Source organism: Podarcis gaigeae, assembly GCF_964106915.1.
Source record: "Podarcis gaigeae genome assembly, chromosome: 7".
In the NCBI taxonomy this organism is placed as follows: domain Eukaryota; kingdom Metazoa; phylum Chordata; class Lepidosauria; order Squamata; family Lacertidae; genus Podarcis; species Podarcis gaigeae.
The window spans coordinates 7609155-7681243 of NC_139683.1; the positions used below are offsets into that span (position 1 = coordinate 7609155).

At 41.3% G+C, this 72089-nt stretch overlaps 4 protein-coding genes across 5 annotated transcripts; all 4 read right to left on the minus strand.

The window, feature by feature from the left end:
* Window positions 1-1021: 1021 nt before the first annotated feature.
* LOC310849212 (mas-related G-protein coupled receptor member H-like) lies at window positions 1022-8704 on the minus strand. Of its 2 annotated transcripts, XM_083749326.1 has the most exons (3): window positions 8565-8704; window positions 3644-3709; window positions 1022-2316 (listed from the first exon to the last, which is right to left on the minus strand). In XM_083749326.1, exons 1-3 carry the CDS (start codon window positions 8590-8592, stop codon window positions 1289-1291), a joined length of 1122 nt encoding a protein of 373 aa, XP_083605452.1. In that variant the 5' UTR covers window positions 8593-8704; the 3' UTR covers window positions 1022-1288. The 2 variants fall into 2 exon arrangements, with proteins under 2 accessions (XP_083605452.1, XP_083605453.1); XM_083749327.1 differs by lacking the exon at window positions 3644-3709.
* Window positions 8705-11592: 2888 nt separating this feature from the next.
* On the minus strand, window positions 11593-12555 carry LOC310849239 (mas-related G-protein coupled receptor member H-like; the record flags this gene model as incomplete). Its single annotated transcript, XM_083749388.1, has 1 exon — window positions 11593-12555. One exon carries the CDS (start codon window positions 12553-12555, stop codon window positions 11593-11595), a length of 963 nt encoding a protein of 320 aa, XP_083605514.1.
* Window positions 12556-18019: 5464 nt separating this feature from the next.
* On the minus strand, window positions 18020-31988 carry LOC310849375 (mas-related G-protein coupled receptor member X1-like; the record flags this gene model as incomplete). Its single annotated transcript, XM_083749541.1, has 5 exons — window positions 31763-31988; window positions 30532-30987; window positions 18709-18879; window positions 18342-18462; window positions 18020-18064 (listed from the first exon to the last, which is right to left on the minus strand). Exons 2-5 carry the CDS (start codon window positions 30942-30944, stop codon window positions 18020-18022), a joined length of 750 nt encoding a protein of 249 aa, XP_083605667.1. The 5' UTR covers window positions 30945-30987; window positions 31763-31988.
* Window positions 31989-37510: 5522 nt separating this feature from the next.
* On the minus strand, window positions 37511-41085 carry LOC310848102 (mas-related G-protein coupled receptor member H-like). The gene is made up of 2 exons (XM_083746702.1): window positions 40974-41085; window positions 37511-38564 (listed from the first exon to the last, which is right to left on the minus strand). Exon 2 carries the CDS (start codon window positions 38519-38521, stop codon window positions 37553-37555), a length of 969 nt encoding a protein of 322 aa, XP_083602828.1. The 5' UTR covers window positions 38522-38564; window positions 40974-41085; the 3' UTR covers window positions 37511-37552.
* Between the last annotated feature and the right edge of the window lie 31004 nt (window positions 41086-72089).

A 72089-nucleotide genomic window follows, 5' to 3' on the forward strand; every position in this document is an offset into this window, starting at 1 on the left:
CAAACATAATATTATGACCAATATCTTGTGCCCATTTAATCATAGCTGATTTAACCGTTTCATCCTGAGTATTCCATTTTAACAGCAAGTTATACATTCTTGAAAGTATCTTAGTTTTGGGTTCTAACAGTTCTGTTTCCAATTTTGATTTTTCCACCTGGAAGCCAATTTTTTTGTCCAAATTGTAGGTCTCTCTTATTTGATAATAATGAAGCCAGTCTCACACTTTATCTTTTAATTTCTCAAAGCTCTGCAATTTCAATTTGTCTCCTTCTTGTTCCAATATTTCCCAATATTTCAGCCATTTGGCCTCCATATTGAGTTTTTTCAAAGCCTTTGCTTCCATTGGTGACAACCACCTTGGGGTTTTGTTTTCCAATAAGTCTTTATATCTTATCCAGACATTAAACAATGCTTTCCTGACAATATGGTCTTAAGGTTTCTTCCCCATGAGCAGTAAGGCAAAAGTCATTCCATTCCTCTATGGCTCCTCTGTTACAACTCAGTTCACATTCTCCTACATGTCCTCTTTCCTTGATGCTCCTGTCTGTCCAAAACTCGGTTGCCTGAAGTAATCACTTCTTCCACCATTCACATATTTGGATCCCCCTCCCTGTTTAATTCATGGGATTTCTAGACTTTCCCACCTGCAGCACCAATGCCTTAAACTTGATTTTAGTGCCTCCCCTCCCCCTTCTGCCCTTACTGATTTGTAAGTTAGTGGCCATTATCTCTTCCTCTCAAAATCTTCCAACCTCAACTGACTAAAGCCCTCCTACTTCAATAAAGAGCTCTGCTCATTCTCTGTTGATGAGGTCACAACATGGAACTCCCCACCCTTAAGTACCTATCCAGGAAGGAAGATTTTGCAAGGTTGCAGTACAGTAGTAGGTGGCACAGGAAACTTCTTCATGTTCCAGGGTTTTCATTTTTCAAGGTACCCCCCCCCCAAAAAAAAAGTGGAATTCAGAAGGCATATGGTGGCTTTGCAGGGATTGAACTAAATGTCTCTTCAGGTCCCTTCCACCTCTACATTTCTGTGATTCTATGATTCCAAGTCAAAATATTTTTTGCCATATTAGTGGAGTTTGTGCCAAATGCTTTCAGAACTGTCTTCAATCACAGGAAAAGACTGCAACCTCACCTGTATAAGCACAATCAAGACATGAATACTGAATACAAATTAAGTAGGCTACAAGAAATGCAACCTGAAGTTATGAACATTTGCTTAGTAGAATCTAGAATGTCATAGTATAAACTAGATAAAAGTGATGGTCTTTTGGGACCATCAGCACTTTGTTTCAACAGAGATCTCTGCTTCCTCTGTTGAGCTTTCCTCCTCCTTGAAAACATTCTGGAGTATGGCTTTCATGCTCTTCCTATGTCTGCCTCTCTTCTGTCTCCCAACCAGGAAATAGATCAAAGGGTTAACACTGCTGTTCAGGCAGGCAAATAAGTAGACATAAAATGAAGAAAAGAAAGAGGCTGAATCAAAAACATAAGGGCTGATGTAATAGGCATTCAGTGGAAACGAAAAAATGATGAAGAAAAGAAGAGCAAGCAAGATGGCTATTTGAGTTTTACCCCGCCTTCGCTGTTGCAATTTGAAGGAGACCTTGAGGCAGAGAATTAGAGTTGAGATAGTCATGAGAAGGAGGCAAAGGATGCCGTTCACAGCATACTGGTAATATTTCATGGTATAACTGTGCACATTTTCAGTCAGGCGGAGTGTGAAGGTAATTCCACAGAGAAGGCTAGAAAGTACCCATATTACGGAACACAAAGTGGTGGACAAATTTGCTGGTCGGCGGCATCGATGCCAAATTGGGAAGAGGACTGACACACACCTGTCAATGCTGATGGCTGTCAGTAGATATTGACCAGCACTGTACATTAATTGAAAGACATCTTGTAGAAAATCATACAGAGGTCCATAATAGTCTCCTGTTGCAAACAAAATCATTTCCATAAAAAAGTTAGCTGTGACTACACCCAAGTCCGCAACAGAGAGGTTCAGGATGTAAATGGTGAAAGAGTTCCTCTTAATGCAGAAGCTAAGCAGCCAGACAACAGTCCCATTCCCTAAAAGCCCCAAAATGCAAATTAAAATTGTGAGTATAGAAAATATATATATATATGGGTAAATATCCAAACTCCATTCTGGATAATCATAACTACTATTGTTGGAGAAGGAAGTTGCATTGTCTTCTTCATAATAGTCTTCTTTAGCACTGAAAGGAGACAGGGCCATTGGGCTGAGACTGGCCATTGTACTCAGTTGTTGCTGTTGCGCTTCTTCTTGTGTAGATATGTCTGCTGGGGGTGGAGAGGGTGGAATTAGTCTTTGTTAATGAATAAAGATGAAAGTAAAGCTTTTCAGCCTACTCTTCCTTGTCTTTGTGAGTTAATTCTTGAGTTAATATGATGAGTTAACTTTTAAGGTGAAATGGCTCATCTGTTTCATCTCCAGTTCAAGCTACCTCTACAATAATAAACCTAATGTCAGGGAGTGGCTGGATGAAGAGGAGTGGTGGAAGCCTCCTGCCCTATAGCCCCCCCCCCCCCCGGATACAGAAGATTACAAGGGTTGGGGTGGTTTTAGTCCACCTCTCAATCACCTGCCATCACAGGTGGTTCTCAGGTGTTTCAGAATTTACACAAGGGCCCTTTGCATGTATGGTTAGTTAAGCCCATTTTGGTCAAGCTCTACCTTTTCTTCCTCACAGAAACTAGGACCCTCGTACCTATGGGACCACCTCTCATGGTATTTCCCACAGAGGACCTTACGGTCTTCAGATAAGAACATCTTGGAGATCCCGGGCCACAGGGAGGTTAGGCTGGCCTCAACCAGAGATAGGGCTTTTTCAGCCATGGCCCTGATCTGGTGGAACACTCTGTCACAAGAGACTAGGGCCCTGTAGGAGTTGACATCTTTCCTCAGGGCCTTCAAGACAGCGCTATACCACCAGGCCTTTGGGCAAAGCACAATCTGACCTCCTCCTTCCTTCTGTAATCCTCACAGACCTCTAGCCCAATGGTTGCCATTAATTTGATTCTGAATTGATTTTAGAATGTTTTTTTAATTAATTAGCTGTGATTTTATGTAAAATGTGCTGTTTTTCCTGTTGTTAGCCACTCTGAGCCTGGCTTTGGCCAGGGAGGGTGGGGTATAAATAAAATGTTTTTGTTGTTGTTGTTGTTGTTGTTATGGAATAAATGCAGAAGGTTGACAGGCCATATTTGGCCCATCGCTTGGAGGTTCCCCACCCCTGGCTGATAGAGGTACAAAGATGTTTGGGTCATGCATTGGAGCCATCTCCACTTGCCAATGAACAACGGGGAGCTTGCTCCAAGGCTCCGGGTTGTTCCTTTGCAGTTTCACTGGCCAAATTAGGAACCTGGCTAGGACTAGATTTGTCCATGGGTTTGGAGATTCTCAGTGCTTGATTTAGTACAACATCAGGCTCAGCGCACTCCCTGTCCTACTGGAAAAGGCAAAACAGAAATGGGGAACACAGAACAAAATGAAAAAAGTGGTGAAACTGGTTTACTGAGATAAGCAAGAGATGGCTAAAGGTATTCATTTTATTGTAAAAAGTGGAAATAAGCAGGCAAGAATTTCTAACTTGAGCTTTTCACTTACCTGTGACAAACATTGGATCAGATATCATGATGGAGAGAGAAAAAACCAGCAGTAGATATTCTTGTGCTGCAATAAACAACCAGAAGATTTGCAGACATCAGTGCCACTCCCAAGTCTTGAGGAAACATTCAATGCATTTAAAAGCTCATGGCAAGGTGTACAGCAATGTGCCCGTTTGCCTTCATTTATGCTTAATCAGTTTGCCAGTGACGAGACAAAAACGATTCTCACTGGATTGCCAATACAATCATCTGCAAATTTAGGAGGAGATTATTTTTTGCAATACCCTAGAATACCACTCTTGCAAAAAGTTGGCTTGCAAGTAGTAGGGAAAAAATGACTCTGAATTGATCAGGTGAGATGCATTTATTGAATAGAATCATAAAAAGCTTCTAAATTTTCATGCTGAAACTGGAATTATGGATGTACGAAACTGGAAATTATGGGTGTACAAAAAAGCACTAAGAGCATGCAATATTATAGCAAATGTAAAAACCTAGGGTGGTATAGGTGAGTATAGGGTAGTATAGAAATTTTAATAATAATACTAATACTACTAATAATAATTTATAATGCCATATTATTATTTTTCTCACTCTCCTATAATACTAGAACTCAGGGCCATCTAGTTCATCTGAATGCTGGACAATTCAAGAGAGACAAACGAAAATACTTCTCTGAAAAGTAGATAGATAAACCGTGGAATCTGCTCCCAAAGTATATACTAATGGCCACCAACCTGGATGACTTTAAAAGAGGACTGAACACATCAATGGATGATAAATTTATATTCTGCCTCCTGTGTGTGGGGCAGTATGCCTCTAAAGTCCAGTTGCTGAAAATCAGAACTGGGGGGAAAGCTGTTGTGCTCAGGTCCTGCTTGTAAGCTTCCCATAAACATCTGTTTGACCACTGTGAGAAAAGGTTGCCGGGATGGATGGTCCTTTTGCCTTCTCCAGCTGTTCCCTTCTTATGATGTGTCCTGATAGCATCAACAGAGAAGGCAACATGAAGGATGGGGCTTTATTTTGCATTCTTTTCTTCACTTGGTTTTGCATCAGTTATGTTTTTTCCTCTGGCACAACATGAAAACAAGCCCTACATTTTTCTCCAACTCCAGTGCTGAAACTTAGTTCACCATCTGGTCATCTCCTGACTTGGCTACACCGACTTTTTCTGCTCTGGACGGATCTCTTCATTCACTCCTCTGTCCTCTTATTGATTCAAAATTCTGTTTCCAAATCATTCACCTCTGCTAAAAGTAGTTAGTAGTATCCTGTGTCAGCCATTCAGCTGTTGAGGCTACAACAGTCTGGCATGTGGGGTTATAGCCCAAAACATCTGGAAGCAACCACACTTGTTTTTCCTTTCTTATGTCCCTGATGACAAAAGAAAAGCTTTTCTGGAGCAGAACAGAGGTAGATCTAGTTACAGTTAGGTAGCCGTGTTGGTCTGCCATAGTCAAAACAAAAAATTCCTTCCAGTAGCACCTTAAAGACCAACTAAGTTAGTTCTAGGTATGAGCTTTCGTGTGCATGCACACTTCTTCAGATACCCTTCCATTTCATGCGGCTCAATGTGGTGCCTTCCATAGTTCCAGTTACAGATAGGTAGCCGTGTTGGTCTGCCATAGTCAAAACAAAAAATTCCTTCCAGTAGCACCTTAAAGACCAACTAAGTTAGTTCTAGGTATGAGCTTTCGTGTGCATGCACACTTCTTCAGATATGCACACTTCTTCAGAGGTAGATCTAGTCCATCATTCTGTTTCTGCTTTCTAAAGGAAGCCACTAAACCAGATATGTTCCTTCACCACCATCGTCAAATTCACTCAGTGAGACTTTGCAACAGACAGATGGAATTCTAGCAGTGCAAGACTCTGCAAAGATCACATCCAGTTAAGTATGCAATGCTGGACTTTGAATCCTTGCTATTCCACAGACTGGGCAGAGGCAAACATCTGCACTGGCAAAGACCAACTCATGTTTAGAGGCACAATCTAAGTGTCATTAAAAGCAAACTTTGATGCCAGATTGAAGAGTCCTTCTAGACGGAAGCAGGATTGCCTTGCCCACAAGGCAAGCTGAGGAGACCACCTCAGGTGGCAGGATCCAGGGAGGGAGGTCGATACTTCCTTTGAGTAACATGGTAGTTAGGAAGTTTGTGTAATTTATGCGAAATGTAATTTTGGAAAACTCAATAAAAATAATCATGTTTAAAAAAAGAAATCATAAATAAATAGATAAATTAATACATAAAGTGATGTTGGTGGTGTCAGAGTTCTGTTTGCTGAAATTAAAGTGGAGATTACACTCTAATTGTCTCAGTTTTGCAGAAAGAAATTACTGGGAAAAGTTAGTTTGCAAGTGGTAGGGAAGGGAGAACCAGCTAATGGCTCTGTGACTTAATCAAGTGAAATTCATTTATTGATTAAAATCATACCATGCTTCTATAGTTCCATCCTCAATCTGGTTAACGGAATCAAAACGGATGTACAAAAAAGAGTACAAAATACTGGGAATGTTTCATCTGTGCCTTTTGGGGGTTTTACCATGGTCATCCTTCTGTAAAGTTTATACCTGTAGTCAACCATGTCCCACTGGTTTTCTGAATTCCAACAGGCTTCTTTTATGGTCACTATGTGAATGCCATCTGGACATAATGCGGCAAGTAGGTAGGACAGTCACATGTGGTCTTCCGTATCAGTAATGGCCAGAGCACATTACAGACAACTACATGAGATGTACAAGGAAGATAATAAGAAAGGGTTTAGTTACACAACTTCTAGATTTCAAAAGGAAGTTATAGAAGAAGAAGTGAAGCTGCTAAAGAAAGCATATAGTATTTTGATAGAATGGGAAACAAAAGATGAGGAGGTGAAATCGGTTATGATCAAATGGCCACAGGATATAGGACATAATATACAATTTGAGGACTGGGAAAAATTGTGGAAGGTAAATTTGAAATTTACAGATTGTCCTCTCTTGAAAGAAAATTATATGAAAATGATGTATAGATGGTATATTACACCAGTGCAGATCGTAAAAATGTATAAAACAGGGTCAAATACGTTGGAAATGTAAAGAAAAAGAAGGGACTTTTTATCATATATGGTGGGAATGTAGAGAATTTAAAAAAAAAATGGGAAATGATATACAATGAATTGAAAAAAAAAGTTTAAAATGACATTTGTAAAGAAACCAGAAGCATTTTTGTTAGGGATTGTAGGAAAAGACCTGCCAATAAAGACAAAGAATTTATTTATGTATGCTACAACAGCAGCAAGAGTCTTGATAGTACAAGGATGGAAGAATGAGGAAATCCCAACGAAAGAACAGTGGCAAGAAAAATTGATGAGATATGCAGAGTTGGCTAAACTGACATGTAAATTGCAGGACAAGGACAACTGTGGCTTTAAGGAAGAATGGGAGCTTTTTTACAAATTATTTAAAAAGACAACAAAATGAACTGGACTCCTTGGCAGGTATTGAATAAACATACACAAATTTATTGGTTGATAACATGTTAGACAGATAATGTAAGGATATGTAAAATTTTATAACGTTCAGAGAATAATATGTGCCGAGAAATCAGAGAGAGGAGCTGAGGTAGGACTTTGGTGGGGGAGCGAAGGGAGGGGGAAGGGGGGAAATAATGTATGCAATTATATGGTTTGATAATTTACTATGTTGAAATGGCTGATAAAAATAATTTTAAAAAAGAAAAAAAGAAACAAGAGGTGCAGCTACACTAGTTGGGCATATGCGGCTGACTGACATCAATCAAGGAACTTCTCAATTTTCTTTTGATTTAGGAGCAGAGGAAGATCTTTGGAGGAAGGGTTCCTGAGGGACATTAAACTGGATGAACTTATTTAATTGAAGATATGACGATGTGTCATATTAGTCCTCTTCCCATAAAAGACCATGCATATAAGTGCATAAGAAGGGGCAGGATTGTAAAAGCAGATCTTTACGGTGACTGCACGTTCAGCTGAATTTGTACATAGAGTCAGGCACATTTATAATTATGCACAGCTATGGCTCTGCCAGGAACTCTGCCATTTCATGTTTCCCTAATGACATGGATGGATATATGCGTAACCCAATACTTTGGATGCTATTTGATGAAGCCATACTCTGAATTGACCCACTGACATCAAGGCACTTGGTTGTGACTTATTTAAATTGATTGATATTGACTTAGTTAGGAAGTTGGCTTACACCAATTCAGATCATTTGTTGAGCTAGTTTAGTAATACCTACTGAGCTAGGGAAAGCATCCTCAAAAGACTGGTAATAGATCCTCACATTTCAGACAGTGTCCTTCCCAGCCCTACCTGACAGAGACTGAATCTGGACTCTTCTGCATGCAAACAACTCAGCCTCAGATTTTGGATACAAAATCCACACTTCCATCTGAACTGTGATTTCTATGCAAGGATATGAGAGGTGATTCTTTTGTGCCATTGCTTATTCCCATGAAAACCTGCTACAGTGGTACCTTGGGTTAAGTACTTAATTCGTTCTGGAGGTCTGTTCTTAACCTGAAACTGTTCTTAACCTGAAGCACCACTTTAGCTAATGGGGCCTCCTGTTGCCGCCGCACTGCCGGAGCCCCGAATTTCTGTTCTTATCCTGAAGCAAAGTTCTTAACCTGAAGCACTATTTCTGGGTTAGCAGAGTCTGTAACCTGAAGTGTATGTAACCTGAAGTGTATGTAACCCGAGGTACCACTGTATTTGCTGTTGACTGGGGACAAACATCAGTAGGGTATTGGAAGGGACATTCAAAGCCTTAGTGTTGGACCTGAAGCTACTAAGTCTATCAGGCACTGAGATCTCCAGAACTCATTCTTTCCTAGCCTGTCACTTGGAATCCCTACAACTCCTGCCACCCCTGCAAATTAAATATGTTCACATACCTGTGAGAATCTGTGGCTCAGATATCATGAGCAGCAGGAAGCAGGAGTAAGAGCGTTCTGTGGTGGGGAAAGTAGGCAATCGAAGGATTTGCAGGAATCAATGCAGTGCCCAAGTCGCAAGAAAAACTTGTAAGACTGATCCAGCTGACTTCAAGATGTCCTGTAAATTATCCTCTCCTCTTCATCTGCGCATAATCGGTTTGCCAACATCTTGTGACAAGAAGAAACTGTTTCTTTACTGGTGATCAAGATAGCCGTCAGTGAAATTAGGAGGAGTTTGTTGCTGCCTTAAGTCTCACTGTTGTAGAAAGTACTCTTGAAAAAAAGTGGTTTCTTAGTCAATGGGAAGAGGGAAGCAGTTAACAACTCTGTGACTGGATTGAGTGATATTCATTTATTTATTAATAGCATAGTATGCTTCTATCTAGGATGCAGGTGGCACTGTGGGTTAAACCACAGAGCCTAGACTTGCCAATCAGAAGGTTGGTGGTTAGAATCCCTGCGACGGGGTGAGCTGCCATTGTTCGGTCCCTGCTCCTGCCAACCTAGCAGTTTGAAAGCACATCAAAGTTCTAGTAGATAAATAGGTACCGCTTCAGCCGGAAGGTAAACGGTGTTTCCGTGTGCTGCTCTGGTTTGCCAGAAGTGGCTTAGTCATGCTGGCCACTTGACCTGGAAGCTGTACGCCGGCTCCCTTGGCCAATAAAGAGAGATGAGCACCGGCCACGACTGGACCTAACGGTCAGGGGTCCCTTTACCTTTACCTTATGCTTCAGTCTTTCCATGCTCAATTTGGTTAACATAATAATGTATATACCAAAAAGTACAAAAACACAGGGAATATTGCAGTCAGTGGATACAGTAACATAAGAGCCATGAAACGTTTCTTCTGGAAAGTGGCGATTTCCTGTAGATTTTCCCCACTGCCACATGTCACCCCCTGCTAACGACTCAAAACTCTGCCATTTCTTAAAACCTCCACTTTCCTCATATCAGATTCCCCAAAGGATGCAGCATCCTCAAATATACCATTGCTTGAAGGTATTTAACTCAAACTGCTGCTTTATTTGAAATTGCCACTTTCCCCCCTCTCAGTTCCCTCCATCACTGCTTTACTCAAATGTCTGCTGTTGTTTTAAGTCACCATATCCACTTGAAAAGTGCCCATTCTTTTGTTGGTATCTCTTCTTGTTTCCATCTTTGGGCTAATAATATTCTTGCTGCAGTTGTTGCATATAAAAACAATGTTTTATCTTGCTTATGTATTTCTCTACCTACAATACCTATTAAGAAGGCTTCTGGTTTTTTCATTTTGTTTTTTTAAATGTATATTTCAACATTTTTAAAAGTTCATTATATATCATTTCCCCGAAAGCCTTCACCTCCTTACCCACCCACCACATGATAAAAGGTACCATCTTTTTCTTTACATTTCCAACATTGGTTATTTGTTCCATACATTTTTTCTAGTTTCACTGGCGTTAAATACCATCTATACAGTGGTACCTCAGGTTAAGTACTTAATTCGTTCCGGAGGTACGTTCTTAACCTGAAACTGTTCTGAACCTGAAGCACCACTTTAGCTAATGGGGCCTCCTGCTGCCGCCACGCTGCCAGAGCATGATTTCTGTTCTCATCCTGAAGCAAAGTTCTTAACCTGGGGTACTATTTCTGGGTTAGCGGAGTCTGTAACCTGAAGCGTATGTAACCTGAAGCATATGTAACCCGAGGTACCACTGTACATAATTTTCATTACATTTTATTTCAGCAAACTGCATTCAGTAAAATTTATTTCATCTTTTCACAATCTTTCCCAATCTTCTAAAAATATGTTATGCCCAGTATCTTTGCCCCAATGTCTCATTACAGATTTAGCTTCTTCATCGTTTGTATGCCATTCCAAAAGTAACTTTTACATTTTTGACAACATTTTTACTTTATTACTTAGAAATTCCAATTCAGATGTAGATCTTATATATTCACATCCATTTTTCTTGTTGTCCTCTTTAAGCACTTCATTTATTTGACGATAATGCAGCCGATCATTTACCAGGTTTTTTTATTTCCTCATAAGGTTTTAGTTTCTACTGGTTATCCATCTCCATCACCAAATCTCCATAGGTGGCCCATTCCCCCCATATTTAACTTTTTTATAGTTGTTGTCTCTAATGGCAACAGCCACCATGGTGTTTTACATTCTATTAAGTCTTATATCTATTCAACACATCATATATTGATTTTCGAATTATGTGGTTCAGAAAATCTTTATGGACTTTTACCTTCTCATACCATTAATATGTGTGCCACCCAAATCTATTATCAAATCCTTCCAGATCTAATAGATCTGTATTTTTTTTAACAATATCCAATCCCTTAAGCAACAAAGGTAAGAAGCTTCGTAATACACTTTCAAATCTGGTAGGGAGAAACCTCCTCTTTCTTTGGTATCTATAATTAATTTAAATTTTATTCTTGGTTTCTTTCCTTGCCAGATAAATGTAATTAATTTTTGCCACTCTTTAAAAATCACAAACACCTTTTATAATCTCCTATGTCTTCCAACAGGGAAATAAATCAAAGGGTTAGCACAGCTGTTCAGGCACTCACAAAAGTTTTCATAATATAGGATCTAGGGAGGTTCTGTACTGAAATAAAAAATGCTGATGCATAAGGGATTCAATGTGTGTGTAGAGGTTCCCTTCTGCCAGCCAAATTGACTTTCCCACCCCAGCCTACATATTTTCCCAGCAGCTCCAACCTCAAGCTCAGGGCTCCCTGAATACATTAAATGCTCTTCCCATGAATGGACCCAGGCTTCCTCCAAAGTCGTATACTATCTAGATTTATAAAATAATAAGAATAATAAGAAGTTCATCAAGTCCATCCATCTGTTCAAGACTGAAATTCTATGCACAATCTGAAGTTAATAGCCAGCATTGAGCACAAGTTTGTAAATTGGGAACTAGATTGTGTCATTGGAATCACAATGATAAAGACATATTTTGGAAATATTTTTGAGCCATCATAACTAAGTTTCCAAAGACATCTCCATTGGCTCTGTAGGGTTTTCATCCTCTTTGAAAACATTCTGGAATGTGGCTTTCATGCTCTGCGTACACCTGCCTCTCTTCTGTCTTCCAACCAGGAAATAAATCAGAGGGTTAATACAGCTATTCACACAGGTGAGTATGGGGGCATATTCTAAGAAAGAAGGAGGTTCTGAATCAAGAAAATAAACAGTGATGAAAACGGCACTGAGTGGAAAAGAAAAAATGATGAAGAAGAAGAGAGCAAGCAGGACAATAATTAGAAGTTTTCCCCTCCTCCTCTGGTGTGATTTAAAGCAGACCCTGACAAAAAGGATCAGAGTGGAGACAGTCATGAGTGGGAGGCAGAGGAAGCCACTCACAATAAGATGAATGCCCAGTATGTTATAAACATTGAAATCAGCCAGAAGGAGAGTGAAGTCAATTGCAGGGAAAATAGAAGAAAGTACCCATATTGAGGCACAAACTGCGGTGGACATATTTGGTGGTCGATGGCATCGATGCCAAAGTGGGAAAAGGACAGCCACACACCTATCAATGCTGATGGCTGTCAGCAGAAATTGACCCGTGCCGTAGAATAGGAACATGAGAATAAGAATGTATACTAGAAGGTGTTTGAGGACAGATATTTCTAACAGGGACAATATATACAAAATAAGATTAACTGTGAGTAAACCAAAGTCAGCTATAGAGAGGTTCAGGATGTAAGTGGTGAAAGGAGTCCTCTTAATGCAGAATCCAAGCAGCCAGATGACAGTCCCATTCCACCAAATTCCCAAAATGCTGATTAAAAAGCAAATATATAGATACATATACTCTCCTAATGTCAATCCTGAATTATTATTAGTGAAGCTATTGTTAGAGAGAACAGTTCCATTGTCCATTCCGTAATATTCCTCTCCAGCATTCAAAGGGGACAGTGATGGGAGGCTGTAATTGATCATCGTGATCAGTCTTTGCTTTTCTTCTTTGTCTGGTGTTTTCCTGCTGGAAGAATTTAGAGAATGGTAGAATTAGTCTTTACTAACGAAAATAAGCAAAGACAAAGCTAAAGCTTTGGAGATTAGTAGTTATTTTGGAGTGGGTGGTTAAGGTGAAATGACTTGCTCTTTAATTGCCAGGTAAAGGTGCCAGTTGGGCTTGCAGCTACCTGAATATATTTGGGGTTTCAGAGAGTCTCTTTGATAGGGTTCCCATATTCCCCAAAGTAAAAAATGCTTCCCAGGGCAAGGAACATAGCTCTGTGGTGCAACATCTGCCTCCTGTGCAGAAGGGTTCCATCCCTGGCATCAACCATTAGGGCAGACCCTTATATGAACCCTTGAGAAGTGCTGTCAGCTAGAGTCACACAACCATAGAATCTTAGAGTTGGAAGGGACCCAAGGTTTATCTAGTCCAACCCCCTGCAATGAAACAATGTAAAGCCATACTGGGCAAGTTGGAAATAGCCAATGTGGCATTGTGATTCCAATTTTGGAGTAAGATCTGGGAGACAAGCGTTCAAATTCCCACACAGACATAAAACTCACTGGATAACCTCAAACCAGAGTTCCTCAGCCTGACCTACCTCACAGGTTTGTTGTGAGGATAAACAGAGGAGCAAGACGAACTGTGTATATCACCCTGAACGCCTTGGAGGAAAGCTGGGTATAAATAAATAAATGGACTAAATTTTAGGAGGCAGCTTCCTATACTTTTCTGTTCCTTAAAACTCATACAGAACCTTTCACAGCTGAGTTATCTTTTAATTTTTTAACCCCAGGGATCGAAGGTGTGCTTGTCAATCATCATCATTACCAATGCTTAATTCTGCCACACCAATAACTCGTCTTTTTGCTCCTGCAAGTGAAGAATTTCTAACTTGAGCTTTTCGCTTACCTGTGACTAACGTTGGATCAGATAATGTGATAGAGAGAGAACCAGAAGAAAATAATCCTGTGCAGACACCAATGCAACTCCCAAGTCTTGAGGAAACATTCAATGCATTTAAGAGCTCATGACAAGATGTGCTGGATTGTCCCTGCTTGCCTTCATTTACGCTTAATCAGTTTGCCAGTGTCATGTGACAGGAGAAAAACAATTGTCACTGGGTTGTCAATGTAGTCTTTAGGGGATTGTGATCATGCACACTAACAGCTCCATTTGTAAAATATACAAAAGTGCTTTGAAAGGCTCCATTACAATTCAAAAGCCTCCAAGTAAGTTTTAAGCACTGAGAAGCACTTTGCTCCCAACGCAGGAGATTTCCAATACACCCAGGAAAAGAAAGCCCAGCTAATGCGCTGGAAAGAGCAGGATGATGTTACAGTAGGAATACAGAACATTTTCCCAGCAAGAGGACCTCATTTTTTATGGGAAACCTCATAGAAGGAAATACATATAGCCAATCTACTCCCACTTGTAAGCAGAGAGTTCTGTTTGGATAAAAGTAGGAAGCTTGGAATCTCTGAAGCCTCTTTGCTCCCAGATGCAAGCTACAAAAATTCTATGCATGGCAGGAGAGAGCGCAGGAAGGTAAGGAAGGCCCTTCTCATGGCAGAATTGGGGTGAATGGGAAGGATGAAGGCAGAAAAAGGGGCAGCAAGGGTTTGTGAGTACATTTGCTCCTCTGCTTCAGGCAGCAAAATGTCGTGCACCAGCACTAACACAACACATCATTTCTTTTAGTTTTTTCTCCTTCTCTTTGGTGTCCTCACATATTTCTTTTCCTTCATGCTCCTCCTCAAAGGAGACCTTTATGGTGATGCTTCTGGATTCCTTTGTCTTCATCTCTCCTTCAGTCTGTGTTGGTATCCAGCCCAACCATGTTGTTGTTGTTGTTGTTGTTGTTGTTGTTGTTGTTTAGTCGTTTAGTCGTGTCCGACTCTTCGTGACCCCATGGACCAGAGCATGCAAGCCCAACCATACAGACATCAAATCTCAAGCCATGCATACATTCAAAACTCTGAATAAATATAGAAAACTGCCTTGTACAAGGCAAGACTGTTATTCTACCTAGCTCAGATTGCTGACACTGACCAGCAGGGATATAGGCAGGAATCATTCCCTACCTGGAGCTGCCACTGAGTGAATCCAGGACTTTCTGCATGCTAAGCCAAAGCTCTGCAGATAAGCAAGAGGCCTCAAAACACCTGCAAGCATAAAGTGCATATGTCTCTGGAGACATTGATAAGTGTTTACTTTTCTTCATCTTTTTGAGTGTGTGTGTGTGTGTGTGTGTGTGTGTGTTAGTTATAGGTTCATTTCCTGAACACACACAGGGGATTGATGAAGTATCTAGACAGAGAAAAAGTAACCTGCTCATGACTTATTGGAACACCAACTAGCAGATATGAACATTTTAACAGGATTTGAAATAGCCCTACCCGGCAGAGACTGAATCTGGAATCTTCTGCATGCAAACCAATCAGCATCAGATTTTGGATACAAAACTCTATGTATAACTCTCTAACATACCTTGAACTGTGATTTCTATGCAAGGATATGAGAGGTTATTATTTTGTTCCATTGCTTTTCCCCATGAAAACCTGCTGTTTACTGTTGATTTGGGCCAAACATCAGAAGGGTCTTTGAGGGAGGGACATTCAAAATCTTAGTGCTAGACCTTAAGCTACTAAGGCACTGAGATCTCCAGAACTCATTCTTTCCTAGCCTGCCACTTGGGATCCCTATAACTCTGTTCCTGTCAGTGTGTAAAATGCTTGCTAATTATCCCACAGAGCAACGGCTCTCCTGCTACCCTTGAAGATCAAATATGTTCACATACCTGTGAGAATCTGTGGCTCAGATATCATGAGCGGCAGGAAGCAGGAGTAAGAGTGGCCTGTGCTGGGGAAAGTAGGCAATCGAAGGATTTGCAGGAATCAATGCAATGCCCAAGTCACAAGGAAAACTTGTAAGTCTGATGAAGCTGAATTCAAAATGTCCTGTAAATTATCCTCTCCTCTTCATCTGCGCTTAATCAGTTTGCCAACATCTTGTGACAAGAAGAAAGTGTTTCTTTACTGGTGATCTAGATAACCGTCAGCAAAATTAGGAGGAGGTTGTTGCTGTCTTAAGTCTCACTGTTGTAGAAAGTACTCTTGAGAAAAGTTGATTTCCTGGTCATCGGGAAGCGGGAAGCAGCTAACATCTCTGTGACTTAACAAAATAAAAAAATTCCTTCCAGTAGCACCTCAAGTCATCTCTGTGACTTGATTGAGTGATATTCATTTATTGATTAATAGCATAGTATGCTTCTATCTTGGTTAACATAGTAATGTATATACAAAAAAGTACAAAAATCACAGGGAATATTTCAGCCAATGGATACAGTAAGATAAGAGCCATGAGACGTTTCTTCTGAAAAGTGGCAATTTCCTGTAGACTGTCCCCCACTTCCACATGTCACCCCCTTCTAGCTACTCAAAACTCTGCCATTTTTGAAAACCTCCACTTTCCTCATATCAGATTCCCCAAAGGATGCAGCATCCTCAAATATACCAGTGCTTGAAGGGATTTAACTCAAACCACTGCTTTATTTAAAATAGCCATTTCCCTCCTCTCTGTTCCTTGCATCCCTGCTTTACTCAAATGTCTGCTGTTGTTTTAAGTCACAACTTTCCCCTTGAAAACTGCCTCTTCTTTCATTGGTATCTCTTGTTGTTTTCCGCTTTGGGCTAATAATATTCTTGCTGCAGTTGTTGCATATAAAAAAAAAGTTTTATCTTGCTTGTGTATTTCTCTACCCACAATACCTAATAAGAAGGCTTCTGAGTTTTTTAAAAAAATAAATGTATATTTCAATTTTTTTTAAAGTTCATTATATATCATTTCCCCGAAAGCCTTCACCTCCTTACACACCCACCACATGATAAAAGGTACCATCTTTTTATTTACATTTCCAACATTGGTTATTTGTTCAATACATTTTTGCTAGTTTCACTGACGTTAAATACTATCTATTCATCATTTTCATTACATTTTCTTTGAGGAAACTGCATGCAGTAATTTTTTTTAAAAAAATTCACAATCTTTCACAATCTTCTAAAAGTATGTTATGCCCAATATCTTTGGCCCAATATATCATTACAGATTTAGCTTCTTCATCTTTCGTATGCCATTCCAAAAGTAACCTATACATTTTTGACAACATGTTATTCTATTACTTAATAAATCCAATTCAAACCTAGATCTTATATATTCACATCCATTTTTCTTGTTGCCTTCTTTAAACACTTCATTTATTTGATGATAATGCAGCCAATCATTTCCCAGGTTTTTTTATTTCCTCATAAGGTTTTAGTTTCCACTGGTTATCCACCTCCATCACTAAATCTCCATAGGTGGCCCATTCCCCCAACCATATTTAACTTTTTAAAATAGTTGTTGCCTCTAACGGCAGCAGCCACCATGGTGTTTTACATTCTATTAAGTCTTATATCTATTCAACACCTCATATATTGATTTTGAATGATGTGGTTCAGAAAACCTTTATGGACTTTTGCCTTCTCATAACAAAAATATGCATGTTACCCAAATCTCTTATCAAATCCTTCCAGATCTAAGAGAGCTGTATTTTTTAACAATATCCAGTTCCTTAACCAACAAAGGTAAGAAGCTTCATAATACAATTTCAAATCTGGAAGAGAGAAACCTTCTCTCTCTTTGGTATCTGTAAGTAATTTAAATTTTATTCTTAGTTTCTTTCCTTGCTAGATATGGTAAATCTTGGGATTACTTTTTGCCACTCTTTAAAATCACGAACACCATTTATAATCTCCTATGTCTTCCAACAGGGAAATACATCAAAGGGTTAACAAAGCTGTTCAGGCAGGCACAAAAGTAGTCGTAATATAGGATCTAGGGAGGTTCTGAACTGAGAACAAAAATGCTGTTGCATAAGGCATTCAAAGTGTGTGTAGAGGTTCCCTTCTGCCAGCCAAATTGACTTTCCCACCCCAGCCTACATCTTTCCCCAGCAGCTCCAACCGCAAGCTCAGAGCTCCCTGAATACATTAAATGCTCTTCCCATGAATGGACCCAGGCTTCCTCCATAGTTGTATACTATCTAGATTTATAAAATAATAAGGATAATAAGAAGTTCATCAAGTCCATCCATCTGTTCAAGACTGAGATTCTATGCACACTCTGAAATCAATAGCCAGCACTGAGCACAGGTCAAGAAGGTTACAGACAGAAATTTGTCAATTGGGAACTAGCTTGTGTCATCAGAATCACAATGATAAAGACATATTTTGGCAATATCTTTGAGCCATCATAAGTGAGTTTCCAAAGAGATCTCCCCTGCCTCTGCAGGGTTTTCATCCTCTTTGAAAACATTCTGGAATGTGGCTTTCATGCTCTGCCTACACCTGCCTCTCTTGTGTCTTCCAACCAGGAAATAAATCAAAGGGTTAACACTGCTGTTCACACAGGCAAGTATGGAGGCGTAGTGTAAGAAAGAAGAAGGCACTGAATCAAGAACAAAAAAAGTGATGAAAAGGGCATTGAGTGGAAAAGAACAAACGATGAAGAAGAGGAGAGCCAACAAGATGGCCGCTATAAGTTTACCCTGCCTCCTCTGCTGTGATTTAAAGCAGACTTTGATGAAGAGGAGGAGAGCAGAGATAGTCATGAGTGAAGGACAAAGGAAGCCATTCACAACAAACTGAATGTTAAGGATATCACTGGATTGTAAATTAGCCAGGGAGAGTGTGAGGTGAATTGCAGGGGAAAGGAAACAAAATACCCATATTAAGGTGCACACAGTGGTGGACATATTTGGTGGTCGGTGGCATCGATGCCAAAGTGGGAAAAGGACAGCCACACACCTGTCAATGCTGATGGCTGTCAGCAAAAATTGACCCGTGCTGTACAAGAATATGAAGATAAGATAAAGAATGTCAAGAAGGTGTTTCTGGACATATACTTCTAACAGGAACAATATGGCCAAAATAATAGTAACTGTCAGTAAACCAAAGTCAGCCATGGAGAGGTTCAGGATATAAGTGGTGAAAGAAGTCCTCTTAATGCAGAAGCCAAGCAGCCAGATGACAGTCCCATTTCCCCAAAGCCCCAAAATGCTGATTAAAAAGCAAAATAAATAATATATATACTGTCCTAATGTCAATCCAGAATCATTATCAGTGTAGCTATCATTAGAGAGAACAGTTCCATTGTCCATTCCGTAATATTCCTCGCCAGCATTCATTGGGGACAGTGATGGGAGGGTGTAATTGATCATCGTGATCAATCTTTGCTTTTCTACTTTGTCCAGTGTTTTCCTGCTGGAAGAATTTAGAGAACAGTGGAATTAATCTTTACTAACAGAAATAAACAAATAAAAAAGTTAAGGCTTTGGAGATTAGTCTTTCATACTTTGTAGCTATTTTGGAGTGGGTGGTTAAGGTGAAATGACTTGCTCTTTAATTGCCAGGTAAAGGGACACGGGTGGTTCTGTGAGTTAAACCACAGAGCCTAGGACTTGCTGATCAGAAGGTCGGCGGTTTGAATCCCCACAATGGGGTGAGCTCCTGTTGCTCGGTCCCTGCTCCTGTCAACCTAGCAGTTCGAAAGGACATCAAAGTGCAAGTAGATAAATAGGTACCACTGCGGCGGGAAGGTAAATGGCATTTCCGTGCGCTGCTCTGGTTCACCAGAAGCAGCATAGTCAAGCTGGCCACATGACCCAGAAGGTGTACACCGGTTCCCTCAGCCTATAGAGTGAGATGAGCACCACAACCCCAGAGTCGGTCACGACTGGACCTAATGGTCAGGGGTCCCTTTACCTTTTGAAGGGGCCAGTGGGGCTTGCAGCTACCTGAATATATTTGGGGTTTCAGAGCTTCTCTATGATAGAGTCCCCATATTCCCCAAAGTAAAAAATGCTTCCGAGGGCAAGGAACATAGCTCTGTGGTGCAACATCTGCCTCCTGTGCAGAAGGGTTCCATCCCTGGCATCAACCATTAGGGCAGACCCTTATATGAACCCTTGAGAAGTGCTGTCAGCTAGAGTCACACAACCATAGAATCTTAGAGTTGGAAGGGACCCAAGGTTTATCTAGTCCAACCCCCTGCAATGAAACAATGTAAAGCCATACTGGGCAAGCTGGAAATAGCCAATGTGGCATTGTGATTCCAATTTTGGAGTAAGATCTGGGAGACAAGCGTTCAAATTCCCGCACAGAGATAAAACTCACTGGATAACCTCAAACCAGAGTTCCTCAGCCTGACCTACCTCACAGCTTTGTTTTGAGGATAAAAAGAGGAGCAAGACAAACCATGTACACCACCTTGAACTCCTTGGAGGAAAGGTGGGTGTAAATAAATAAATAAATAAATGGACTAAATCCATTTATTAGAAGGCCGCTTCCTATACTTTTCTGTTCCTAAAACCTCATACAGAATCTTTCACAGCGGTGTTGTCTTTGAACCTTTTAACCCCAGGGGTTGAAGCTGTGCTTGTCAATCATCATCATCATCGGTGCCTAATTTTGCCACACCAATTACTCCTCTTTCTGCTCTTCAAAGCGAAAAAAATCTAACTTTTTGCTTACCTGTGACTAACGTTGGATCAGATATTGAGATAGAGAGAGAACCAGAAGTAAATAATCCTGTGCTGGAAGATTTTCAGACACCAATGCAACTCCCAAGTCTTGAGGAAACATTCAATGCATTTAAGAGCTCATGACAAGATGTGCTGCAATCTGCCTGTTTGCCTTCATTTTTGCTTTATCAGTTTGCCAGTGTCATGTGACAAGAGAAAAACAATTGTCACTGGGTTGTCAATGTAGTCTTTAGGGGATTGTGATCATGCACAGTAACAGCTCCATTTGTAAAATATACACAAGTGCGTTGAAAGGCTCCATTACAATTCAAAAGCCTCCAAGTAAGTTTTAAGCACTGAGAAGCACTTTGCTCCCAACGCAGGAGATTTCCAATACACCCGGGAAAAGAAAGCCCAGCTAATGAGCTGGAAAGAGCAGGATGATGTTACAGTAGGAATACAGAACATTTTCCCAGCAAGAGGACCTCATTTTTTTATGGTTACAGATAGGTAGCTGTGTTGGTCTGCCATAGTCAAAACAAAATTAAAAAATTCCTTCTAGTTGCACCTTAAAGACCAACTAAGTTGTTCTAGGTATGAGCTTTCGTCAATAGGCTCATCACAGCTATCTGCCAATCACCCATTCCCACCACCCTTCTGAGTAATACCCCTCCCCACTTTCTCACTATATAGAAAGGTCTGGTGACTTCTGTTTCAGTGTATCTGAAGAAGTGTGCATGCACATGAAAGCTCATACCTAGAACAACTTAGTTGGTCTTTAAGGTGCTACTAGAAGGAATTTTTTTATTTCATTTTTTATGGGAAACCTCATAGAAGGAAATACATATAGCCAATCTACTCCCACTTGTAAGCAGAGAGTTCTGTTTGGATAAAAGTAGGAAGCTTTGAATCTCTGAAGCCGCTTTGCTCCCAGATGCAAGCTACAAAAATTCTATGCATGGCAGGAGAGAGTGCAGGAAGGTAAGGAAGGCCTTTCTCATGGCACAATGGGGTGAATGGGAAGGATGAAGGCAGAAAAAGGGGGAGCAAGGGTTTGTGAGTACATTTGCTCCTCTGCTTCAGCCGGCAAAATGTCCTGCACCAGCACTAACACATCACATCCTTTCTTTTAGTTTTTTCTCCTTCTCTTTGGTGTCCTCAAATATTTATTTTCCTTCATGCTCCTCCTCAAAGGCAACCTTTATGGTTAAGCTTCTGGACTCCTTTGTCTTCATCTCTCCTTCAGTTATTATATAGGATCATTTCCTGAACACACAGGAGATTGCTGAAGTGTCTAGGCTGAGAAAAAAGAAACCTGCCCATGACTAATTGGAACAATAACTAGCGGATATGAACATTTTAACAGGATTTGAATTAGCCCTACCTGGCAGAGACTGAATCTGGAATCTTCTGCATGCAAACCAATCAGCATCAGATTTTGGATACAAAACTCTATGTATAACTCTCTAACATACCTTGAACTGTGATCTCTATGCAAGGATATGAGAGGTTATTATTTTGTTCCATTGCTTTTTCCCATGAAAATCTACTGTTTACTGTTGTTTTGGGCCAAACATCCGAAGGGTATTTGAAGGGACATTCAACATCCTAGTGTTAGACCTTAAGCTACTAAGGGTATCAGGCACTGAGATTTCCAGAACTTATTCTTTCCTAGCCTGCCACTTGGAATCCCTATAATTATGTTCATGTGAGTGTGCAAAATGCTTTCTAAATATACAAAAACACAGGGAATATTGCAGCCAATGGATACAGTAACATAAGAGCCATGAGAAGTTTCTTCTGGAAAGTGGCGAATTCCTGTAGATATTCCCCCACTCCCACATGTCACCCCCTGCTAACTACTCAATATGTTGATTAAAAGGTAGAATGGCCACTTGGATGACTTTAAAAGTGTACTGAACACATCAATGGATGCAGACTCCTCGGAAGCCCCACGGAGTGTCCTGCCCCAGTGCACGGTTGGCTTGTTCTTTTTTGTTTCCAAGTGAATTGTTATTGTTTTTCTTACATATTCTTTTCCAACAAATTGTAATAGCACTGTAATGGTTATGAGTGGGTTACTTGTGCGTAAATTGCCTTCAGTTTAATTAGATTATTTGCTCTGCCATGTTTAGGGTTAGAGCTCGCCCTCCGTGACCTGTTAGTCACTTGCAGGATCCGTCAGTGGGCGTTTCTTGAATCTCTTCCAGCATAAAAGCTGTTTGACCCCAAGTCTCCGCCTATGTTCCCTGCGCGGAATGCGTCTGCGCAAGTAAGGGGACGGCAGGGGCGTGCCAGCGCTCTCTCCACTGGTTTCGGTTGAAGGGTCTTGGAGCCCTGACACCGATTCCTCTATTTCCCTCTCCTCTCTATTGGTGTCAAGCTGAATTCCTTCCCCCTGACTGGTTCCCTCTCCGGCATCGCTCTGGAGCCCTGCCTCCGCTTCTCACTCTGATGTCAGTTCCCTGACAAGCACCATACATTCCCTTTGACTGTGCTGAGTCGCGACCCCTCTCCCTCCCCACAACTGGTATATTTATCCTCTTTCCATCACGCACATCATTCTCATATTAGTACTATTATACATTGGAGGTATTATGTCAATCCTGCTAGTGCCTTGACCTCTTTACAATTCTTCTTTAAATATTCAATAAATTTACTCCAGTTATTTTGGTATCTTTGGTCTCCCTGGTCCCGGATCCTCCCTGACAGTTTGGCAAGTTCTGCATATTCTGTCAACTTCGTCTGCCACTCCTGAATAGTTGGTATATCTTGTACTTTCCATCTTTGGGCCAGAAGGGTCCTCGCGGCAGCTGTAGCATACATGAACAAATTTTGATCTTCTATTTTAATTTATGTTCCTATTAAGCCTAATAGACACGCTTCTGGTCTTTTGGGGAAAGTATATCTAAATATTTTTTTGAGTTCATTATAAATTGATTCCCAATTTTTTTTTTTTACCTTATTGCAGGTCCACCACATATGGAAATAGTCCCCATCTGCCTTTTTACATTTCCAACATTTTCTTTCTTTTTTCCTATACATTTTAGCTAATTTTACTGGTGTCAAATGCCATCTATACATCATTTTTAGCAAGTTTTCCTTTAAAGCCATGCATCCTGTAAATCTCAAACCCTCCTTCCATAATCTTTTCCATGCATCCAATTCAATGTTATGCCAAATATCAATTGCCCATTTTATCATTGATTCCTTTACTTCTTCATCTTTTGTATACCATTCTAGCACTAAACTATACATTCTTGATAAAATTTTATCTTTACTCGATTTGGAATTTAAATTTTTTATGTTCGAACCCATTTCTCTTTTTATCTTCCTTTAATAAGTCACTGATCTGGTGGTATTGCAGCCACCCTGTTAACATCTTTTCAATTTGGTCATATGGTTGACTTGTCATACGGTTGGATTGTTCTGCCGCTGCATCTATGAGAAGTTGCCTGTTGAGAAAAAACTATCTGTATGCCAAAAGGCTACATTTTTAGTTCAGCAGGAAGCAGGGCTGTCACAAGACTGCGTAGATACTCCATCTCCATTCTCTGTCTCTGTAAAGCAGTTTCGTGCAAAATGCACGTGTGCCAAATGCATGCATGATTCTGCCACTTTGCGATGGCTCACCTGCCACCCTTCCAAATGAAGTATGTTCACATACGTACTGTACCTGTGAGAAGCTGTGATTCAGATATCATGAGAAGGAGAAAGCAGGAGTCACAGAATTCTGTGCCAGGAAAAGTAGGAAATTGGAGGATTTGCAGGAAATCATGCAATTCCCAAGTCGCAAGGGAAACTTCTAAGTCTGACCAAGCCGTGTGCAAAATGTTCTGTAACCTACCCTCTCCTCTTCATTTTTGCTTAATCAGCTTGCCAACATCTTGTGACAAGAAGAAACTGCATTTACTGGTGAACAAGATAGTCATCAACAAAATTAGGAGGAGGCTGTTGCCCTCTAAGTCTCACTGTTGTAGAAAGTACTCTTGAGATAAGCTGGTTTGCCAGTGTTAGGGATGGGGGAAGAAGCTAACACCTTTGTGACTTGATCGGGAGTAATTCATTTATTGATTAAAACCATACCATGCTTCTATATTTCCATGCTCAATATGGTTAACAAAATTACAGATATACATGACAGTAGAAAAAACACATGGGATATTGCAGCCAATTTATATAACGATTAACTATCATAAGGGGCATGAGAAGTTGCTTCGGGAAATTGGTAATTCCCTTTAATTTTCCATCCACTCTGAGGAATTCATGGAGGGTACAACTACATATCAGGTTCTTCTTCTGCTCTTATATTCACTTGTCTGGGTGTAGGTCAAATGCATCTCTTAAGTTTTCACTGCAGAGTACATGGTTTGCATGCTGTTATTTATTTGTGCTACTGGATGTGTATATGTAGAAATTAAACATTATTCTTGGATTCAATTAACTTTTGTTTTCTAGCTCCAGCTTAGAGCAACGTAAGAGAAGAAGCTGTAGGGCCTGATGATACGTACACTTGAGAAAAGTTTGTTTCCTAGTCATCAGGAAGCAGGAAGCAGCTAACAACTCTGTGACTTGATCGAGTGATAATCATTTATTGATTACTAATACCATAGTATGCTTCTTTCTGTCCATTCTCAACCTGGTTAACATAATAATGTATATACAAAAAAGTACAAAAACACAGGGAATATTGCAACCAATGGATAAAGTAACGTAAGAGCCATGAGAAGTTTCTTCTAGAAATTGAGGGTTTCCAGCATATTTTTCCCCACTTCCACACATCACCCCCTGCTAACTACTCAAAACTCTGCCATTGTTTACAACCTCTGCTTTCCTCATATCAGATTCCCTCAAGGATGCAGTGTCCTCAAATATACCATTGCTTGAAGGGATTTAACTCAAACTGCTGCTGTTGTTTACAATTGCCATTTCCCCCCTCTCATTTTCCCCCAATCCTGCTTTATACAAATGTCTGCTGTTGTTTTAAGTCACCATTTCCCCCTTGAAAACTGGCGCGCTCTCTCTTTTTTTTTTTTAAAAAAAATATTTTTTATTAACAGGCCAATCACATCACATTAATTCCAAATAACAATAATTACAAATTACACAGCCAAATTTTTTTTAAAAATTGTTGGGGGTACCCATGCTTCAAGCTCCGAAAGGGATCCAATCATCTCTCTTACTGCTGCTTTAATTACACAGTTCTGTCAAAATAATATTCACAGTTCTGTTCAATCTTTTCTTTGTTGTTTTCCTCATCTTCTTGTTGTTATCTCCTTTCTTTGTGATCTCTGATAATCTCCACAAGCGGGTTGAAGACAAACGTCATTATTTCCTGTGTGGATTTTACACTCATCCAAGAGCCATAAAAGTAGACAGACGCCATTTCAACACCTCCATACAAAACATTCCGACAGTCTGTCCTGATCTCCCCAGGCCCGCCGCTCCCTCATAAATTTTCTCAGGGGGCCCTGCTAGGCCAAACCCACACTCCAACATAGTAACAGCCATAGTCCTCCTCCTCCTGGATTCCTGCGGGCGGTCCTGTCATGAAAAATCTCTTTTTACAGCTGCGTCACAAAAGACTTACTTTCGTTTCCCGATGCTCCCATAAGCCACGTCCTTACATAGTAATTAATTTCCACACAGTTCTTATTCCTCCTGCTTGTGATCAGTAATTTCAACAATTCTTTTTTGGGGGGGAGGGGGATTATTGGGTACTCACATAAGACAAAAAAAGAAAAGTTTTTCTCCCCCCTCCTTTTCATTTTTTTAAATAATATTTATTAAATTTTCCAGAATAAAAAGGAAAGATAGAAAGAAAAGAAAAATATAGTTTACACTTAGTTTCAGTGACATCTTTCCCGGACTCCCCCCTCCCCCTCTTGTATTCCATTTCCCTTAAGTTAATTCCACAAATTCTTACCCCGAATTTTAAAGCCTTATTGTAATTTTAAATAACCCATTTATTCCAAATTAATTTATCTTATTTATCTTATTTAACCATATCTCCTTATATTTTATATACTTCCCTAAGGTCGACCCCATTTCCCTTCCACGAATTCCCCTATTTTCAAACAACAGACAAGAAAAAAAGAAAAGAAAGAAAAAATATGTAATTTTACAGCCTTTGGGTTCCAAATCTCCCCCCCCCCCATTCCCCGGTTCCGATCCCCAAAGTTCATCCATTGTCTACTGCCAGCCTGGTGCATCCACGTCTATATCTCAGTTCCACTTTGCCGTCTTTTGATAGCTTTTAATTTCAGAAAGTCCAATCTCGGAGAAACTCTCAGAAAAGATCATTCTTCTTCCATCCAGACCTCTATGTTTAAGAGTATAACTCAAATTCTGTTTCTTGATCCTTTTAAAGTCTGGATGTTCCAAATGCTCCAACTTCAAGTTTAGTCCAGCTCTTATTCCTCAGATTGCTTTTTCCTGTTCTGCTGCAGAAACCTTCTAATTCAGAAACTTCTTGTTCTCCACAGAGGCTTTTGTTATTCAGGAACATAAACTTACGTCAAGTCCCTTCCTTTCTTCAATAGATAAATCCATTGTCTCCTTTAGTATAGAAACCTCTGTAGACAAAATAATGCTTCGTTTTTGCAGCTTTCCCAAGAGATAACGAATCCTGCTCAAATTCATAGTATTTTTCCACTTGCTGCTACTGTTGCAATGTCCCGGCCTCCCTCTAGAGGGAATATGGTAACTTAATTTCTTTCCAGATCAGACCCAAAAGTCAAATAACTTGTTGCCTTTATTTCCAGTAATTTATGTCCAAATTGTAACAAATCTAACCAGCAAAGCCATCGTAACAAAGTTCTCTTTTATTTTCCTGCTTTGACAGCTACTTTGACAGCTGTCAAAGTTTCTGTGTCTCTTCGCCAGTCTCTCATAGCGGATCGTTCCCGGTTCCCGGGGGGGTTGCACTTTAGTTCCCACAAACCAATCTTCTCCTCCAGCACAATTATTGTAATTTCCCTTCGTGAAGTTAATTTTTTTTTCAAGTAAGCAAGTTCATCTCTTGATCTTAGTTGTCAAATCCTTGCGTTAAGCCATCTACAACAGGGGGGGGCGGACTTCCTTTTTGCACCTCCCCCGCTCGCTCCAAATTCGTAGATAAAATTTCCCTTTTAAGTCCAATAAATTTACTCACGGGTTGTTCTTTTTAATCCAAATCCAAAATTTCCAAAGAAGAAGTCGTTGCTCTCCGCTGAATGGCATGCGGCTTCGCTAGGCAGGGGAAGCAGTGGACTCATAGCACCACACACCCCCGTCACCCGCTCCGTAGCCTTTAAAAAGGCTCCTTCGTGGGTCGGGGGGGTGCAAACGGTGCCCACCCAGTCACCAAGTCCATGGGCATCTCCGCCCATGGTTTTTGAGGGTCCCCGCGTCGCCAGCGCGGCAGGACCCGACCCCTACCCAGCAGACTCCCTCCGGAGCTTGGAGGGAGTCCGCCATTCGGCGATGGCGCCGACCAGGAAGTCCCCCCTCCTTTTCAGTCTCACTCCGACATACCGATCCTTTGATGAATCTTCTTGATTTATTCCTCTTCTTGATTTAATGTTAAGTCCAGCCCGTCGCTCCTCTTCCCAGAGATCCCTTTAGTTAGCAGTCCTTACTCCTGATCATTGCTTGAAGTATGTCCGTTTGCTTCTGTTCTGATTGTTTATTTTGAGCTCTCACAACTAGCTGCGCAGATCAGAGACAGCGTCCAGGAGAGCCGACCCACACGAGGGCTTTTGTGCCTAGTGCCCTCACCCCCTTTCGAATCTGGGGGTGAATTATGGGCACAGCAGGCAAGGCAGCGTTCCCCATTCCCTTGGGGTAATGAGGGAGGCTGCATACTCCCATAACAGCCTCTTAATTACCTCGTGTGAGCCGGAGAGATGTTATTGTTGGACATCTTCCGATGCACCCCCTTTGAAAACTGGCTCTCACTGGCATGCAGTGATGGCCACCAACTTGGAAGGCTTTAAAAGAAGAATACACAAATTAACTCTGAATAGGCCTATCAATAGATACAAATCATGCTGGAGGCTGTGCTCTGCTTCCACAACACAAGGCAATTTGCTTTTGGATAGCAGCTGCTGAAAATTGCAGAAGGGGAGCGTGCCTTTGTGATCAGGCCCTGCCTGCACATTTCCATCATGTATCTGGTTCAGCAGTGTGAGAACAGGATGGTGGAGTCAATGGGCAATTGACCAAATTCATCAGGTCCTTCTTATGGTCTTAGATTTACTTCCTTGGGAGTAGGTCCTATTGAATTCTAAAGGACTTACTTCTGAGTAGACATATATAAGATTGCTCTGCATGCATGCCATTTATTTGTGGTGCTGGATGAGTATGGCTATGGGCAGAAATTAAACATTATTCTTTGAAACAAAATAAAAAAATTCCTTCCAGTAGCACCTTAAAGACCAACTAAGTTAGTTCTTAGGGACGCAGGTGGCGCTGTGGGTAAAAGCCTCAGCGCCTAGGGCTTGCCGATCGAAAGGTTGGCGGTTCGAATCCCCGCGGCGGGGTGCGCTCCCGTTGCTCGGTCCCAGCGCCTGCCAACCTAGCAGTTCGAAAGCACCCTCGGGTGCAAGTAGATAAATAGGGACCGCTTTCTAGCGGGAAGGTAAATGGCGTTTCCGTGTGCAGCTCTGGCTCGCCAGAGCAGCGATGTCACGCTGGCCACGTGACCCGGAAGTGTCTTCAGACAGCGCTGGCCCCTGGCCTCTTGGGTGAGATGGGCGCACAACCCCAGAGTCTGGCAAGACTGGCCCGTACGGGCAGGGGTACCTTTACCTTTTAAGTTAGTTCTTGGTATGAGCTTTCGTGTGCATGCATGCACACGAAAGCTCATACCAAGAACTAACTTAGTTGGTCTTTAAGGTGCTACTGGAAAGAATTTTTTTATTTTGTTTTGACTATGGCAGACCAACACGGGTACCTATCTGTAACTGGAATTATTCTTTGATTCAGTTAACAGCAGAAACAGACAACGTAGCAACCAAGATTTAACAGTGTTAACAACAACCATAGAATAGATTTTTCCATATTATGTGATTCCATCTCTGTTCTTTTTATGCTGCTTTTGAGGCAGCAGTTAATTTGTGTTTTGTCGTATCCATGATAGTCATTTTCTGACTTTACCTCTTGAACATTTCGAAATGTGCCTCCACTGGCGAAAACTGGCTTAGTCGGAACTAGACTGCCTAGATGGGACTGAAGTGATAAAGCTCAAAGTGATGACATTTTAGAGCTTCCATAGCTTGAGTTTCAGTGGCGGTCTTAACTCCGTAGTGTTTTTCTCATTCCAGAAGGCTTCTGGGATATGACTTTAATACGCTGCCTACACCTGCCTCTCTTCTGTCTTCCAACAGGGAAATAAATCAAAGGGTTAACACAACAGTTCAGGCAGGCACAAAAGCAGTTGTAATATAGGATCTAGGGAGGTTCTGAACTGAAAACAAAAATGCTGTTGCATAAGGCATTCAAAGTGTGTGTAGAGGTTCCCTTCTGCCAGCCAAATTGACTTTCCCACCCCAGCCTACATCTTTCCCCAGCAGCTCCAACCGTAAGCTCAGAGCTCCCTGAATACATTAAATGCTCTTCCCATCAATGGACCCAGGCTTCCTCCAAAGTCGTATACTATCTAGATTTATAAAATAATAAGGATAATAAGAAGTTCATCAAGTCCATCCATCTGTTCAAGACTGAGATTCTATGCAAACTCAGAAATCAATAGCCAGCACTGAGCACAGGTCAACAATGTTACAGACAGAAAGTTTGTAAATTGGGAACTAGATTGTGTCATCAGACTCACAATGATAAAGACATATTTTTGAGCCATCATAAGTGAGTTTCCAAAGAGATCTCCCCTGCCTCTGCAGGGTTTTCATCCTCTTTGAAAACATTCTGGAATGTGGCTTTCATGCTCTGCCTACACCTGCCTCTCTTCTGTCTTCCAACCAGGAAATAAATCAAAGGGTTAACACTGCTGTTCAGAGAGCCGAGTATGAAGGCATATTGTGAGAAAAAAGGAGGTACCGAATGAAGAACAAAAAGAGTGATGAAAAGGGCATTGAGTGGGAAAGAAAAAATGATGAAGAAGAAGAGAGCAAGCAGGACCATAATTAGAAGTTTTCCCCTCCTCCTCTGCTGTGATTTAAAGCAGACCCTGACAAAAAGGATCAGAGTGGCGACAGTCATGAGGGGGAGGCAAAGGAAGCCATTCACAATAAGCTGAATGCCCAGTGTGCTAGAAATATTGAAATCAGACAGAAGGAGAGTGAAGTGAATTGCAGGGGAAATAGAACAAAGTCCCCATATTGAGGCACAAACAGCGGTGGACATATTTGGTGGTCGGTGGCATCGATGCCAAAGTGGGAAAAGGACAGCCACACACCTATCAATGCTGATGGCTGCCATCAGAAATTGACCGTTGGTGTACATAAATAGAAAAATCAAGTAAAACATGTACTCTTCAATGTAAGTGAAGTATTTTCCCACTATGAAAGACATTCTATCAATAAACACAACTGTGAGTAAACCAAAGTCAGCTATGGAGAGGTTCAGGATGTAAGTGGTGAAAGGAGTCCTCTTAATGCAGAAACCAAGCAGCCAGATGACAGTCCCATTCCCCAAAAGCCCCAAAATGCTGATTAAAAGGTAGCTGATATTCAATATATACTGTCCTAATGTCAATCCTGAATGATTATCAGTGTACGTATTGTTAGAGAGAACAGTTCCATTGTCCGTTCCGTAATATTCCTCTCCAGCATTCATTGGGGACAGTGATGGGAGGGTGTAATTGATCATCGTGATCAGTCTTTGCTTTTCTACTTTGTCCGCTATTTTCCAGCTGGAAGAATTTAGAGAATGGTAGAATTAGTCTTTATTAATGGAAATAAGCAAAGACAAAGCTAAAGCTTTGGAGATTAGTCTTTCATACTTTGTAGCTATTATGGAGTGGGTGGTTAAGGTGAAATGACTTGCTCTTTAGTTACCAAGTAAAGGGGCCAGTGGGGCTTGCAGCTACCTGAATATATTTGGGGTTTCAGAGCATCTCTATGATAGGGTTACCATATTCCCCAAAGAAAAATGCTCCTCAGGGCAAGGAACATAGCTCTGTGGTGCAACATCTGCCTCCTGTGTTGAAGGGTTCCATTCCAGACACCAACAATGAGTGTAAACCCTTGTCTGAAACCCTTGAGAAGTGCTGTCAGCCAGAATCACACAACCATAGAATCTTAGAGTTGGAAGGGACCCAAGGGTTATCTAGTCCAACTCCCTGCAATGCAACAATGTAAAGCAATACTGGGCAAGTTGGAAAGAGCCAATGTGGCATTGTGGTTCCAATTTTGGAGTAAGATCTGGGAGACCAGCGTTTAAATTCCCACACAGACATAAAACTCACTGGATAACCTCAAACCAGAGTTCCTCAGCCTGACCTATCTCACAGGTTTGTTGTGAGGATAAAAAGAGGAGCAAGGCAAACCATGGACACCACCTTGAACGCCTTGGAGGACAGGTGGGTATAAATAAATAAATGGACTAAAGTTTAGGAGGCAGCTTCCTATACTTTTCTGTTCCTAAAACCTCATACAGAATCTTTCACAGCTGTGTTATCTTTTTACCTTTTAACCCCAGGGGTTGAAGCTGTGCTTGTCAATCATCATCATTATCATCATCATCATCATCATCATCATCGATGCTTAATTCTGCCACACCAATTACTCGTCTTTCTGCTCTTGCAAGTGAAGAATTTCTAATGAGCTTTTCGCTTACCTGTGACTATTGTTGGATCAGATATTGAGATAGAGAGAGAGAGAAAGAAAATAAGTAATCCTGTGCTGGAAGTCTTGAAGAAGCATTCGAGTCTTGAGGAAGCATTCAATGCATGTAAGAGCTCATGACAAGATGTGCTGGAATGTCCCTGCTTGCCTTCATTTATGCTTAATCAGTTTGCCAGTGTCATGTGACACTGTAAATATAGTCTTTAGGGGATTGTGATCATGTACACTAACAGCTCCATTTGTAAAATATACAAAAGTGCTTTGAAAGGCTCCATTACACTTCAAAAGCCTGCAAGTAAGTTATAAGCACTGAGAAGCACTTTGCTCCCAACGCAGGAGATTTCCAATACAGCCAGGGAAAGAAAGCCCAGCTAATTGGCTGGAAAGAGCGGGATAATGGTACAGTAGGGATACAGAACCTTTTTCCAGCAAGAGGAACTCATTTTTTATGGGAAACCTCGAGAAGGGAATACATATAGCCAATCTACTCCCACTCTTGATCAGAGAGTCCTCTTTCTATAAAAGTAGGAAGCTTGGAATCTCTCAAGCTTCTTTGCTCCCAGATGCAAGCTACAAAAATTCTATGCATGGCAGGAGAGAGTGCAGGAACGTAAGGAAGGCCCTTCTCATGGCACAATGGGGTGAATGGGAAGGATGAAGGCAGGAAAGGGTGCAGCAAGGCTTTGTGAGTACATTTGCTCCTCTGCTTCAGGCAGTAAAATGTCTTGCACCAGCACTAACACATCACATCCTTTCTTCTTGCCCACCCCCCTTTGGTGTCCTCACATATTTCTTTTCCTTCATGCTGCTCCTCAAAGGCACCCTGTTGGTGAAGCTTCTGGACTCCTTTGTCTTCATCTCTCCTTCAGTCTGTGTTGGTATCCAGCCCAACCATACACACATCCATTCTCAAGCCATGCATACGTTCAAAACGCTGAATAAAAAAATAAATATAGAAAACTGCCTTGTGCAAGGCAAGACTGCTTTTCTACTTAGCTCACATTGCTGACACTGACCAGCAGGGATATAGGCAGGAATCAATCCTGTCCCTACCTGGAGCTGCCACTGAGTGAATCCTTTCTGCACGCTAAGCCAAAGCTCTGCAGATGAGCAAGAGCCCTCAAAACACCTGCAAGCATAAAGTGCATATTTCTCATAGAATCATAGAGTTGGAAGAGACCACAAGGGCCATCGAGTCCAACCCCCTGCCAAGCAGGAAACACCATCAGAGCACTCCTGAAATATGGTTGTCAAGCCTCTGCTTAAAGACCTCCAAAGAAGGAGACTCCACCACACTCCTTGGCAGCAGATTCCACTGTCGAACAGCTCTTACTGTCAGGAAGTTCTCCCTAATGTTTAGGTGACTTGAGACTTTGATAAGTGTTGTTGCTATCAAAGGGTTAAAAGGTAGCAGAAACGCTCTAATCACTGAGCAGCTGGAGGTCATTAGGCTTCCAGGAACATGAGTTTGTATAAATAGTCTCCCGTGTGTTTGTTCTCCCCTTCTCCCCTTTTGGGCGTGTTTGCTGATATGTGTGGTTCTTCGCCGGGGTTTTTTTGTTTTTGTAAATAAACCTTATCTTTGAGTTCCAATCCACATGCTCCAAGACTCCTCTTTGAAAAGATACTGCCTCTCCTGCCCTTCTTAAACCGCTGCGCGAAATGCTCTGCTGTAGTGGGACTTGTGACGATGGAAGCGCACTGGGCATTTACATTAAACTAATTAAAGTTTAATGGGACAAGTGTTTCCTTTTCTTTCACATATATATATATATATATATATATATATATATATATATATATATGCAGGTTTTGGTGTCCTCGGGTGTCTTCCCGTGTAAAAGTTGGGGTGTCTAGGCGACGTTTCAACGAGGTCTCACTCGTCATCTTCAGGCTGGTGCTTTCGGCTTCTTGTTACTGGAACAGAGCGGGATCTCAATGTTTGAGTTCCTATAAATACTGTAGAGGGGGTGTGGTGTCTAGCCTCCAATGTTCTGGGCAGAGAGGAAGTTCCCAGGCTAGTGTGCCTTTTCTTCTTTTGTTCCTTAATTACTTGAGAGATACCTTGAGTGATTTCTTGAGTGATATCCTGAGTACCACTTAGGTGGGTCATTAGGTGTGGATTAGTTGCTAAAGTCTTTGTGTCTTGACCTCTTGAACTTTGTGAAGAGTTTTCCTGAGAAGATGGCTGTATTGCACTTAGTTGTGCTTTGGCTTGGCTTCGTGTATAGGGGCGAGCTGTGGTTTTGTGGCTTGTGTCAGCCAGATCTGTGTAGGGATTGCAGGGGGGTGCAGCATCCGGAGGTGCCACCATGGATTGGCTACTGGATGGTGTCAGTAATTCATCTGTGGAGAGGGTCTGGGTTTGAACGCCAACACCAATCAACCACACCAGACCCAAACCCAGACCCTCTCCACAGATGAATTACTGACACCATCCAGTAGCCAATCCATGGTGGCACCTCCGGATGCTGCACCCCCCTGCAATCCCTACACAGATCTGGCTGACACAAGCCACAAAACCACAGCTCGCCCCTATACACGAAGCCAAGCCAAAGCACAACTAAGTGCAATACAGCCATCTTCTCAGGAAAACTCTTCACAAAGTTCAAGAGGTCAAGACACAAAGACTTTAGCAACTAATCCACACCTAATGACCCACCTAAGTGGTACTCAGGATATCACTCAAGAAATCACTCAAGGTATCTCTCAAGTAATTAAGGAACAAAAGAAGAAAAGGCACACTAGCCTGGGAACTTCCTCTCTGCCCAGAACATTGGAGGCTAGACACCACACCCCCTCTACAGTATTTATAGGAACTCAAACATTGAGATCCCGCTCTGTTCCAGTAACAAGAAGCCGAAAGCACCAGCCTGAAGATGACGAGTGAGACCTCGTCGAAACGTCGCCTAGACACCCCAACTTTTACACGGGAAGACACCCGAGGACACCAAAACCTGCATTCCTGTACCCGTGAAAATCTACGAAAGCATATATATATATATATATATTGCTGAAGTGTCTAGACTGAGAAAAAAGAAACCTGCCCATTACTTATTGGAACACCAATTAGTGGATATGAACATTTTTGCAGGATATGAATTAGGCCTACCCGGCAGAGACTGAATCTGGAATCTTCTGCATGCAAACCACTCAGCCTTAGATTTTGGATACAAAACTCTATGTATAACTCTATAACATACATTGAACTGCGATTTCTATGCAAGGATATGAGAGGTTATTATTTTGTTCCATTGCTTTTCCCCATGAAAACCTGCTGTTTACTGTCGATTTGGGCCAAAGATCAGAAGGGTCTTTGAGGGACATTCAACATCCTAGTGTTAGACCTTATGCTACTAAGGCTATCAGGCACTGAGATCTCCAGAACTCATTCTTTCCTAGCCTGCCCCTTGGGATCCCTATAATTATGTTCATGTCAGTGTGCAGAATGCTTGCTAATTATCCCCCTGAGTAGTGGCTTTCCTGCTACCCTTGCATGTTAAGTATATCCACATACCTGTGAGAATCTGTGGCTCAGATATCATGAGCAGGAGGAAGCAGGAGTAAGAGTGGCCTGTGCTGGGGAAAGTAGGCAATCGAAGGAATTGCAGGAATCAATGCAATCCCCAACTTGCAAGGAAAACTTGTAAGTCTGATGAAGCTGAATTCAAAATGTCCTGTAAATTATCCTCTCCTCTTCATCTGCGCTTAAACAGTTTGCCAACATCTTGTGACAAGAAGAAAGCGTTTCTTTACTGGTGATCTAGATAACCGTCAGCAAAATTAGGAGGAGGTTGTTGCAGCCTTAAGTCTCACTGTTGTAGAAAGTACTCTTGAGAAAAGTTGATTTTCTGGTCATCGGGAAGCGGGAAGCAGCTAACAACTCTGTGCCTTGATTGAGTGATATTCATTTATTGATTAATAGCATAGTATGATTCTATCTTGGTTAACATAGAAAGTACAAAAATCACAGGGAATATTGCAGACAATGGATACAGTGACATAAGAGCCAGGAGAAGTTTCTTTTGTAAAGTGGCGATTTCCTGTAGATTTTCCCCCACTCCCACATGTCACCCCCTGCTAACGACTCAAAACTCCTGCCATTTCTTAAAACCTCCACTTTCCTCATATCAGATTCCCCCAAGGATGCAGCATCCTCATTGCTGGAAGGTATTTAACGCAAACCGCTCCTTTATTTAAAATTGCCATTTCCCCCTTCTCAGTTCCCTCCATCCCTGCTTTACTCAAATGTTCACTGTTGTTTTAAGTCACAATTCCCGCTTGAAAAGTGCCCCTTCTTTCGTTGGTATCTCTTCTTGTTTTCATCTTTGGGCTAATAATATTCTCGCTGCAGTTGTTGCACATAAAAACAATGTCTTATCTTGCTTATGTATTTCTCTCATTATTGATTAATAGCATAGTATGCTTCTATCTTTCCATATACATTCCATAATAATGTATATACGAAAAACTACAAAAACACAGGGAATATTGCAGCCAATGGATACAGTAAAATAAGAGCCATGAGAAGCATGAGACTTACAATACCAAATAAGAAGGCTTCTGCTTGTTTATTTTAAATAAATGTATATTTAAACATTTTTTAAAGTTCATTATATATCATTTCCCAGAAAGCCTTCACCTCCTTACAGACCCACCACATATGATAAAAGGTACCATCTTTTTCTTTACTTTTCCAACATTGGTTATTTCTTCTATACATTTTTTGCTAGTTTCACTGGCGTTAAATACCATCTATTCATCATTTTCATTACATTTTATTTGAGGAAACTACATGCAGTAAAATTTATTCCATCTTTTCCCAATCTTTCCCAATCTTCTAACTATATGTTATGCCCCATATCTTTTGCCCAATATAGCAAAATCTGTTATCCACCCAAATCTGTTATCAAATCCTTCCAGATCTAATGGATCTGTATTCTTAACAATATCCAATTCCTTAACCAACAAAGGCAAGAAGCTCCGTACTATAATACACTTTCAAATCTGGTAGAGAGAAACCTCCTCTCTTGCTGGTATCTGTAAGCAATTTAAATTTTATTCTTTGTTTCTTTCCTTGCCAGATAAATTTTGTAATTACTTTTTGCCACTCTTTAAAAATCACGAACACCTTTTATAATCTCCTATGTCTTCCAACAGGGAAATAAATCAAAGGGTTAGCACAGCTGTTCAGGCACTCACAAAAGTTTTCATAATATAGGATCTAGGGAGGTTCTGTACTGAAATAAAAAATGCTGATGCATAAGGGATTCAATGTGTGTGTAGAGGTTCCCTTCTGCCAGCCAAATCGACTTTCCCACCCCAGCCTACAACTTTCCCCAGCAGCTCCAACCTCAAGCTCAGGGCTCCCTGAATACATTAAATGCTCTTCCCCTCAATGGACCCAGGCTTCCTTCATAGTCATATACTATCTAGATTTATAAAATAATAAGAATAATAACAAGTTCATCAAGTCCATCCATCTATTCAAGGCTGAGATTCTATGCACACTCTGAAATCAATAGCCAGCACTGAGCACAGGTTACAGACAGAAAGTTTGTAAATTGGGAACTAGATTGTGTCATCAGAATCACAATGACAAAGACAGATTTTGGCAATATTTTTGAGCCATCATAACTGAGTTTCCAAAGAGATCTCCCCTGCTTCTGCAGGGTTTTCATCCTCTTTGAAAATATTCTGGAATGTGGCTTTCATGCTCTGCCTACGTCTGCCTCTTTTCTGTCTTCCAACCAGGAAATAAATCAAAGGGTTAACACTGCTGTTCAGAGAGCCGAGTATGAAGGCATATTGTGAGAAAAAAGGGAGATACGAATGAAGAAAATAAACAGTGATGAAAACGGCATTGAGTGGGAAAGAAAAAATGATGAAGAAGAAGAGAGCAAGCAGGACTATAATTAGAAGTTTTCCCCTCCTCCTCTGGTGTGATTTAAAGCAGACCCTGACAAAAAGGATCAGAGTGGAGACAGTCATGAGTGGAAGGCAAAGGAAGCCACTCACAATAAAATGAATTTGCACTATGTTAGAAACATTTATAACAGCCAGAAGGCGAGTGATTTCAATAGCAGGGGAAACAGAAGAAAGTCCCCATATTGAGGCACAAACAGCGGTGGACATATTTGGTGGTCGGTGGCATCGATGCCAAAGTGGGAAAAGGACAGCCACACACCTATCAATGCTGATGGCTGTCAGCAGAAATTGACCAGTGGTGTACATAAATAGGACAATCAAGTAAAACATGTAATCTGCAAAGTTAGTTAAGTATTTCCCCACTATGAAAGACATTCTATCAATAAACACAACTGTGAGTAAACCAAAGTCAGCTATGGAGAGGTTCAGGATGTAAGTGGTAAAAGGAGTCCTCTTAATGCAGAAACTAAGCAGCCAGATGACAGTCCCATTCCCCAAAAGCCCCAAATTGCAGATTAAAATGTAGCTCATATTCAATATATAATGTCTTAATGTCAATTCTGAATGATTACCAGTGTAGCTATTGTTAGAGAGAACAGTTCCATTGTCCATTCCGTAATATTCCTCTCCAGCATTCATTGGGGACAGTGATGGGAGGGTGTAATTGATCATCGTGATCTGTCTTTGCTTTTCTACTTTGTCCAGTGTTTTCCTGCTGGAAGAATTTAGAGAATGGTAGAATTAGTCTTTATTAACGGAAATAAGCTAAGACAAAGCTAAAGCTTTGGAGATTAGTCTTTCATACTTTGTAGTTATTATGGAGTGGGTGGTTAAGGTGAAATGACTCTTGCTCTTTAATTGCCAGGTAAAGGGGCCAGTAGGGCTTGCAGCTACCTGAATATATTTGGGGTTTCAGAGAGTCTCTATGATAGGGTTCCCATATTCCCCAAAGTGAAAATCCCACATAGCTCTGTGGTGCAACATCTGCCTCCTGTGCAGAAGGGTTCCATCCCTGGCATCAACCATCAATCAAGTGCAGACCCTTGTCTGAAACCCTTGAGAAGTGCTGTCATCCAGAGTCACACAACCATAGAATCTTAGAGTTGGAAGGGACCTAAGGGTCATCTAGTCCAACTCCCTGCAATGCAAAAATGTAAAGCAATATTGGGCAAATTGGAACAAGCCAATGTGACATTGTGATTCCAATTTTTGAGTAAGATCTGGGAGACCAGCGTTCAAATTCCCACACAGACATAAAACTCATTGTTGTTGTTTTAGTCGTTTAGCCGTGTCCGACTCTTTGTGACCCCATGGACTAGAGCACGCCAGGCACTTCTGTCTTCCACTGCCTCCCGCAGTTTGGTCAAACTCATGCTGGTAGCTTCAAGAACACTATCCAGCCATCTTGTCCTCTGTCGTCCCCTTCTCCTTGTGCCCTCCATCTTTCCCAACATCAGGGTCTTTTCCAGGGAGTCTTCTCTTCTCATGAGGTGGCCAAAGTATTGGAGCCTCAGCTTCAGGATCTGTCCTTCCAGTGAGCACTCAGGGCTGATTTCCTTAAGAATGGAGAGGTTTGATCTTCTTGCAGTCCATGGGATCAATTCTTCGGCTATCAGCCTTCTTTATGGTCCAGCTCTCACTTCCCTACATCACTACTGGGAAAACCATAGCTTTTAAAACTCATTGGGTAACCTCAAACCAGAGTTCCTCAGCCTGACCTATCTCACAGGTTTGTTGTGAGGATAAAAAGAGGAGCAAGACGAACCATGTACACCACCTTGAATGCCTTGGAGGAAAGGTGGGTATAAATAAATAAATGGACTGAATTTTAGAAGGCAGCTTCCTATACTTTTCTGTTCCTAAAACCTCATACAGAATCTTTCACAGCTGTGTTATCTTTTAACCTTTTAATCCCAGGGGTTGAAGCTGTGCATGTTAATAATAATAATAATAATAATAATAATAATAATAATAATAATAATAAATTGCTTAGTTCAGGCACAGTAATTAGCCTCTTTCTGCTCTTTAAAGCGAAGAATTTCTAACTTTTCGCTTACCTGTGACTAACGTTGGATCAGATACTGTGATAGAGAGAGAGAGAGAGAACCAGAATAAGTAATCCTGTGCTTGAAGATTTTCAGACACCAATGCAACTCCCAAGTCTTGAGGAAACATTCAATGCATTTAAGAGCTCATGACAAGATGTGCTGGAATGTCCCTGTTTGCCTTCATTTATGCTTAATCAGTTTTCCAGTGTCATGTGACAAGAGAAAAATGATTATCAATGTAGTCTTTAGAGGATTGTGATCATGCACACTAACAGCTTCATTTGTGAAATATACAAAAGTGCTTTGAAAGGTTCTGTTACTTCAATAGCCTGCAAGTAAGTTTTAAGCACTGAGAAGCACTTTGCTCCCCATGCAGGAAATTTCCAAAACACCGGGGGAAAGAGAGTCCAGCTAATGGGCTAGAAAGAGCAGGATGATGTTACAGTAGGGATACAGAACCTTTTTCCAGCAAGAGAACCTCTTTCTTTTCAGGGAAATCTCCTAGTAGGGCAAACATATAGCCAACCTACTCCAACTTGTAAGCAGAGAGACTTCTCTGGATAAAAGTAGGATGCTTGAAATCTCTCAAGCCTCTTACCTCCCAGGTGCAAGCTACACAAATTCTATGCATGGCAGGAGAGAGTGCAGGAACATAAGGAAGGCCCTTCTCATGGCAGAATTGGGGTGAATGGGAAGGATGAAGGCAGGAAAAGGTGCAGCAAGGGTTTGTGAGTACATTTGCTCCTCTGCTTCAGGCAGCAAAATGTCTTGCGCCAGCACTAACACATCACATCCTTTCTTTTAGTTTTTTCTCCTTCTCTTTGGTGTCCTCACATATTTCTTTTCCTTCATGCTCCTCCTGAAAGGCAACCTTTATTGCAAAGCTTCTGGACTCCTTTTTCTTCATTTCTCCTTCCCACTCAACCATACACACATTCATTCTCAAGCCATGCATATGTTCAAACCTCTGAATAAATAAATATAGAAAACGGCCTTGTACAAGACAAGACCATTATTCTACCTAGCTCAGATTGCTGACACTGATCAGCAGGATAAAGGCAGGAATCATTCCCTACCTGGAGCTGCCACTGAGTGAATCCAGGACGTTTTGTACGCTAAGCCAAAGCCCTGCAGATGAGGATATGAAGTCAACAAGGTGACAGGCAACAAAACCCAAAGCTATGTATATTTACTAATGACGAACTAGTTGAATCTCTTGCTCATGGGTGAAATATTATGTACACCATGAAAGCAGTAGCCCAATTGAACATAGGTCAACAAGGCTAAATACAATGTAACAGAAACCTATGGGCTCAGTCTAAAAACAAGAATGTTTTTAGAACTATAATAATACATCTAGACATGATCTTTTGGAACCATCACAACTGTGTTTCAGCAGCAGTCTCCTCTTCCTCTGGAGAGTTTTCCTCAACTCTGAAAGCATTCTGGAGTATCACCTTCATGCTCACTATAGGTCTGCCTCTTTTCGTTCTCCCAACCAGGAAATAGATGAACGGGTTAACACTGCTGTTCAGAGAGGCACCTAAGAACCAGTAAAATGCAAGAAAGGGAGCTTCTGAATGGAAAATATGATCAGTGATGACGTTATTAGTAAGCACTCTTGGAAGAAGTTGATTTGGAAGCAGTAGGGAACCGGGAGACCTTAATCAGATGAACAGCCTTCACTGAGTAGAATCTTGTCATGGTTCCATATTTCCATGTTCAACATGGTTGTCAGGACTGCCTCTAGGTCCCAGCTCACAGAGGACCAACGCCCGGTTGATGTAATGTACAAAAGTCTTTATTGAAGTTTAGTTTCCATTTCAAACCCCAGAGCGCGCAGCCCTACGTCTAGACTCTAGATCGGCGAAGTCCCCTCTGAGTCACTATCCCTTCCGCACCAGTTCAAGATCCTAGCCCGGCTCCACCTCCTCCGCTGTTCCTTCCTCCTCTGGGTCCTTCTGCCCCCTGGGGTTTCCTCCTTCCTGGACTCTTCTGATGCTGACCCCCCTGAGTCTTGCCCTTCCTTCCGGCGGGCTTTAGGACCTGGCTCCCTATCCGGGCTCCCTGCTGTGCCGCTCGCCTGTACATTTGAACTTGGCGCGCACGCCCAGCCGGTAACCTTCCTCCTGACCGTTTCCCCGCTCTCCGATGTGGGCGTGGTCAAACCTGACTCATCTCCTCTCGCTGGTGGTGAGAACACTGGTCCCGATTCCTGGGACTCCCCCTCCCTACTGCGCTCTGGTGGGGAAGCTGGTCCTGATTTCCAACTGCTGCTCAGGGAGTCCCCGCTGGCCCCTTCCTCCTGGGGTTTCCTCCCTGGAGCCCCCCTTGCCCTGGCCATCGGCGCTCCCTTCTGTGAATCTTCCGATTCGCTGGAGAGGCTCGTGGAATGACTCTGGCCACTGTCACTGCCTCCACCCCACTCGGATTCCTCCTCCTCACTCTCCATTTGCTCTCCCTCCTGTGTCTCTGCTCCTGAACCCCTGACAATGGTGAAAAGAGTTATGAATATACAACACACACACACACACACACACACACAGAGAGAGAGAGAGAGAGAGAGAGAGAGAGAGAGAATGCGGTCAATGTAACAAGCACCATGAAGACCATGGCAAGTTGTACAGCATCACCCCTCTGTTACAGACAATTGGTGATGTCTTATAGTTTTTCTCCCTCTCCCTCTTGAGGCATGCAGTTGTCTTGTTGCTGTTGTTGCTTTCTGCTGCTGTTGTTAAATTTATTACCTGTACTTCATCAACAGGTCCTAGGACAGGTTACAACAATTTAAAATTAATAACAGATTAAAAAATAATAAAATAACAGGAATGGGACTGTGAAGAGGTGTGTGTGAATCTGAACTTACAAATTGTTTCTTCACTCTGGGACCAAAAATCTTATCTGCGTGTGTCAAAGCAAGTTAGCTATGATGATAGACCACAACTGCCTAGCAGTGAACTGCTGAGGAGATATATAGATTACTAGCTGAAAACTGCCTATTTGTCTTGCTCTGTTTCCCCAGAGATTTTCTGTGTAATTACATATCCATCTACAAGCAGAATTGTCCAGAAAGGAAAGTCTGCATCAAATTTTGGTTCAACACAGTAGTTGCAGGATGAGAACTTGGCTTCATGACTGCTTCCTTTCATTTTGATTAACCCAAGAAAATATTTCTCTTCCAACAACTGGTATAGGGCCCCATCTCTTCCCAGTTTTCTCCCTAAGCTTTGAGCCTTCCTTCGACAACCAGTAACAGACTTATTCGTGCTATTACAGAAGGCAGCATGCATGACTGACAGGGCTGTAGGAATTTGACTAGGATGAAGGATTGAAATTCTTGCCTAGGTCTTCAATGTCTTTCTTACTCATCTCTAACATAGAATTCATGTTTAAAACAAGAAAGGGAAAGACAATGGAACAGGAGAGAGAGAGGGGAGAGAGCAAATAATGATGACTGTTAGCAAAGACATTTGGAGATTTATTTTGGTTAGGATGAGGGATAAGAACTTAAATCAAAGGTTTGGAGAAAAGGTTTTTTGTGAGTTGTGCAGGAGGAGGAGGAGAGAGATGGTGCCACAAAAAAGGGGAAAAAAGGAATGTGGTATCAAGGGAGGTGGGGAGAATACTTACATGGAATGTCCTACCTACCTTCTTTGAGCCACATCCAGTTTGCTCACAAGTGAAAGTGACAATAAAACAATGAGCAGGGTGGTGATACAATGAGTACTGCAATCAACAAAAAATATGGTAGACAGATATACCGCTGCTTTAAGCCATTTACATACTGTCTTCTCTTGTATATCATTTACTACAAAGATTTTGACAGTAAAGTCCAACACCAATTTGATTGATGGATTCATTCATTATATTTATTCATTTAAATACATTAAATTAATTTGTATCTCGAGAGCGGCCCAGGGTGATACAACTGAAAAATTCAAAGGAGCAGAGCTAGTGGAGGAGTCAGAAGGTTTTATCGCTTTCTTCTTTTTTTTTTAAATATTTTTTATTCATTTTCACAATTATAACAAAATAAAAACATAACATAACATACAATGACATAACATACTAAAACATAACATACAATAACATACATAACACGACTTCCCCAAGCCTTCCCTTCACTGCACCCTTATTTTTTTTTAAGACAGCATTTCTAGCAATCCTTCATTCCAATTCATAACTGATTCTCTTTATATTTTATTTAAATTTAAGATTTAACAGCTATAATTCTCTATCTTATATCCCTTGACATTTTAGCATTCCGAAATTTTACAACAGTTCCTAAGATAAACTTTAAATTTTCTCCAGTCCTCTTCCACCGTCTCTCTCCTCTGGTCACGGATTCTGCCGGTCATCTCTGCCAATCCCATAAATTCTGTCACCTTGGTCTGCCATTCTTCCAGAGTGGGTAGTTCTTGCTTCTTCCAATATTTTGCTAGTAGAATTCTTGCTGCTGTGGTTGCATACATGAAGAATGTTCTGTCTTCCTTTGGTACCATTTGGTCGACCATGCCCAAGAGAAAAGCCTCTGGTTTTTTAGCAAATGTCCGCTTAAGAATTTTCTTCATTTCATTATAGATCATTTCCCAGTAGGCCTTAATCTTTGGGCAGGTCCACCAAAGGTGATAAAAAGTTCCTTCACATTCATTACACTTCCAGCAATTATTATTGGGCAAATGATATATCTTTGCTAGCCTGGCTGGGGTCATGTACCACCTATAGATCATTTTCATTATATTCTCTTTTAAGGCAGTGCATGCCGTAAATTTAATGCCTGTGGTCCATAACCTTTCCCAGTCCGCAAACATAATGTCATGACCAATATCTTGTGCCCATTTAATCATTGCTGATTTAACTGTTTCATCTTGGGTGTTCCATTTCAGCAGCAAATTATACATTCTAGACAAATTCTTAGTATTGGGCTCCAATAGTTCCGTTTCTAACTTTGACCTCTCCTTCTGAAATCCTACTTTCCTGTCTTGCTTAAACGTTTCATTAATCTGCTGGTGATGTAACCAGTCTCTGACTTTAGGTTTTAATTTCTCCAAGCTCTGTAATTTGAGCTTTTCACCATCATATTCCAAAATTTCACTGTATTTTGGCCAGTCTGAATCCATATTAAGTTTTTTTACCGCTTTAGCTTCCAGGGGTGACAACCACCTGGGGGTTTTATTTTCCAACAAATCTTTATAACGATTCCATACATTAAACAATGCTTTCCTGACAATATGGTTTTTAAAGCCTCTATGCACTTTTACCTTGTCATACCATAAATATGCATGCCAACCGAAGTTGTTATCATATCCTTCTAGATCTAAAATGTCTGTATTCTCAAGAAGTAGCCATTGCTTCAGCCAGCAAAAAGCTGCTGCTTCATAATAAAGTCTTAAGTCCGGCAGGGCAAAGCCCCCTCTATCCTTTGCATCAGTTAGAATCTTAAATTTTATTCTGGGCTTTTTGCCCTGCCAGACAAAATTAGATATATCTTTCTGCCACTTCTTGAAACAGTCCATTTTGTCCAAAATTTGTAATGTCTGAAATAAAAACAACACTCTCGGCAATACATTCATCTTAATAACAGCAATTCGGCCTAACAAGGAGAGTCTTAACCTAGACCATATGTCGAGATCTTTCTTCACCTCCAACCAACATTTCTCATAGTTATCTTTAAATAGGTTCACATTTTTTGATGTTAAGTTCACCCCCAGGTATTTCACCTTTTTTGTTATTTCTAAACCGGTTTCTCTTTGAAAGCTATCTTTTTCCTCGATCGTTAGATTTTTCCCCAGCACCTTCGTCTTTTGTTTGTTTAATTTAAAACCTGCCACTTGACCAAATATTTCAATAAGTTCTAAAGCTCTTTTCGTACTGGCTTCTGGTTGTTGCAGAGTTAAAACTAGATCATCTGCAAAAGCTCTTAACTTATAATGTTTAGTTCCGAGTCTTATCCCTTCTACCAGCTGGTCCCTTCTGATCATGTTCAATAATACCTCCAGGACAGATATAAATAATAGAGGGGATATTGGGCATCCCTGTCGTGTCCCTTTTTCTATTGGAATCTCATCCATAACCATACCGTTCACAATTAATTTAGCCTTTTGTTCAGAGTATATTGCACTTATACCATTTTCAAAGTTATGGCCTACCCCCATCCCATGGAGATTCCTCTTTAGAAAGGTCCAACAAATATTGTCAAAGGCTTTCTCCGCATCCACAAAGATCAACACTGCTTTTCTGTTTATCTCCATCTCCAGGAGTTCTAATATATCTATAATATTTCTCACATTGTCTGACATATAGCTCCCTGGGAGAAAGCCTGTTTGGTCTTTATGAATCTCCTCTGATAACACTTTTTTAAATCTTTTTGCTAAAATTTCTGCAAAAATTTTATAATCCACATTTAAGAGTGATATAGGGCGGTAGTTCTTAACTTGGTGTTTCTCAGTTTCTGTCTTTGGTATAAGTGAGATGAATGCCTCTTTTCACGATTCGGGAGCCTTTTTCCCCTCTAAGATTTGGTTGCATACTTCCTTCAATGGTTGTATTAACCATTCCTTCAATGCTTTGTAGTATCTGGCCGTCAGTCCATCTGGTCCTGGTGATTTTCCCAGTTGCATTTTTTGGATGGCACCCTCTATTTCTTGGTCTGTAATTTTCTCATTTAAAGTCCTCTTGCTTTTTTTCAGAAATCTTTGAGAGTCCATATTTTTTAATGAATTCTTCAATCTCTTGTTCTTTCTTTGGCCCTTGAGCATATAACTTTTTGAAATAACTTTGGAAACAATTGCTAATCTCGTTTGGTTTATTGATAAATTTACCATCCACTTCTAGGGATGTCACGGTGTTCAGCTTTTGTCTCTTTTTCAGTTGCCATGATAACAATTTCCCACATTTATCTGCTGATTCAAATGATTTTTGCCTCATTTGTTTTATTTTCCATTCTATCTCCTCGTTCACCAGTTCCATATATTGAGTCTGATAGTACTTTATTTCTCTTAGAATCTCCTGAGATTTAGGTTTAGACCTCAATTTCTTCTCTCCTTCTTTTATTTGATTCCAGATTTTTTCCTTCTTCTCATTCTGTTGTTTCTTCTTTATGGAGTTTTGCTGAATCAGGAAACCTCGCATCACGGCCTTGCTTGCATCCCATATTATTCTTCTTTCCACCTCTGATCTTAAATTTATCTCGAAATAGTCCTTCAATGTCTTTTGGGCCTTTTTGTAGATTGTTTCATCTTTAAACAGGGTGTCATTCATTCTCCATCTGAAGGTTCCAGTTGTTGTCAGCTTCATTTCCATCTTTACTGCATTGTGATCGGAACAAGTTTTTGGGCAGATTTCTGTCTTTTTAACCCTTGGTGCCAGATTGCTGGAAATCCATATTTGGTCAATCCTGGTCTATGTCATTTTTGCTTCAGAGAAGAAAGTCCCCTCTCTTTCTAGAGGGTTCCTTGTTCTCCAGATATCAATCAAGTCCATGGTGTCAGTCAGTTCAAAAAAGGTCTTTGGCAGTCTCCCATCCTTGGAAATCGTTTGTCTCTGCGCTTTATCCATGTTTGTGGAGACTACTCCGTTCATATCGCCCATAAATATTATTTTAAAGTCCATAAAATCCATTAACGTCTCATGCAACTTCTTAAAGAACTCGGCCTTCCCTTCATTAGGTGCATAAACTCCTACAATCAGAATTTTTTCTCCTTGAATTTGAATTTCCACTGCCAGAAATCTTCCTTGTTCATCCTTGAAAATTAATTTTGGTTCTAATTTTTCTTTCACATAAATCACAACTCCCCTTTTCTTAACTTTGTCAGAAGAAATGAATTCTTGTCCCAATCTTTTATTTATCAAAAGTTTTCTGTTTATCCTGGCAATATGGGTTTCTTGCAAACATATTATATCTAGATGTTCTTTCTTTAGTATATGAAACACCTGTCCTCTTTTTCGGGGATGGTTCAGGCCGTGACAGTTCCAACTCAAAAATTGCAGAGACATTTCTGTTATTGGGCTGCTTTTCCGCCGACTGCTCCAAGTTCTTGTTCCTCGTCAGCAGGTGCTGGGGCAAGTCCAAATGATAGATTTGCTATATCTGGTATTTCCCTCTCTTCTACAGTTCCTTTCTCAAAGTCCTCAAAATATTTCTCCAAAAATTGGTCTTTATCTTGAGTTGTTTTGATCTTAATTTTCTTCCCTTTGAAGTTGAAGGACAATCCTTGTGGAAATTCCCACCTAAATGGGATATTATATTTTTTCAGCAAATCTGCTAAAGTCTTAAATTGAAACCTCACCTCTAGGAAGTGCTTAGGAATATCCTTGAAGATCTGTACCTGGGAATTCTTAACAATCAGGGCCTTCTGGAAATGTAGGTTCAGTATTTTATCCCTTTCTTCTTTGGATCTTAAAGTGATTAAACAATCCCTTGGTTTCTTGCCCTGTTTTCTGCCAATCCGGAAGGCTGAAGTGATTGCAAATTCCTGCTCCTCTTCCCCTCCTAGTTCATCAATCCAAAATTCTTGAAATTTATCTGTCAGGAAGTCTCCCAGGTTACCCTGTTCTTCCTCTGGTACTGATCTTAATTTCAAATTCTTATTTTTCCTCTCTAGCTCCAAAAAGGCCAAAGCTGAATCATGTTCGTTGACTTTCTTTGCAATGGGTACAAACTTTCCCCTGGTGTCCTCGGCTGTGCTCCTTGCGCTCTCGGCTATTTTTCTCGTTTCTGTAGATTCTTGCACAAGCCGGTTTATAGAATCTGTGTTATTTGCAATTGCCGTCGTGTTCAGGTCTAGTCTTGTTGTCAGCTCTGTCAATTTCTTAGAATTATCTGTCAGTTTCCTAGAGTTCTCTGTAGACTGCTTGGTAAGTGCTTCTAAAGACTTGTTTATTCTAAGCAGTGCCTGTGTCATAGATTCCATTGATGCTGTTGTTCCTTTTTCCTGTACAGCTGTAGCTCCTGATGTGGAGCCTCTTCTTTGGGTCTGCTTTTGAGTTTGTTTTGATTTGCTTCTTGTTGTTATTTCCTCCTGTGGAGTGCTCATAACTCAAGGTCGTTCCCACAGGAAAGTTGCAAGTGGAAAATCCCACTTCTCTGTCTCTATCACAGTGCAACTGTTTCTCTCTTTTAGTCCTCTAGAGGGGGAAATTGTATCCAAGTAATGGCGACAATAGCAACACAAAAGACAGGGAAACAAGTAGCCAATGCAAAGTTCCACCAAGCAAAAGTCCAGCCAAAAGCCTTATTTGTTTCAAATCCAATATCTTATAAGTTCAATTACCTAAAGTCCCGTTATTTTATTTCAATTAAGTTTGGCCTCTATATCCACCAGCTTTTTGACAGCTCATTTTCTGACAGCTCACTTTCCTGGCGCTTGTTTTTTTTCCCGGCAGCCTGATCAGAGGCTTCGGCAGCGGAAGACTTTTTTTCCCCAACCCCCTGTCCTCTGGCAGATTAGATTTACACAGTCCTCTTCCCCCCTTCACCTGCCTGTGGGGGGGGGATTTCTTCCAATATCAAGAGTTCAATAAGGTTTCTTAAATAGAAAGGTTCCCTTTAAAAATAGCTTGTTTTTCCATTGCTCAATCGGTCGTGCAGTTCCGGGAGGGCTGGCTTCCTTATTTTCTACCTCTCCCGTTTTCAGCCGAATTTTCTTAAATTGCTTTTAGAGTCCCGTTTAGTTTGCAGATCTTACTCACGGGTAATGTTGCCAATCGGTTGTTTCAGGAAGGAATCGGCGCTCTCCGTCAATGGCGACGCGGCTTCACTCCGTAAGCTGGGTTGCGATCCTCAGCACCGCGCTCACACCCGATGCCGCTCCGGAGCCTTTAAAAAGGCTCCTTCACGATACCGGGGGGCGCAAAGGTGCCCACCGAATCTCCTTGTTCACAGGCTTCAGCGCCTGTGATTTTAGGGGTCCCCCGCTCGCCGTAGCAGGTCAGACCCGAACTTACGGAGCAGTCTTGCCTCGGAGCTCGAGGCTAAGACCGCCATTAAACGCTGGCGCCGACTGGAAGTCTCCAGAAGGTTTTATCGCTTTCCTCTCCTTTGAGGAAAGGAGTCACTACAGTCACTAATGCCCATTACCTGAGTGAGATTCCAGCGATATTCTGCAGCAGGGTTCAATACCTGTGAAAAAGCATAGTCTTCAGATACGGTGTGTGGGAAGCCGCAGGGCTATTGTACTCTGTGCCAGAATGATGAATGGTGGACAGACTTGTGGGGAAAACATTGCAGCTCTGAAATTTACATGATTTTGACCAAATTCACTGCAAGATGCACAGCTGATTCCATTGATCTCCACCTCTTCTTAGCTTGCCAGCCTCATACAGGGAGAATAAAATGTTATTTTTTCACCTGTCAATATAGTCATTAGTGACCTTAGAGGAGAAGCCTCTTGCCTCATGAGGTTTTCTCTCCTAAAAGAGCAGAGTGAGTTTTCTGCTTTAGGCAGCTGGTTTTTGGTATCATGTATTTGCCCTGGCTGGTGCATTACATGACCCACAGCAAAATGGCTGTGAGCTCTGGGGGAAGCAGCCTTACCTAGTCTTTCCCCTCCTCTCTTTGCCCAGTATTTTGCTGCAATCTATGGGCCACAGTGCCACCAGACAAACGTGCCCCATGCTTATCGGGCATGGAACGGGACTTAACAGATTCACATCCTGTTCTGCCATTAGCACAGCAGATAGCAAGCCCACTACTGTAAAGGCCAGTTACAGGAAATGAGAGCCATCATATGGAAAATAAACCTTATTCTGAAATTGGTGAGCTGGACTTAGACACTTGCCCTGTTCTCACAGTAGTACATTTTGAGCTATGATGATGTGCTATGGCAGTCTTGGAGTGAAAATCTGCATGGTTTTCCTTTCCAGAAACTGGCTTGCATTGAAGCTGTATGTTGACCAGGGTATAGTCCTTTCTGCAGTACTTTCTTTGGTAACTTGGAGTTTGGATTACTGTAATGAAGTATTTGTGGAACTGCCCTTGGCATGTAGACGTCAGCTGGTACTGAACGCAGCAACTTGACTGGGAACAAATGGGGACTCCTTCCTTGCTAAGTAAGTCTTAGGTATGTGAACCCAACAGGCACATCTGGGCCCCAGAGTCCACCATTCACTAAGGTGACCCAAGAGTGCCCTTAAACCTAATAATGCCTCAGGGTGCCTGCCAAGATCCATTACTGTAGATGAGACCAATTCATGTCTTCTCCAAAAAAAGGTTTTGTAGCAAATTCACCCCAGCTATATATCTTTTTGTCCTTTTTTGGAAGAATTTTTATTTAGGATTTACAAAGCTTTATATCATATATATCACCCGCCCCCAAAGTAAAACATTGATCTGAAAACAATAAGAACATAGAGAAAGAGAGAGAATAGGAAAAGCAGGAAATATAGAACAAGCAAGAGAGATAGAGAAATAAAGGAGAAACAGCCATATTTCTGATCACACCTTCCATAATCTGCATCTTCAGGAAAAACACTTAGAGCAAGAGGAAAGCTTGTAGTTACCTCAGATATGGACAGGCAGGACACACAGCCAAAATCTGTGGAACATGAACCTAAAACCTGTGGTTCTTTCCCTCAGTTTATATTCTCTTAGGATTATAGATAACCACATAATCATGCCACAAAGCATATAACAAAAGAGTCTGCTTTTATTACTTTGATTTTCCACAAAATTTACAGTATTTACTACATGATTGTAAGAAAAAAACCTCAAAGCAGTTTACAGAAAGAATAAAGCAATAAAATTCACACAAAAAACAATTTGATGTCTATGATGCAGTAACAGAATCATAGATTTGTATCTTGAGGGATCTTGAGGATCATCTAATCTCGGCTAAATAGGGATGGCCATCCAGGCTCTATTTAAAAACTTCTAAGGAAGGAGAGCTCCACTGCTGAACAGCTCTTACCATCAGAAAGTTATTCCTGATGTTTAGCCAGAATCTCATTTCCTGTAATTTGAATCCATTGGTTCGGTTCCTGTCCTCTGGAGCAGGAGAAAACAAGTTTGCTCCATGTCCCATGTGATAGCACTTGAGATATTTGAAGAAGGATATGCTATCTCCTCTCAGTATCCTATACCCCAGGCTAAACATGCCCAACTCCCTCAACCGTTCCACATAAGGCTTGGTTTCCAGACCCTTGATCATCTTGCTTGCACACGTTCCAGCTTGTCCGCATCCTTCTTAAATGGTGGTGCCTAGAACTGGACACAGTATTCAAAGTCTGTTGCAGTGGCGTCATCCTTTTTCTGATGAAATAAGGTATTCTCCCTGTATCTTCTTGGATTGGAAGAAATGTTTCATAACTTTATGAGATTTTTACTTGTATTGCCTTAAACTATGAAAGACTTGATCCACTCGGTGCTCTCCATATGATTTGAACTACAATGTCCACCACAGTTGATGGAGGGAACCAAGTGTGGGAAGGCTGAACCATATAAACTCAAAGCGGGGAGCTTAAACTTCTATTTAGCTTATTAGATTTTGACTAGGAAACTCCGGTTCCTCTTTGCTTTCTTCCTCCTCCTTTAAGATATTTTCAAGTATACTTTTAACTAACTCCCACAAACGACGGCCCTTCTGTCTTCCTACTAGGAAATAAATCACTGGGTTAACAGTACTGTTAAGAGAGGAACATATGAATGCATATTCTAGGACGTAGGGATTTTTAGAATGCAGGGTCTGGTACTGAACAGCATCCATTGGGATAGCAAGGAGGAGGAAAAGCAGGAGAGTAATCAAGATGGCTTTTAAAAGCTTCCTCTGCTTACACTGTTGTGGTCTGAAGTAGACCTTCCAGGAAAGGGTTGTGGTGGAGAAGGACATTAACAGGGTGCAAAGCAGGGCATTGGCAAGAAACTGGTAGGAGCTTAGATAATAATACTTCCCAGTTAGCCAGAGTGTGATGTGAATTCCAGAAGGTAGGAAGGCAAGGATCCATATTGCGGGGCACACGATGGCGGACAGGTGTTTGTGCTTATGTAAGTGATACCAAATGGGGGAAAAGACACAGACGCACCTGTCAATGCTGATGACCGTCAGTAGAAACTGGCTAGCACTGTATGTGAATAGGAAGCCAGTGTAAAACAATGACCTTAGAAGCTCAAAATGCAAGGGATATGACTTACATACAATCCAGTTCAAATCAATAGCAACTACAGCAGTGAGTACGCCAAAGTCAGCAATGGCGAGGTTCAGGATGTAGGTGCTGAAGTGATTCCTCTTGATGCGGAATGCCAGGAGCCAGATGACTGTCCCATTTCCCACAAATCCGAAAAGGCAGATAAGCAAAGTAAAGGTGATCATGAAAAACATTGCTAAAGAACTAGCGGCACAGCTGGCCCTTGGATCACAGCTGTTATTCGTTGGGATACTTTGCGTTCCATTGTGTTCTTTTCCAGCATCCATCTGGGATAGAACTGACTGGCAGAAATTTGCCATCCTGGTCAGTTTCTGCTTTTCTGATGCAGAGAGACTTGCTAGGAGAAAAGAAACATAATTTCAAATGTATTGAAATGTTTATTATAGTATTTGCGGTGCTCATTTCCTGCATGAAGAATTCTGCAATTACCTATTAACAGTCAGGAATCCCTTTACCTTTACCTTAACACATGTCAATAATCTTGTCTCTAAAACAGTCAACTTCTGCCATAAATTATTTGCAGAGGTCAACAAATCTTTTGGACATAATCACAGCATTGTTGATATACTAGTTCTTAGATATTAATGCAGAAAGCTACTACAGTGGTACCTCGGGTTAAGTACTTAATTCGTTCCAGAGGTCCGTTCTTAACCTGAAACTGTTCTTAACCTAAAGCACCACTTTAGCTAATGGGGCCTCCTGCTGCCGCCGTACCGCTAGAGCACGATTTCTGTTCTTATCCTGAAGCAAAGTTCTAAACCCGAGGTACTATTTCTGGGTTAGCGGAGTCTGTAACCTGAAGCGTCTGTAACCTGAAGCATATGTAACCCGAGGTACCGCTGTATTAGATATTTGGAGGAAACTGCTTTGAGGCCAAGTTGAGAAACAAATCCAGTTTTGCCATGCTTCTTATGAAACAACAACAATGTGAAACATGCATTGACTGAACAATTTAATTTTGTAAGAAACTGAGGTTTTATTTTAGGGGGGAATCTACCAACTTCTTTGCCTTTATTGTTGCCAGAAAAGATGAATTACAGTTTTAAATTATAAAAGATAAAATTTCAGAAAACATGCAAACAGAAGGTCTGGAAAGAGGCTCATCACACCCAGAATCTTGTTATCAAAGTAGTCAGGTAAGTACCACGGAAGCCTTCAAGCAGAATCCAACTGCAATAGCTCTCTCCTCATATGAGATTTCTAGCAATTGGCATTCAGAGACATACTGCCTGCAACAATGAAGGGTGAACCACAGCCAGCATGGCTAGAAGCTTTTGAGGCAACCATTACAGAGTCATTAGCATTCATCTCTGAGTTGGGAGTCCAGAAAATTTATCCAGCAGTTTTTCATACCTGTGAGTAGGCACCGATCAGCAGTCTTCAGATGTGGTGTGGGGAAAGCAGCAGTGGTGTTGTATCTTGAATGGGAGTGCTGTGGGGAGTCCTGAAGAGAATATGCTGCAACCATCAAGGGAATATGAGGTGATTTCCACCAAATTCGTTGCAAGATGCAACATAGATTCTGCTTGCTTGCCAGCCTGGCTTTTTCAGCTTGCCATAGAAGGGAACTAATGTGCTGTTTTATTGCCGATCAAGATAGCAATCAGTGATTTTAGGGGGAGGAACCTCTTGACATATAAGTCTGTCCTGAAAAGGTCTAGTCCTTTCATTAGGCAGAGTGAGGTTACCAGTTCAGGAAGCAAGTCCCCCCCCCCCCCGTTTTCGTTCATCGGGTTCATGTGCTATCTTTTCATTATCAGTTTACACACCCATGATTACGCACATAAACTGTAGGAAACAAGAGTGTCATCATTTGCCAGCACACCCTAAAAGAAGAACTAAGAAACCATAACTGGTGTAAAATGGTAAATTTATTCAAATATAATGAGATGGAGGATCTGCAAAGAAACAAATAAATATAAATATCCAAATCAAAATATAAGCCAGGCAAAAATGTTTCCTAAAGCAGGAGCCATCAGCTCACTTCCCAATTCCTAGACACGTGTTTAGGTGCCACCTGTGACCCAATAGCAAAGGATGGGAAGGGATACTGTGAGAACTGTGTGGATGTGAATCGTGACCACAGACTTTTTTGGGCAGTTGCACGGCTTCATTACCAACCTGGGAACATTCTGCTGAAATTCTGGGAAAAACTATGCCACGACACAAATGCTCCAGTTTGTTTTTTTCGTCCCACTTTTTTCAGCTCTAGCCCCTCCTTGAAGCAGGGATATGGTAGCACTGGGGAAGCATCACAGAACAAAGTAAAGTAGAATAAACCCATCACTTATTTATTTAGATCTTTTGCAATCCGCCCAACACTCAGAGGTCTCAGGGTGACTGGGTGGGAACATATGCATATTGGAGCAAAGTAGTGCACTAAAAGAGAATATTACACAGTCAATATAAGTCACCATAAAAATGACTTTTATTGACAGAGGACGCGGGTGGCGCTGTGGGTTAAACAACAGAGCCTAGGACTTGCCGATCAGAAGGTCGGCGGTTTGAATCCCTGCGACAGGATGAGCTCCCGTTGCTCAGTCCCAGCTCCTGCCAACCTAGCAGTTCAAAAGCACGTCAAAGTGCAAGTAGATAAATAAGTACTGCTCTGGCAGGAAGGTAAACAGCATTTCTGTGCGCTGCTCTGGTTCGCCAGAAGTGGCTTAGTCATGCTGGCCACATGACCCGGAAGCTGTATGCCGGCTCCCTCAGCCAATAAAGCGAGATGAGCGCCGCAACCCCAGAGTCGGCCATGACTGGACCTAATGGTCAGGGGTCCCTTTACCTTTACCTTTAAAAATGACAGAACACTATTTACTGTGGGGATGGGCTTGGAGGAGAGGGAAAGGTGGCAATGCATCAAAGGGATGTACCAGGTTGTAAAGGTGGTGTTTCCCCTTCGCATTAACACCCTGGCACAGTCAGCTTGATATTTACAGTCTTTATTACAAGAAACAGCTACAAGATTGTGCATCTGAACCCGTTGAGTCAGATTCGGGGAGTGGCTTGCTTTGATTCCTGCGAAATAGGCGGGGGAATTGTGTGAGACATATTTGACCCTTAAGTTTTATTTCCCTCCTTGTCTGTGCTGATTTGCAAGCCCCCTCCCTTCCAGAGTCTGAGCTCCCTTCCCGGGCCTCTGGGCGGTGGAAGGGCTCTGCAACATCCCTGAGCCCTTGCTCCTCATGGCTAATCTCCAACCTCTCTTCCACTTCCTCTGTCTCTGGCCGGTTGAAAGGTTCCACAGCATCCCCACCCCCCTGCTCTGCCTCTTCTGTCACTTCCTCCTCCAAATTCTCACTGGCACAGGTGTCCAGGCAGGTGTGTGTGTGTGTGTGTGTGTGTGTATGTACACACAAGGTGTGACTGAACAATTCGGTGAATGGTCACAGAAATCATAGAATCATAGAATCATAGAGTTGGAAGAGACCACAAGGGCCATCGAGTCCAATCCCCTGCCAAGCAGGAAACACCATCAGAGCACTCCTGACATATGGTTGTCAAGCCTCTGCTTAAAGACCTCCAAAGAAGGAGACTCCACCACACTCCTTGGCAGCAAATTCCACTGTCGAACAGCTCTTACTGTCAGGAAGTTCTTCCTAATGTTTAGGTGGACAGGGAGAAATATTTGAACATACAATTGGCATTGGAAACCCATGAAATGGTTACAATTGTGTACCGAGATGAAGCTGTAACTTGAAATACAGTGTATGAGTGGTTTTACGCATTTCCATGAAGAGTGGAAAACAATCAAAGATGACCCTCGGTCTGGTAGACTGTCGACAAGCAGAACAATGGCAAATGTCGACAGAATTCATGAGTTATTGATGCAGGATCAGTGTTTGTCCATCTGAATGGTGGTGGAAGAATTGTATATTCCGTGTGAAATTGTTACTGAGGTTACTGAGTTGTCCCACCCTCCATATTCTCCTGATCTGGCCCCAGATTTATTTTTCCAAAACTGAAATCTGCACTGAAAGGGCACAGATTTTCACATGTCCAAGCCGCTGTGACAAGGGAACTGAAAGCAGTACAAAAAGAGGACTTCTCCAGAAGTTTCCAACAGTTCTACAAATGTTGTCAATGGTGCCTTGTATCAGAGGGGTCTACTTTGAAGGCCTGTAAGGTATGTATGTTTGAATATTTCTCGCTGTCCAATTTCTGTGACCCTTCACTGAGCACACACACACAACTTTCCATAATCCATGTCCTCACCTTAAACACTCAATGCAAGGAGCAGCTTGTAGCTACCTCCAGTATAGAAAAACAGACCAAGCAAAAGTCTGTGGAACATGCACACAAACATTGTGGTTCTTTCCTGAATTCCATGCAAAGAATCAGTTTATATGCTCTTAGCATCACATATAACTCCACATGTGTGCATGCACACACAGCGTATAATATGAAAGGTGCTCATGGCCAGCCATACTTCCAGTTTTAGCCCATACCAGTATGAGCCCCTAGGGTAGATTTTCAATGTTGCAAGAAAGGAACGAACACCTACAGTGAGATAACTCTTTGCTGCCGAGTTCAGAGTCTGTCACATTAGAACCATCCCTCTTCAAAAGCAAGCAGTATCTTATTAGATATGAATAAATGTTTGGTAACTTTAAATAATCTGTACATGCATATTTTCCCCCCAGAAAATAACAACAACTAGGAAATTCTTCTGCCACTTAGACCACAACTTCCATAACACCAGATAGAGGGCACAGACTGGGGAAAGGCTCAACAATACAGTAATAACAAAAGGAGAGAGCTTAAGCTTCTATGGAGGCTTCAATATTTATTTTCACTGGGGAACTCCTATTCCCCTTTGCTGTCTCCCTCCTCCTTTAAAACATTCTCAAGAATACTCTTAATTCTCTCCCGGGAATGATGACTCTTCTTCCTTCCTACCAGGAAATAAATCGCAGGATTAATGGTGCTGTTAAGAGAGGCACATATGAACGCATATTCTAGGAGGTAGGGATTTTTATGAAACAGAGCCAGGTACTGAACAGCATCCATTGGGATAGCAAGGAGGAGAAAGAAGAGGAGTGTAAGCAAAATGGCCATTATAAGCTTCCCCCGCTTACACTCATGTGGTTTTAAGTAGACCTTCATGGACAGGGTTACGGTGGAGAGGGACATTAACAGGGTGCAGAGCAGGGCAATGACAAGAAACTGGTAGGAGCTTAGATTACAATATATCCTGGTTAGCCTGAGCGTGATGTGAATTCCAGAAGTCACAAAGGCAAGGATCCATATTGCGGCACACACGATGATGGACAGGTGCTTGTGCTTATGGAAGCGATACCAAATGGGGAAAAAGATGCACACAAACCTGTCAATGCTGATAACCGTCAGGAGAAGCTGGCTAGCACTGTATGTGAATAGGAAGCCAGTGTAAAACAATGACCTTAGAAGCTCAAAATGCAAGTAATGTGACTTACATACAACCCAATTCAAATCAATAGCAACTACAGCAGTGAGTACACAAAAGTCAGCAATGGCGAGGTTCAGGATGTAGGTGGTGAAGTGATTCCTCTTGATGCGGAATGCCAGGAGCCAGATGACTGTCCCATTTCCCACAAATCCAAAAAGGCAGAGAAGCAAAGTGAAGGTGATCATGAAAAACATTGCTAAAGAACTATCGGCACAGCTGACCCTTGGATCACAGCTGTTATTTGTTGTGGACTCCGTGATACTTTGAGTTCCATTGTGTTCTTTTCCAGCATCCATCTGGGACAGAACTGACTGGCAGAAATTTGCCATCCTGGTCAGTTTCTGCTTTGATACTCCTTCTGCTGTGGAGATTCCTCCTAGAAGAAAAGAGAAGAGCTGGATTTGTTTCTTGCTTTGGGGCTAAATGTATAATGATGCTCCTCAAGTTCTCAGCTGGGTCTTCTTGGATCCCCACTATTGATCAAAGTTAAAAGCGATTTAGATTGTTTCAGATCTGTGTTATTGTCAGATCAGTTCATATTCATACTACACTCCTCCAGAGAAAATTTCTCTGGTGCAGAGCGATTGCAGAAGGGACCACAAAAAATTAAAACGATAGAAATGAAAATATAGCTCCTTTCATTTAGAGAGTAATTCTACTCACAGGACAATTCAGGTGATGGAACTCAAAGAGTCATTTTTAATGCACCAGAAATTGTGTTCAAGCCCATCCAAATAGGAAGATGCATGCTGGACTTGCAACTTTCATGGGGTTGGAAACATACAAAGCTTTTATATTTGGAATATACCTTGCTTGTATTGTCTATACTAGGTTGAATCCATATTAAATGAGTTACAATTAGTTTCCATTGAAATCAGTGGGACTTAAGTCATGGTTTGGGTCAGCTAACTTGGCTACCACTCCAATTAGTTGGGAATAAACCTCTTTGAATTCATTGGAACTTGAAGTGGGCATGGTGAGGATTGCATTGTGAGCTATTCCTTAACTCTAGCTTTCAGAAATTTCTTCCAACCAACTACTTTTTGCACATACTTTTTGACTAAATCACACATTTCCACATTTTATTTTCACTGACATCTTTATTTCATTCTACAATTTCACTTAAATATGTACATTAGTTTAAGCATTCTTCGGTTGAAGAACTGCATCACAAAATTCAGATAAGTGTGAATTTTGAAGGAAAGTTCTATTTCAGTTCACTCATGGTTCCAGTAAGTGTTAATTTGATAGATTCAGCTTTAAATGCACATTGAATCAATTTCTCCCTCATTTCTAAGAATGGGGACTAAGAGGATGGTCCAAAGGTGTTAGAGAAAATATTATCTTTGAATAGGAATCAAAGGAAGAGTAAATGAGAGCATGTTGGAACCACAGGAGAATTGACCATTAATAAAAGTTGTCATGCACAGAATCTCCTACCTTTACAGATCACACCTGTTGGCTCACAACTGGGTATAGATATACTTCTGATGTTCTCCTCCTTGATTTCCAGAACCTCAAGCCATACATTTCCTTTCTGCTTCAAAAAAGTGCCAACTACAACATGCCCATGCACACTGAGCATACTACCTGGAGCCGGGAGGGTCAGGGATGGGCTTTATGTTCAGACAGGGTGGGGCACAATCTTCACATCATGATGAAACATACAAGAAACCCATTAGTTGGTGCCTCAATAACCAAGGTCAGGGCTCTGCAACTTTCTGTGTGGGCAGAAAAAAAATGTTTCTCAATTGTAAAGTCTCGAGGGAAGTTTGCACTTATCCTTGCAGGTGTTTCAAAGCATACTCCAACTCTCTAGGATGAGAATTGAGATCTTATTTACAGTGGTACCTCGGGTTACATATGTTTCAGGTTACAGACTCCGCTAACCCAGAAATATTACCTCAGGTTAAGAACTTTACCTCAGGATGAGAACAGAAATTGCACAGTGGTGGCGCGGCAGCAGCAGGAGGCTCCATTAGCTAAAGTGGTGCTTTGGGTTAAGAACAGTTTCAGGTTAAGAACGGACCTCTGGAACGAATTAAGTACTTAACCCGAGGTACCACTGTATTACCATGATTTTGACCACCATGCCCTAACAAAGAAATGAATTTTGCTTGATCATATTATTCAATCCTATTCAATCAAATTACACATTCAAAAAATCTCAGAGTAGACAAAAACCCCCAAGACCCCCCCCCACACACACATGCACCTGATAAACTGGCAATGATCCCCTTTCCCTGTACTTACTACCTGGGCATCTTTTATTCATGGTCAAAGGGCTCCTCATGAGGTGCATCTGAAATTCTCCTTCTTCCAGAATACTGGAGTTCTGAATTGCATTGTCTAGTTTCTTGTTTTTGATCTCTAAACTTCCCCCACTATTTCCTGCACAGCTTTCTGTTCCTTTCAGTTACTTCATTCCACCCTCTCTCTATATCCTCAAATCACGTAGGGCCATTGATTTAAAAAAATGTTTGTGTGGGGAGAAAACTTAATACATGATCATATGAAGAAAATTGTGAGCATTTGAGAAGTATTGCTCTCAAAAGCAAACACCTATGCTTGAATGCTTGGAATAAGATAAGTACAGCCTTGACTCCCAAAGGAAGCTGTGTTATCATGAGGCAAATTGCTGAATCATTCAGCCCAGTATTGTCTTTTTCGGGGCTGCTATCTAAGATCCTTTTAACGAGAGAGTGAACCCAGGAAATTATACTTGCCACATTTTTGCTCTATCATTGGATTAAGATCACTTTGCCCCCTTTGAACCACACAAATTTCCTTTAGAATACCATGTCCCCTTTAGCATGCTTTGCCTGGTAAATGGTTCTGAGTTACTGATATTTCCCTTCATACATTATGAGAGGAAATGATTTTCATTCCGCCATGTAAGTATTTCCTGACTTCTTTCTCCCATTAAATGTGCAACACATAAATGAATTCCTCTCTCCCCCACCCCATTCTACTGTTGCAGCAGCCAGTTGCATCAAGTTCTGCTTATGACTTCTGCTAAAACCTTGTACGAGGCCACAGAAAGAACTCTCGTTTGCCTTCCCGACTTCTCTTCAAACCCCCCAAAACTCAACAAGCAAAGTTTCGCAGCAACATTAAATAATGGATAGACCATGAAGTCAGAACTAATTTCAGCACATAAAATCTTAGAGCTTCTCATCTTAATTATGTTTCCCTTTTAATAAACACTATAATCTGAATTGTAGCAGTCATAGAATCACAGAATCATAGAATTGTACAGTTGTAATCCCAAAGGATCATCTTTTTCTCACTTGTTTCAAGTTCTCTGCACATTCGAGAGGAGAGAAGGTTATGTTGATATCAAATAATGGATAGAACCAAACTCTGAGGATATAACCACTGACCAATCAATGGATACAAAAATAAATAAATCACATTGCCATCTTGGTTGAAGGCCATCACTGCCTCCGGTGGAACTTGGATGTGAGGCTGAGGAAGGGCGCAGCTCTCTCAGGTGAGAGGTAGAAAGATTGAAGCCTCTGTATATGGATTGGCGAGGAAGATAAAATGGTGATAAAGGCATACATATACTTATATATGTGTTTTGTTTTGTTGTTTTGTTTTGTTTTGTTTTCCCTTCCGTTCCCTTCCCTTCCTTTTTTATTATTTCTTTCCAGACTAGTTTGGTTCTTTATTGTATAATAAGTTGAAAACCTTCAATAAAATTGATTAAAAATAAATAAATAAATAAAATACAGTGGTACCTCTGGATATGAACGGGATCCGTTCTGGAGCCCCGTTCGCATCCTGAAGTAAACGTAACACACGACTGCATGTCTGCGTGTGTGCGGGTCGTGTTTCGCCAATTCCGCGCATGCGCGTGACATCATTTTGAGCGTCTGCGCATGTGCGAGCGGTGAAACCCGGAAGTAACGTGTTCCGTTACTACTGGATCGCCACAGAGTGCAACCCAAAAATACTTAACTTGAAGCTACTTTAACCTGAGGTATGACTGTATGCCTCACAAAGAATACCCCATCTTCTTCAGTAACCCTGTGTCTGCTGACAAGTGAGAGTAGGCAAGAGTCTGATTTTCTCTTCCTAGAATGACAGGATCTTGAGTCGTAAGTCCCCTCTCTTCTTCCAAAAGCACTTGTCTATCCACCTCTTTCCATCCAGAACTGAGCACACAAGCTTGAGCAGAGGATTTCGGGAAGAGGCTTTATGCATTTACATCATGATGAATGTAAAAATAATTGGTATATGTCCAATTAGCAAAGCCAGGGCCCTTTTGCTTTTCCTGGGTGCTCCAGAAATTGTCTGTGCACAGGAGAAATTGATGCCCAAAGTCTCAAGAGTGGTATGTGCTTTATACATGCACGTCAGTCAAAGTGCTTTCCAGCACTTTGTGCAATTTGAACATAGTGCTCTTAGCACATAGATCTGATCTCTGGGCTCTGCAAAACACAAATTTTAAGTAGAAAGCTCAATCAAACACTTTTAAGCTCTGATGGCACAGAAGAGAAATGAACCACAAATTTGACCTCAAGGCACTATCGTTTTTCCTTAAAAAAAGAAAAGCTGTAGGGTTTGAGATTATCATTGTGAGCTAATGTGTGTCTTAGCACAGCACTACTATTGATTGAAAATCATTATTTAGGCACCTAAAGATTCAAGCAACATGTCAATCAAACAGAATTGTTCCTAGGGTATGGTCTGAAACAATATGAGGCCACCACTTTGCTGATGGTTGGTGTTAAGTCACAGTCATGTCATTACAAGGATTTCACTTTGTCCAACAGGACCTTTCCCTGCCTCTCCATCCTTGTTTGTGCCCTAGATCTGTTCTAGGAGTTCCCCTATGCTCTGGAGCAGATTTGGGGAGTGTGCAGGACATGTTGCATATAGTGAGTGTTAGAAACCCATATATCTAAGGTACTCACCAGATGGCACCTTAATCTAGGTTATGGTCACCACAATAGAAAGTATATGTCAGGGAACTGACATCGGAGCTAGAGGTGGAGGCAAGGCTCCCGAGCGATGCAGGAGAGGGGACCAGCAGAGGGGAAGGAATTCAGCACAACACCAGCAGAGAAGGGAGGGAGATGGAGGATTCGGAGAGGGGTCTCCAAGACTCTTTGCCCGAAACTAGTGGAGAGAGCACGGGCACACCTCTGCCCACTCCTTCCTTGCGCAGAAGAGTTCCGCGCAGGGAGAGTAGGCAGAGACTTGGCGTCAAACAACTTCTATGCTGGAAGAGGTTCAAGAAATGCCCACTGACGGATTCTGCAAGCGACTGAACGGCCACGGAGTGAAGGGCTGTCAGCCGAGGCATGGTTAGCCAGGCAATCTAGCCGAAAGTAACGGCAACTTACGCACAAGTAACCCCTTATAACCATTACAGTATAGGTGCCTTTTTGCCCCTCGATGAATTTATCATCATCATCATCATTTCTATACCACTATCTATTTTATTGAATTTTTCCCCCAAAGTGGTTTACAACACATTAAAACATCAAATAAAGCAATCCAGAATAAAACAAACTCAGGCTTCAAGGAAAATATTTCAGATCCTTCTCTAAGTGACATTTTGCTTTCCCCATATTTATGGAAATATGGAAGTGAGAGTTGGACCATAAAGAAGGCTGATCGCTGAAGAATTGATGCTTTTGAATTATGGTGCTGGAGGAGACTCTTGAGAGTCCCATGGACTGCAATAAGATCAAACCTATCCATTCTTAAGGAAATCAGCCCTGAGTGCTCACTGGAAGGACAGATCCTGAAGCTGAGGCTCCAATACTTTGGCCACCTCATGAGAAGAGAAGACTCCCTGGAAAAGACCCTGATGTTGGGAAAGATGGAGGGCACAAGGAGAAGGGGACGACAGAGGACAAGATGGTTTGACAGTGTTCTCAGAGCTACCAGCATGAGTTTGACCAAACTGCGGGTGGCAGTGGAAGACAGGAGTGCCTGGCGTGCTCTGGTCCATGGGGTCACAAAGAGTCGGACATGACTAAATGACTAAACAACAACATATTTATGTACCTACTTATTATATAGTTACAAAGCTTGGTTCCCCTCTGCCAGCTTCCCACTCTGTTTGTCTTCAGTTCCGTGTGTTTCTCCCCACAGCCACTGTCTCTTGCAGTAATTTTACTGTGTATCCTCCACCTTTCTGTCTCCCTGGTCCCTGAAATTCTCATCTATACACCTGCTTGCTCATGTGTGCTCCCTCTTGACTCTCTCAAGAAATGCAGCCAACTGCCTTTAATTCCTCAGCTGTGTGCATTGCTCACTTCTGCATGCATTGCTAGGAAAGAAGGATGCCTGCCTTCTGCTAGGCTAATCAATCCCGCTGGCAGCTGCAAAACCAGTCTCTCTCTCTCTCTCTCTCTCTCTCTCTCTCTCTCTCACACACACACACACAGAGAGAGAGAGAGAGAGAGAGAGAGAGAGAGAGAGAGAAACAGACAGACAGAGAGAGAGAGATCGTTCCAAATTATAATACTTGAAATTCATTTACAGCTTTGGCTGTTCCTGTTTACCAAGGAACCCACAATTCTCTGAGTTCACATTTTGGAATAAGATACATACAAGAGGCATTCTATGGATGGATAATTATCATTAGCCATGACGGGTGAGTGGTTTTGCCTATATAATTTTACATTTGGATGATATCCAGATTTGTTATTGAGTAATATTGTCTCATCTTTTTTTTTAAAAAAATGCAAGTTTTGTTACTGCACATATTCTGCAATTTATCTTTCTACTGTTTATTGGTTTAGAAATTATCTTTTGATATTTTAAACATAGGTTATACTGGGGATGTGTGTGTGGTCCTGACATGCAATCAGGACCACTGAAGAAGACTTGAAGGTCAAAGCATGTTTGGCCATGTTTAGATGCTCCTTAGTTAGTCAGGTCATTTTGGGGGGCAATCCTATTGCAAGGTCTTCAGGGATAAGCAGCTGAGGAGACAATGGATCTCTAGCTCCGGTGGCTGATTCCTGGCTCAGCTGGCATTTAGTTCCCAATCCCAGGTCAGCTGAAGATACACCAGTGTAACTTTTTCATTCTGGTTTTGCCAAGGCTCTGCTAATGGAGCAAAAGGTGGCTTAGCAGAGACCAGTATGAGTTCCCCCAAAGGAGCATTCTGGGGGTTTGATGAGGACAGGACCAGATTAGAAAGACATAGGATAGCTCCTAAACCCATTCAGCTTGGGCACATGACACAGAAACCCAGAAAAAGACACAAATTGTAAACGTTCGTTTTCCCTCTGCCAGACTTAAGGCAGAGCTCCAGCAGCAACCCCACAAATGAATGGGCTGCAGATCTCACATAATTTTACACTTCTTGGCATAGGATTTCTTCCTTCAAATTTAACTGTTAATTAATCTTTTTATTAGCATTTGTTATATACAATTATGTGTAATAGATTATTGGCTAACTGTGGTTCCTATGCACCCTAGATTTGTAAACCATGGCTTTCAAACTGTTTGGGTTTCTCTGCAAATACACAAATTGAGTAAAGCTGGAGAAAAAAAATGGCAAGCACATATTCTGGCAGCAAATCACTGTCCCTGCATTAGATCTTCAGGGGGCTGTAATACCCATGTATGCTTTTAGCTTGCAACTCCAGGTTTAGCACTCTCTCTCTCTCTCCCCTCCAGCTTGTTTCTTACATTCTCCCAGCAAACAGCAGATCTTTCTAAAATAACCCTTTGCTTGAAGCAGGGGGAGGTGTGTTCCCAACCTCAAGAAATATACAGCTGCTTCTTGGCTGTTGAAAATGTAACTGGCTTATTTAGAAGGATGCATTTGTTCATTCCCCTAACCTATGCTCTGCTGTTGCAACTGCAACCTCACTCTCTTATGTATTTTCCTGGATGTCTCACCCAAGGGACTACCATGACACATTCAACGTTTGCTTGGCATTTGAAAATGGTGCTGTCTCTGTATGTCTCTGAAAACTTGCTTCTTGTGTTCCTTCAGCAAATAATAATAATAATAATAATAATAATAATAATAATAATAATAATAATATATTTATACCCCACCCATTTGGCTGGGTTTCCCCAGCCACTCTGGGCGGCTTCCAACAAAATATTAAAATGCAATAGTCCTTCAGATATTAAAAGCTTCCCTAAACAGGGCTGCCTTCAGATGTCTCCTAAAAGTCTGGTAGTTGTTTTTTCCTTTGACATCTGGTGGGAGGGTGTTCCACAGGGCGGGTTTCACTACCGAGAAGGCCCTCTGCCTGGTTCCCTGTAACTTCACTTCTCGCAGTGGGGGAACCGCCAGACGGCCCTCAGAACTGGACCTCAGTGTCTGGGCAGAACAATGGGGGTGGAGATGCTCCTTCAGGTATACTGGACTGAGGCTGTTTAGGGCTTTAAGGGTCAGCACCAAAGCGACTAGAAGCAAGGTTCTTCCCATCACAGGCTTCCATAAATCATCCTTCAGGCATTAGCATATGAAGCTGGCTTAAGGTGGCTCCCCTTGTGATTTAATCAGACTGTTAATCAGTATAACCTTGCATCTCTCTCCTTTCGTCAGAGCAGCAGAGACTCGCAAGTGTCCCAGCCATCCTTTTCAAGCTAATCCCCTCAATATCCAGCAACTTGGAATTAACCTGGGGCATTCTCCATGCAAGGACTGTATGCTTCCAATGAGTTATGGGATTTCCCCTTTTCACGTGCCTGAGATGAATAACAGATCAGCAATCTTCATAAAGGATGATGAGAAATCAAAAATGTGGAACAATATCCTGTGATGAAAAGGGAGGACATGCAGAAATATTTCTGTGCACCTCAAGTCCCAAGCAGGAGAGGAAATTGGGTTGTTTTTGAAACTCATAGCAAGATGAGGAATGGAAAGTCCCATCCACCTTTCATCATGACTTTATCAGCTGCCAGATTCATACCACAAGAGGAAAATGCTCCTTTTTTGGTCAACAAGATAACCATCTATGAATTGAGGATGAAGAGACCCTTCTTGTGCAAGACTAGATATAATCTTCAGAAAGGTGCAGAGTCTCAACCTATTAGATTAACCTCAGTAAAAACTCAGCTATCTCCCAGTTGTTGAGAAGAAAGGCTCCAGGACTTTCTGGGCAAAGAAATTCCTGGCAGATATGGCTACTATTGTCCAAAAAGTTTTCACCACGTTACAAGTTGGTTCCCTCTGCCCATTTTCTTTTGCACAAGTATTTTAAATACAATATTAAAAGATTAAAAAAAATATTATTATTATTATTTTTAAAGATGACTTAATATTACCAGCTTGTCTGATCCATTCTTGCACAGTTTGACCCTGAGCAGTATAGCTTTTCTGTTTCCTGGAACAAAATTAAAAAAAAAAAAATTCCTTCCAGTAGCACCTTAGAGACCAACTAAATTTGTTATTGGTATGAGCTTTTAACAAACTTAGTTGGTCTCTAAGGTGCTACTGGAAGAAATTTTTTATGTTGTTTCAACTACGGCAGACCAACACGGCTACCTACCTGTTACTGTTTTCTGGAGTTCTCTAATATATGGTATTAGTAATTAGGTAAAGGTAAAGGGACCCCTGACCATTAGGTCCAGACGTGACTGACTCTGGGGTTGCGGCGCTCATCTCAATTTATTGGCCGAGGAAGTCGACGTACAGCTTCCGGGTCAGGTGGCCAGCATGACTAAGCCGCTTCTGGCAAACCAGAGCAGCACACGGAAACACCATTTACCTTCGCACTGGGGCAGTACCTATTTATTTACTTGCACTTTGACATGCTTTCGAACTGCTAGGTTGGCAGGAGCAGGGACCGAGCAACAGGAGCTCACCCCGTCGCGGGGATTCGAACCACCAACCTTCTGATCGGCAAGTCCTAGTCTCTGTGGTTTAACCCACAGTGCCACCTGCGTTCCTTGGTGTTAGTAATTATCCATCAGTAAACAGAGAGAAGGAAAGGAAGGTGCAAAGCCAGCCATGGTGGTGGGTAAACTTCAGCAAAATGAGATGAAGCAGGAAGAATACTCCATTAAAATAACAGCATATAAAATATAACCAAGAAAACAGCTTTGCATTAAAATGAGTTCTTCTCTCTATATTAATTTACTCCAGTAAGTATGTGGATATGTAGCAAAGAACCAGCACCACCCCCAAAGAAAAGTCAAGTTAAAGTTTAATAAAAACAACAACTGACAAGTTGTGAAATATTGTAACTATTCATTTAAAATGGTGCTAGTGTGATACAAAATAGTAAATCATATGAAAATGATTACAGTATAACAGATGAAACATTTTTGGGGAGCTACTACAGACATCAAATAAATGAAATATAGCGCTATTCACATCTATTGCTTAAACAAAAAGTCAAAGGTGAAGCTTGAAATATAAGAAGGCAAGTGGGGAAATCCAGCTAGTCTGGGTGGGGAATAAATTATTATTATTATTATTATTATTATTATTATTATTATTATTATTATATCTTTCTAATATCTTCCATCCAGTTCATGTACCTGAAGACCGCAGTAAGAACGTTCTACTACACTGTAAAGTCATAAATGCAATGTATTAAGCAACACAGGAATATTTATGTAAGATTTAAAAAAGTAAATAATATGTAGAATGCATGCATGTGAAAGTGAAAGAGAGCCTATGAAACATCTCACCCCTATAAACATTGTCCTGGGAGGATATAATATATTAACTACACTATGGATCTCCTTTTCCCTTTTTGGGGAACTCGAGTTGAAGGGAGTTGAAGGGAAGACCTGAATTTTGAAATGATTCTGGTGGTCTGCTTCTTCTCTACAGCACCACAGGACCCTGGAAATAAGTCCAAAAGGGAACTAACTAATGCCTGAACTGCTCACCCCCCCCCAAAGGGATGAACAGTTCCAAACTAGCCAGTTGAGTTGAAAGGTACCGTATAATATAGCATAATGTAGGTATGCTTTATGTTATGAAAATAAGGTATCGTGTTATGTGTATGCACTGTGTAAATGTAAATGTATGCGTTCTATATGTTAATAAAATATTTTAATTAGGAAAAAAATGAAACCCAAAATGAAGAGATGGCTTAAAATCTCACTGGGAAGTTAGTTCTAAGGCCACAGAGCAATTTACATAAATGCATGGTTCTCATTGTACGCATTTTCATTTGTAGGTTCTGCTTCTTGGAAGACCCTCTGGAGAGCAACCTTCATGCTTCCCCAAAAACAATCCATTTTGCCTCCCAACTAGGTAATAAAGAAATGGTCTAGTGCTGCAGTTGCAGGTAGCAGCTAGGAAGTAAAATAAGGATGCCAAAATACGTCAGTGTTGAAAATGACAGTCCACAGATAACTAAAGAAAAGGGAGTAGAGAGGAGTGAGCAAAATCACTTTTAAAAACTTTGTTAGTTCCTGCCATTGTGATTTCAGTGAAATTTTGATGAAAGTTGTCAGAGTGGAGATAGTTATGAACTTCAGGGGGATGGCGTTGACAATGAAACTGGGTCTTAGGAAAAAAATTACAGGGTCATCAGTAACACCAGAAACAGTTTGAATCCCAGTGAACAAGAAGGAGAGGACTCAGATGATGACACATGCCTTGGTGTTTGAGTGTGATGACTGATTGACACCTTTCAAAATTAGAAAGAGGAAAGACCCACAGAGGTCCGCACTGATGGTTGTCAACAGTAGTTGAGCAGTCAGGTACATAAACCAAATAAGCCCATTAAAAACTTCAGAAAAAAACAAGGAAGTTAAGATCATCTGGTGTATTGCTATCCACAATGCACAGCATCCAGAAAACAAAGTACAACACGAGGACTCCCAAGTCTGCAACAGCCAAGTTCAACATGTAGGTCTTGAAAGGAATCTTTTCATTCTGGAACTGAAGAACTATGATGACTATTCCATTGCCCACAAGTCCAAAAATGGTGGTAAATAAACTAATATACCCAATTGTGGTGATCACACAGGGTCCCAGACGTTTGACGGTCTATTGATCCCTGTAGCACCACTATGATCACTTTCCCGCTGCCACCAACCTGTTTCTCTCAGGTACACACTAAGTCCAGACAGTTGTTAACATTAAAGCAAATAATCAAGTTTATTTTATAAGCATGAAAAAGTTTATGGTTTCAGTTAATTTTTCTTGTCAGTTTCTTATCCTTAGTTTCTATACCGGCTTATACCTTCCTAATAACTGCTAACTGATCATCCCAGCTGTCTATCTGACTCCTCCTATCAGTTTCTCTCACTCTCTCACATCAAAACGCGGCCAACCCACAGACTTATCCTCCCTCTTCCTCTAACTCACAACTCACAACAACTCCAACTCTAACTCTAACTCCTCCCCTTGGGTTCCCACTGGCCAATCACTTCACACTCATTTAACCCTTCCCTTATGACCCACCTAGGTGAGCAAATGCCACACCAATGATACAAGAGAAGAATATGGGATCAATGTTGAAACTACTCATTATGCTTTGGTGTTTTCTTTGGGGAAGCCTTAATTTCTCTTCCTATATAATAGACACACCTGGTCAGACAAATGAGATGGGTGGATTCAGTTATGAGTATAAACCATCAGTCAACCAAGGATTACTGCTAATGTAGTGGACTCCCCCCCTCCAAAAAAAAATCCATCCATGGGTGTCCCCCTACTCCACCAATTTCTTCTGGGGGTTAGGGAAACCCTATAACCGTTTTATGGGCATATGAGGGGAGGGTAGAAAAGATATGTGACACAAAAAGAAAAATATTGTGATTAAGTAAAATAGAAACATCGCCACCAGACTCCATCCCCACTCACCATGGCCCCTTCCACCTCTTTTCCCCTTTTTCTTCCTAATGTAACACTAATGTCTCAACAAATGAAACTGATTTGTAGAAAATGTAACTTGAAAAAAGAGATATTGCACATACTTTTGTAAACCAAGAAATATTTAATTAAAAAATACCTTGAAAAAATAAAAATCTTGTGATGAGTGAACTACTGACTTAGCATTACTTTCAGCACAAGCCAATATATTTAAAGTGAGTTGCAAAATATTTGCTCCTTCCAACCTAGGCTGTTGAAGCATACATAGAATTAATATGGATACAGGAAAATATGAGAGATTTCTCATAAAGACTGTCTTCTCAATGTATTAGTAGATTTAAATGACCTTAACTAAGGACTTTTGCTTGCCCTTCTGCTGTCCCCCAGGGAAGATAGCATTTCAGTGCTCAATCGGAGCAAATTGTAATTTGGGTTTTCTCCACATTGACATTTGCTTCAATTTAGCACTAAAGAGTGGGTTTACCCTAGGAAAGGAGTGGGGAAAACCACTCAAAGGGTGGTATTTAATTCTAGTCCTACTCAGAGTAGACACACTGAAATTAATGGACATGCCTAATAGAGATTCATTAATTTTAATGGGTCTACACTCAGTAGAATATAGCAGAAAATGAAATTAGATTGGGGCGATAAAGCCCCATCAATGCATATATTGCATTATACATAAAATACATTTTAAACACATAAAGCCCAAGTTGTGACTATGGAATAGATGATGAATGATTGACTTCTTTCATCTGCCTTTGGCCATCCATGAAACAGTCTTTCTATCATCATATACCTATTTGAAGAATTCAACTGGGTGGTTTGTATAAAATCTCAGCTTTGTGACTATGG

Coding starts and splice junctions, on each gene's coding strand:
- LOC310849212 (XM_083749326.1), bottom strand. CDS start 8,592: ATGATATCTGAGCCACAGATTCTCACAG. Junction 3,710..8,564: donor TGAGCCACAGATTCTCACAG/GTATGTGAACAT, acceptor TGTTTATTGCAG/CACAAGAATATCTACTGCTG. Junction 2,317..3,643: donor TGATCCAATGTTTGTCACAG/GTAAGTGAAAAG, acceptor CTCCACCCCCAG/CAGACATATCTACACAAGAA.
- LOC310848102 (XM_083746702.1), bottom strand. CDS start 38,521: ATGATCAATTACACCCTCCCATCACTGTCCCCAATGAATGCTGGAGAG.